Consider the following 72089-nt stretch of genomic DNA (forward strand, 5'->3'; position numbering starts at 1 on the left):
GTATTTACCATATACATGGAAAGAATAATAAATCATGCGCCTGGCAGTTCGATTACGAAGCACAGGCTTTTTATGCCAACGTCAAACTGGTGGCCACAAAAATGCCATGCCTGACCTTGTCGAATTTCCAGGCTTCCATTCCAGGGTGCTTACAGCAACAAGGATGATGACGAAGTGGCACTACCACAGCTGGGTGTCAGTAATGCTGTTGCTGATTACTAAAATTTCGGTTAATGCTCATTGAGCCTGAGTAAGGTGCCAGTCTTATTTCCATGAGAAATAATGCGGGACATTAAAATGTCGTCAATGAGCCACAGTGTATCACGTACTTCAAAACACAGAACATATTTCGTGTTTCAATTCAGACGACGAAAAAAATACAAATTTGACAATGACAGCCTTGCGTCTCATCCTTCCACCAGTTTTGGTTCATACATGAGAAGTTATTTGTGCAAGCTGAACCCAACGAAACTCTGTACATATGCATCACTAGATAACTTTTCATACGTACAGCACATATAGTACATTGCTATTCGGCTGCGAGAACAGACAAAAAGACACGCAGAAAAGGCAAGTGGCACATATATATCTACGAGCACCTCCAATCAAACTTTATTTCACCTCTAGGAATCCTACCACACTGTTAGGGAAGTTTGTGATGCTAACAGCGAGGCTAGGATGACCTAGCATGCGAGTTCACAGAAAGGAAGAAACCGTAGAAAAAGGGTAGGGAGGTTAACCAAGGAAAGAAGAAGTGTACGGGGGGCTGCGCTGCACATGGAAATCGGAATAAGGGATCACGAAAAAAAAGGACTGGTATGAAAACAGAAGATGATTATTGGGGTGAAAATAACAAGCAGGGTGGAGAAATGGCAAGGATGAATGAAACACCACGGACAAAAAAAAAAAAAAAAAAGAAAGGCATAAAATGTGCAGCCACAACAATAAAGTTTGTTAACAGAGTATGCTGCACCTTAGTAGTGCCCTAACAACACTTGTGCGTGTTTTTCTCTCTGATGCTTTTTCAATGTGCTGCTTCAAGAGAAGATTTGATTGAATGCTTCGGTTGCACTTCGTTTGCAACAACTCAAATATGACTGATTTGCTGAGTCCATGATGTAAATAGTGTACATAATTTTTAAATCTTTTTCTAAGGTGGAGTGGCGCTTTTGTGGCAAGCATTTGCGCCTAACCGGCTCGTAGAACTGCACTTGTTTTGTTCATTTTCTGCTCATTTATTTTGCCTCCATTTGTGTTAGTTTATTTTACCTGCTCTCCTACAGCGCCTAAGGTTTTTTTTATCTTCAAAAACGTTTTTTTTTGTCTTTTAGCCCTCTCTTTTAATCGGATTTAAACCTCCCATAGCTTTGCTGGGGAAAGGTAGTCCCCGACATTATTTTTATCTTTCTTTATTCTGGGAGAGGAGGACATAGAATTTTAAACAGAACATCTTTATTCTGGGAGAGGAGGACATAGAATTTTAAACAGAACAGAGCCCTGCAGTGATGCTAATGAACACTGGCACTACTTTCTTTTTTGTTTGGAAGTTCTGTAAGGTATAGCACACCCTCCCAAAATTTTAATAACATAGCAGGAGCGACGAACGAAGGGCATGTCAGCGCCTTATCACGGGGTTCAGCAGCGAAATAGGGGAGAGTTCACGCATGCGCCTAGGGCTATCTGCGGCATGAGTGTCGTCTGCTACGCGGTTTTCTTGAGGTTGGTGCACCCCCTCCCACTGCATCTGAATGACTTTGTGCCCCACGCAGCCTAGCTAATTTTGGCGGTAGCGAAACGGCCTTGTGAACACCGGGATAAGGCGCTGGCATGACCATCGGTTGTCGCTCCCGTATTTATATATATACAAAAATTTGGGAGGCTGTACCTCCAACTCAGAATATCACTGCGAGTTCCGTATAATGACCTTCTAGTTTCTTGTTTGCTATCGGTGAGATCAAATCCCAATCTTACCTAGGAAGAAAAAAACATTTCTTGAGTAAGTTTCTTGATGCACGTAACATAGTAATGCTAGGCTTAGGTATATAATGATTACTGAATCTAAGCAAATTCAGGGTCCTCTACCTAAAAGAATTTCAATTGGAGACAAAAATGGGACACACCTGCTGCAGGGACCTCGTAGGCAGGCATTGTATTTGATTGATTGATTGTAGGGTTTAACGCGCCGACGCAACGCAGGCGATGAGGCGCGCCGTAGTGGAGGGCTCCGGATTAATTTTGACCACCTGGGGATCTTTAACGTGCGCCGAAATCTCGTACACACGGGCGTTTTTGCTTTTCGCCTCCATCAGAAAAGCGGCCGCCGCGGCCGGCAATCGAACCCGCGACCTCGTGCTCAGCAGCGCAACGCCTTAGCCACTGAGCCACCGCGGCGGGTAGGCATTTTATTTCCTGAAAAAGCCTGTGTGTTTAGCATAAAGTGCAGTACCATTTACGATTTACATTTACATGCAGTTCTTGGGAGCATTGTCTAGTTCGAACCTCTATTCACGAGAAAAGAAAGCAGATTAAAACAGCACCTCAACGAAGCGTGAAGACATTTTCAGCTCACGCAACAGGTGCGGGAGGAAGAGTGTGAACGCGTTAGAATTGCGCGGTAGAGACAGGAAACAAAGAGACTACACAGGACTAGCACAACACATAAACTGAATTATTTTACCCCACACAAAAGAAGATATACAGAAACAGCTCTTTCACGAACACGTGCGAAGGTATCAGAAAACATTGAGAAAAAAATAGCCTGGGGGAAGTGATTCGTTTTTGAAGAAGGAAAGAAATGGACTGGGGGTATTATTGATCTCGCATTGGAGCTCACCTGCATTCAACCCATTCCGGACGGGCGGGACAACAGGATGGATATAGAGAAGAGTAGTAATCAACAAAATGAGGGAAGTAGTAGAAAAGAGTAGTTCAGTTATGGTCGAATCAGTCGCACGGAACACACCTTGAGCTCGGCTGGGTGGCGTTATGCTGCAACCGGGAGACAACAAGCCCGGACGGGAACGGTGAAGCGTAGAGGCGAGATTGCTGTGACGAGGAGCGAAGTCTGCGGCGGTTTGAACCTATTCGGGGTTCGCTGAAATGGGGTGCGCCTTCACCCACAGACGGGTACTGAGGAGCGGGAACTGGCACTCGACGGCCCACATTAGCAGTGCGAAAGCCGGGTGACATCCAAATTCAGGGCAGCTATCCGCGCGGAGAACGGCTCACCGAAGTGAAGTCCCTCCGAAGCGGAGGAGCGAAAAAACACCTCCGCTCAGCTCTGAACCGACGACCGAACCGCCTAATGCATCCGCAAAAGCTACCTCTGAGCGTAGGAAGTACGCGCTACTCTGCGCTCTACTATTCTAAGTTGCGCAGAATTCCACACTGCATAATACTGGTTAATAACATGGCACAAAAGCTATCAACCTACTCATGAAAAACTTCATACAGCATTCTTACACGTGATAGTTGTCCCTCTGCATTTGCGCAAACACTGCAGCGGAGGCTGCCAGGATAAAATTTGTAGGTGGCGAAGTGAATACTCATTACTGCTGCCAATTTCAGTATATACAAACACAGAAGGCAACGCTGTAAGGGTGTGATAGTGGTTACACGCTGGTTCAACATGATTCAGTACACAGGCTGGCAGGTCAGCTTTTACTTTTTTAACATTGCATGGCGGAGCAGCCCCGCGCCAACAGCAGCCAGCGCCTTGGCTGTGTCACAGGATGCCTCACATTGCAAGTTTTCTGGTAGGCGCAAGGCAAGGCACTTCATGCGCCTTGCTATATTCCAATGAGGAGATGGTATCCGTGCTGAGCTTTCTCGTGCGTGCAAAGGTTGAAACTGATTTATAATATGTCATACTGAACGGTTACTGTTAGAGCTTCCATGTAGGTATCTCCATATAGAAAGGAAGCTGATTACGTAGTCATTGCAGCTTTGAAATTATTGGTCAGTAGTCGTTTGAATTACATTGCAATTTAAATAAAATTGACTTGAATTGAATTTAGCCTAGTTGAATTGGGATGCGGGTAAAATCGAATAACACAGGCGGAAGTTTTCTCCTCTTTCAAGCTTGTGAAAACGCTTGTTCCAGGCTTCTATGACGAGTGCCTCATATTGCGTCTTCGTGCGAGTTCGCATTCTCAACTGCGCGTGTTATTTCGCTGTTACCTGCGCCACGACAGCACAGGAGAAGAGTCTGACACCATAGCATCGCATGGCTATTTCGTTGCCTATCTTGAGCGCCATGTAAACTGGCCTATGTTTGCATTTCCAGGTTCAAGGGGCGTTGACTGGTGCGACGACCCCCATTGACACAATATTCAACATAAGCGCCTTCGTTGCCTCCGAGTGGACCAAACGGAAGAAGTACATAGTACCCGACCAAAGGTACACAATGCTCGAATGACATTCGCATGAATCTCTGGATAAATTCGCATCCCTAATGAGTGCCGGAGGCTACCTACTCGACATTAGGGGTTATAATTGTTTCTTGTTTGTTTGTTAATTTCTTGTTTGTTTGCACTTGTTTTCGGTTCTTGCTTTTTCTAGGTGAACTGGCTTATATTGTTTTCGATACCTACACAGTCAATTGATATGTGGCCACAAGAAAACAACAATTGAGAATAGTAATGGTTACTGCAATATAGAAGATATTTTCACAGCCAAGCTGTCGATCGGATTGTTTGTGTATAGTGTAGGCAGTAAAAATACAAAGAAAATGCCGGGCCCTCGTGCACGCATCCCTCGAGCGCACGTTCCTCAAGCTAAGCACCCCCACATAGGAAAAATGGCCAATATTGGCCCTGGAATTCGTCGCGTGATTTGAGACCGTGTTCGTCAAGCCACGCATACCCACTAAGGAAGGTTGGGTTGGCGAACATTGGCCACAAAAACCTCCAGCGTTCTCCGTAACGTGGGAACCTTGCTCGGAAAGGGAAAGACACGTCATAACGTTCGCTTCTCGTTCGTTCGTCCTTGTATCGCTGTGCGCATGCGTTCTGTACCGCAGAAGATCCGTGACTTGAATGTCGAAGCTTCTGTAGGGGATCATTGACAACACATGGCCGGGCCGCGGATAGTTCGAACTACCGAGGAAGAGGCCGTACTTCGAGAGGCTCGGCGTGCAAAGCATCTGCTAGAGAAGATAAATTGCTGTAGCAGGCGCACGAAAACCTCAAAGAAAATGGCGAGCTCACTCTTGGCTTTGTCAACTTAAGCTCATTAAAATGCCACGCCGCCGACGTCAACGGCGACCCCACAACGGTGGAAAAACTTTATTTGTGTCTGCCAGTGATCCCCTACAACAGCTTCCCTATTCACGTCATGCGCGTGAGTGCGAGTGTGTCTGAATTTTTTTTCTGTTCATGCTAGAGAGAAACTGAAAAAAAAACAAAACCACAAAGCAACCTCAGAAAAACATGATTAATTCAAAGTGTTCGTTTTCCGCTCTTTATCCTGTCTTTAATAGGCGGGATAAAGCCGGGACACGTACGTTTTAATAGTTAGGGAAACAATGCGTTGAATTTAAGTCAGAGTTCTTTAAAGAAATTGAATAACCCTAGCAAAAAAAGTTTGCTTCTACTGCGTCTCGAGACAAGGCTGTCAAACTCCGAAGCAGTAACTTTGTCTGTAGACGCTGAGCACCGAACTTCACTGAGTACTTCCTCAAAACATTGTTGAAACCGAAAGTGTTGTTCGCGCTATGTATAGGCTAGAAATTTTAGACGTGCCTGTTTCGGAACGGGATGCCGCTTTTGTAAATGACTTGTCAGGTTCGTTGTTGCTAAACGCGCTTATTTCCCCCTTTTATGGCATATAAGGCTGCTGTGGAAACAAAATAAAAATGGAATAAAAAGCGTGAAGAAACAAACAAATTTTAAAAAGTGAGTTCTGTATCTTTATCACTGGCTTCTGTCGTGTGAGGCTGCACTACAGCGAAACTAATTACTGATACATATGTGCTGAGTATAACAGTTACGAGCTACTAGACTCTACAGTGGTTCATGAACTGATATAAAAATTAACAGCAACAAAGTGCTACCTAACTACAGAAACTAAAAAACCATAAGCTATACTGCGTGAATACTTGGGTAAAATGATCTGTTGGGCTAGTTGGTGCGTTATGAATTAGGAAAATTGCGCTAACTTGAAATACAGAGAAAGGAAGATGAACAATGCGCATTGTTCGTCTTCCTTCTTCTGAATGTCCAGTTAGCACAATTTTCAATTTATACTACTAGGCCTGATAACGACCACACGACACAGATGCGACGGATAATTCTGAACGAAGATATGACCTCCTCCACAGGTAAGAAACTCAGTAGGGCGAGTAAATGGAACAGCGTAGCAATGGAGTACGCTTTGCTGCCAATTGGCACGGGGTTTGTGTCCGAATATTTTGATAAAACAAAAGTTACAGCTTTTTCTGATACCATGCTTCTCCCTAGTATATCTTGTATTAACAGAAGGGTTAATTGCGTAGCGTGTACAAGTTTTCTGTAAAGAGACTACTTAGGACAAATTAATAAAGCTGGGGGTAATTAGCGAGTCTGTTTGCAGCCAATTCTAATAATCGTTTTGGGGAAAATCTTGACATAACAAAAGTTACGGTGTTTTCTACTGAGTTCTTTGTTAGCTTTCCCTCAACGCGTTTCTGCTAGCGCACAGCGAAAATTTGCCGAACTCTCGGGAAATGATGGTTTTTAAAAATGCTAGACAACGTACTAACCAATCATCAAAGCATTCTTTCCGCCTGACACTCTCCGAACTGGTGTAAAAACGAAGTGTCAGGTTGAAAAAGTTTGAGGACTGATTTTTTTTTCTGTTTTATGCAGGCATCACTCGAACCTGTTTGATACCGACTGTCACTTCAAAGCGGATCTTGACGCAGTCGGTGAGTACGCGTCGTGCACATAGCATTTGTGCTTATGCCAGATATCTTAAGAATAACTGCCCTAAGGCACGGAGCAAGAATGATTGAGCAGGCGCAACAGGGCTTGCTCCGGCGGCGCGATAAAGTCACGGTGGCGGGCACGCCACAGAAGCACCCTCGGTCGCCAGGCGCCAAAGCGAAAACTCTCGCCAGTTCGAGGTCAGTCAGTGCATAGCTGGCTCCCATCCTGGACAGACGACGGCGACGATTTCCTCGCGTGACTCTACTTTCATTGCAGTACGTTTGTGGCGGAAGAAATCTTCGCGTTTCAAACATCGTTATCGTAAGACGAAGGGGCTCTGATTTTAAGTGCGAATGCACTTTATAAGCGACCCCAAACCATCCACCGCCGGCGGCGGCGGCGGCGTCGGCGGCCGCAGTGCTCCTCTATATTTAAAAAAGAAACAGCATCCGGCGCCAGGTTTCGATCTGAGGACTTTGCGGCCGCAGCGCGACGCTCTACCGACCAAGCCACGGACGCGACGCTGATATCAGTGTTAGTGACGCGCCTTATATCTTTAACGCATTCAAACTACGTCGTCAGCGGCGTGCGTTGGCGACTCAGCGGCGTTATAGCGGCTTGATAACTGCGTGGTGTACACGTGATACTACAAACCCGATGGAAGAGATGGAAGAGAAGGCGGCGAGGCGGTGGGCTGCGGGGGCCGAGCGCAAGCGCCGCAAGCGGGCCGACAACCGTGCATTCGCACTTTCACATTCTCCCCCTCGGGGAAATGCGGGGGAATTTTTTTAAAGCAACGCTTTCCACATCTACCAGCCAACGATTCCTACGTGGCGTGCGGGAGAAGAAACTCCGAACGCAGATTGGGAGGGGGGTTTTCACTCCCGAAGCACAGTGCAGAAGGCGCGGCGATAAGGCTCTATTACACAGCGTTTTCCCGCGCGGAGCTGCTTGCTCGCATCGGCGGCGTGTTGGAGGGAGGGCGTCGTTGTCTGCTTGAGCGACAGTTGTTTTTGGCGTGTTCTGGCGTGCTTCGCGTTCATTGCGCGCTTCGTTCGCACTGCTTGATTGACGTGTTCGACAGCCCCTCCTGGGTAACTCGGACCCGACGGCATCAAGTGGTCGTACGGCGAAGGTGGGTTAAGAATTGGTTTGCAGGGTGGGAAAACAAAATGTAGAGACCGCATACAGGCATCTAGCCGCTAGAGAAACGCTACATTTTGCGCACTGCTCGCCACGAATGGGACACCGTTTTCTAAATTGGTGAACACCAATTAGGGGTTGTTTTAACAAGTATTACAAAAGGAGGCGAAAGGAGCAACTGGATCAGATAAATACTGATTATAAAAGTTCCCTCAGCTTTGTCGCAATCATCAAACTATAAAGTAACTCGTTCAAATCGGTATAAATGGGAATCACTAAACTCGCATGCCAAATCGTTTAGGAGCCTGCGCTTGTGTCGCGCGGTGGAGTAGCCCCTAGCTAGCACATCAGGATGCCTACGTTGCGCTGTCTCCCCGTTCGAAAGACGCTTTTCACCATTTCGTGCCGACGCATGGCAGGGCGATGGCGGCGGCGGAGGCCGCCGCTTTAGCCCGGCCGTGGCCGACACCCCTTCCTTTCACGAAACCGCCCCCGCGAATTCCAGGCAACGGCTGGCAGAATCTCTGGCTTCGCTTCTTGTAGAGCCGCGTGTTTTAATTTAAGTGACGTCGCATGGGCAATTGTAGCTTTCGTTTAAAGTTTGCTTGCCGGCCACCTTCACAGCGTGGATTGTAGCCATTTTTTAGAACGCGAAACCTACAACAAAAGAAACGTGTTTGAGAATCTAGATATAATTACATCCACTGAATGATGCTTCTTATCCTGTTGCCTATTAGTTCATAGTTAGGCTCTCCTAACATCGCCTGCCTGCCTGTGCAACAGGAAAAGCGCGCGCAAATGTGAGAACCCTGCGAGAGGCGAGAGCGGCACGTGTTAGCCACGCGTGGCGGGAAGGCGGCATCACAGAACAGGGAGGATTTTAGAGAAGCAAAGGTCCAGCTTTGCCTGTAGTGCCAGAAAAAGCGTAGTGGCGGCGTCGTGAACTACCGAGTACGCCCGCTTGATGGCGCTGTAAACACGGCTTCGTAAACATGGCGGATGCTTTTTGCACAGGCCGCTTGAGCTCCTTAATAACATGGCTGCCCTCGCACGGCGGCCGCCGGCTCGCTGCTCCACAGCCGGACTCGACTATCCTCCTCCCGCGCGCGAAAGGAGCGTCGAGTCCGGCCGTGGCTGCTCCTGCTCGTTCCTGGCTGGCACGCTGGCCGCGTGTTTACTTGAGCCGCGCTAGTGAAGTGATGTTACGCCAGGTGACCAGATGGCCTCGAATGGCATAGACCACAGTGAGCAGCAAGTGAGAACAAATCGTTTATTGACATCCGCAAGTTTACAGAGGCCAGGACATCATTTCATTTCAATCGCTGCAATGGTACGTCGCTTTCGTGACATTTTTTTTTCCATAACAACTTGTTCACTTGCGCTAAGATTTCGGACGAAGGGCACAAATGAGATATTGACGGCGACAACGGTTTCGTTTGCACCGTCTTTCTAGCGGAGTGCATGACACTCACCTTCTGTTGGAAGAATCAAATATTCTGGCCTCGACAGCTGTCTTCCGATGCCGAATTTCCCACATTTGTCACTCCACAAGCACTCAATTCCCGTGTTTTGCCAGTCCTCTCAACAACCGATGGACGCAAAAGCACATAACAGCAATAACAGTCACGAAAACAGTGCTCCGCGCACATAGAAACGGTGGGCCGTTGCACCCGTTTCAATTTGAATTGGCGGCTTTGTGGTTGCGAATTTAGAAACGAGGTGGTGCACCAGTCGGCTGTTCGTAAAAAGTTGCGTACATTTTTGCTCAGCGGATGTTTGATGCGGAACTTGTTAATAATATTTGTGAACAACACATTGTAAGCGAACTGTGTTGGCTCTTTGAGTCACGGAATGAATGTTTTGTATTCTATACCAAAAGTAACTTTTCGCTTGCGCCGTCTGGTGGACTTGATGGTCGAAAACTGCGCTGTAGGTTGTTCACGTGGGGCGTCGATTTTTACGCCGCCTATAGAGAAACCAGGGAACGTCCAAGCTTGAGAGGCCTGGCGGCATCGGCAGACGTCGTCCGCTCCGGGATTCTTTCTATTTCTTCGTGTCACGTGCGGAACGCCTTGTAACCAGGGCAGTATTTAGTAATATCTACTGCTAAAAAGTTTAGCACTTCAATTCATTTATATTACAAAAATAAATCTGGCAATTTTCACAATATATTCGATGATATAACGGTTTTTAAGCGTCGCTTACGTATAAGAACGTGTAAACTATGGCAACGCGCTTGACGCGCCATCTGTTGTTCTGCTCTGCAAGCTACATTCTTCCTCGCCAGACAGTGACATTAAGGCGCTATTCGCCCGCGCTGACACAGCCCAGCGGATTCCCCTCCTGAAATATTTCTTTCTCCGTGCCCTAAAGGCATCGCGTACTCTGCATACCTCTCTCCTGCTATTACGCCTCAAGTGTGTTGCAGGAGATAGGTACGCCTGCATAGTGTATGTAACAAAGTTGCCGGTACGGCTGAGTGGCAACGGCGTCTTGCTGCTGCGTGGAAAAAGTCTCGATAGGCTCCGGCTTGTACGGCTATTTTAAAAGCGAAACATTGCATAGTCGGACGGATGGCGTCCAGTCAAGAACTAGCGCTATTTCCCAAACACCCGTTTGGCAACCTGAAAACTCTAATAAGGTATCTGCACACACAGTGTGTGTGTGTAACAGGGCTTCCATTTATGTCAGAACGGTTACTTTAAAATCGCGAGCAAGGAACGATTCTAGATAAGACGACACGCATCGATAATGAAGGAGTACAATAGTATACTTTTTCTCGCAAACAGCGTATCGGTATGCATTTGAATTGTTCCTAGCTGCGTTTACTTAGTGCGGCAAAATCATATCATGGGTTCGTCCTTGGTTCGTCCTTGGTTTCGGGCTTCAGTCTTTGAAAAGTCGACGATCGAGTGGATGCACTTTCAGCGAAGGTTGGGCGTAATTCTAGCGAAGGTTCTGACCTAATTTTGGCACAGTTTTGATGCGGGAGAGTTTTCGTGTTTCTGTCAAGTTTCTTTAGGCAAAAGTAGTCAAGTTCTGTTGGAGGCGCGCGCGAGAGAAAAAAAACTTTATTACGGATTCGATGCTTCAACTACGAGTGGTGACCAGCGCTTGGAGGGCTCGAAACGCGTACGCTGGCGCGTTGAGATTCCCGGCCGAGCTAAGAACCTCTGGGTGGGCTATATTATTCTGTGCGCTGGTAAATTTCTGTGGCGTGCCATAAAGTACGGGCGTACAGTTGCAGAATGTTGAACATAAATACTTTTTTTGATGTTCGAAATGGTGGAGCACTTGGGCATGCCCGAATACGAAGCTACAAAAAGTATTTGCCGACAGTTAGGACGTGCTTTACTAAATTTTCTGGCGTACACAGTTACTTTTAAAGAAAAAAACTCTGTTTCAGGGCGATATCCTCAACCTATTATAGGTCTGAGACTCTCGAACAAAATAATAAAAAACACAACTAAAACCGTGAAAGTGCAGCAACCACGTGAGCCCGTGCTTGTGCAAAAAACTCTAATTAGCACAAATAGAAGTAGTTGCTTAAGATAATTAGAACCGTAAAAAAATAAGAAAATTAAATAATTATATATTTGAACAGACTACATCGGAAATATATACCTGATACACCGCCCTTATTAACACATGCAAGGTAACGATTCCCGCACAGACGAACAACAAAGCAATGCAAAGTAATCAAAACGTACCAACTGCGCAGCTCCGCGCATTTGCACAAAAAGGCAAACTCGGCGAAGTTAACCACGTTAATGTCCTTACGAATTTCCCTCCTCCAGCACCAACGTTACTCTAAAAGCAGGCGGCATGTGCGGAACATCCGTGTAGAAGAAGACACGTGCAAAAGCCCATACTAAGTGGAATGAGCCTGGTTAGAACTGCATCACGTGGGTAGTCTACCGCTTAGGGCGCAGTGATTCATTTCTCTGATGTGGGGAAATGGACCGGCTTTGAACATTCTATTTACCCGAATGTGACAGGCATAAAGAGGGTTTCGGCATAGTGGGTATCGTCCGGTAATGCACGGCGGTGGGTAGTGGGCACGACTGGGCAGGTGCACATTTCTTCCGGTAGGGTGTATTAGTGCGGCGGGCGGGCCTTCGCCATGCCCGTGCTATGCTATGATATGAGGTTTTTGGGTGGGGATAGATGGGTGAATAGGGCCCGAAACAGTCTGACATGTGGTGTCCGCACATTATCTCGGTCATTCGCTCCTCTGAGGGGCAAAATCCTCGCCCTCCCCTCGCGCTCCTGAGCAGTCGGGTCGCGGAAGCCGGCGGTAGCCGCTATGCTTAAAATTTCTGCTTTCGCCAGCGTAGCCTGTGGAGAGGGCTAGGGCAGCCAGCGCGGACCATGGCTTCCCGGACTAGAGAAGACCCCCACCGGGCGGGCGTCCAACCATCTGCGCCTGATGCTCGTCTACATAAAGTTTATTCACTCCACTCGCTGAGAACAAGCGTTTCCGAAGCTGAGACACTTTATTCCGACGTTCTTAACCAGTATTTATTTCATGTACAACACCCCCACAACAATGCCTTTAGGTGAATGTAGTTATGTAATAAATAAATAAATAAATAAATAAATAAATAAATAGCCTGAGAGAATTCTTAGGGCGGCCCATTATCGCGGAAACTGGCCAAGCTGGTCAGTGCTCCGTGAAGTATGCCGGTAGCCGGCGTTCAATACGAAACTTCTCGCGGTCACGCCCATGATTGATTAGGCGGAAGCAATGGACTGAACGCTCGCAGGACAGTAGGAGGAGGCCGGAAATGTGTTCTAAATGGCATGCGGTTCACTATTGCCGAATACAAATGTTTCTGGGAAACTGATCTTATTACTTAAAACTGTTGCAGGTAGCTGTGACTTAGTACTTATAACTGGTACTTATTACTTATGACTGTTATAAATGTTCGAAGTTTCGCTTAAGTACCCAGGAATCAGAACGACGGACTTCCTTTGTGTAGCACTGCCAACAAAACCATTATCGTGATAATGGTGCGTTACTTTACAACGCGCTTGTTTTACATGTTTTACAGTCATTCCATTGGGCTTCTTCAACTTCTCTGTTCCGACCACAGTGTTGGAGAGGTACGTGTTTTTAACTTTGTGTTAGGCATCTGTGGCCCCTTTATTTTATGCCCGATAGGGCGCTAAAACAGTATATACTGAAGAATAATCGCATCTGGAATTCATGTGTCCTGTATAGATCGCATGCTGCTTGATGATTTCCGTTGTTTTAGATGCCGAGCATCTCATGCTCGGGGCTCTGTCACTCCCTCCCTTGTCGATGTCCGCCGTCCACACACCCACTGCGCATGCCTGGCCAGACACCGCTGATGATGATTGTGGCAGGATGCCCCTAGGGATAGGCCAACCAAAGAATCCATCATGAGATAGCTTCTCGTTCAACCACCATCGTCATCCTCCCGTAGGGGAACCCTGAGTACCACATCCCCACTGCGCATGCCTGGCCAAGACCGCTGTTGATGATTGTGGCAGGATGCCACTTGGGATTGGATTAGATGCGAAGCATCTCATGCTCGAGGCTGTGTCCCTCCCTTCCTTGTCGTTGTCGTTGTCCGCCGTCCGCACACCCACGGCGCATGCCTGGCCAGGCACCGCTGATGATGATGATGATGAAGATGCCCCTAGTGATTGGCCAACCAAAGAATCCATCACGAGACAGCTTCGCGTTCAACCACCGTCGTCATCTTTCCGTAGGGGAACCTTGTCACACCCCCACTGCGCATGCGTGGACAGGCACCACTGATGGTGATTGTGGCAGGATGCCCCTAGGGATTGGCCAACCAACGAATCCATCACGAGACAGCTTCGCGTTCAACCACCGTCATCTTCCCGTAGGGGAACCCTGAGTAGTATGCGAGGCATTCCACCTCTCCTCTTCTCTCCGGCATTCCTCCTCTCCTCTCCGACGCTCCTCTCCTCTCTGGCTTTCCTTCTATCCTCTCCGAAGCTCTTCTCCTCTCCGGGATTGCGTAACGAATGGCAAAACCTGCGGCTCCGCGCGAGATAATGCCAAGCAGCTTAGGGTTAGAGACGCGACGGTGGCCGCTGCATACTCCGCTGGGGGCGTCACTGTAGCTCCGCGGTATAAATGACCCGCGCGCGCGCTCCGCTCCACTCATTCTCCTCCCGCAACGCCGCGATCGAACTGAAAACTAATGGGAACTTGAGTCGACCCCATGGCTGCTTCGCATACTACTCGGGGTTCCCCCACGGGAAGATGGTGAAATTGTTTGCAAGTCCCAAGGTAATGCAGGAGAAGGGACAATGCAGCGTTGCATATAGGGCGGGACAGAAAGGAATAGGAAAGAGACATGTTATACAACTCTAGAGATACGCGTCAACCATCGTATCGCAATTGAAAGCGCACTATATGTTGGTGGAAGGAAAGAGAGTCAATGGTATGACTCTTTGCAGCAAGTGACACTGCTGAAGCATGGTGCCATCAACGCAGCAAGCGTGTGTGAACGAGCTTTTCTGTCGAGGGACTCAGTGTTTTCCACCAACACAAGCGGGGTACAGTAGTAGTCTGTCACCCACGGTGTCAGCCAAGGGACGAAGGAGAATGCCTCCGTGATTGAGGCAGTGGCGCAATCACACACTCCTGGTAGTGACATTTAGAGGGTAGGGCCGAAGTTTGTTCGACTGTTTGGCAGTTGGGGTGAAATGACGAAGCCGCCGCCTTTGTCTGGCCGCCGCTGATTGAAGTCACAACTCGGCGTAGGTCCACCAATTTATCGTCAGGTGGCGGGTTTTCACATTTTGTGAGCATAGGAGCAACAACATCCATGTTCCTCAGCAGAAACGTGTTTCACTACCCTTCGAAGAGTGGCCACCAAGTCGCACTTTACACTGTGTGCGAGGCTACTAAATTTGGTACCTCATTTAGCAGGCCATTGTTTGAGCATCATAATATGCAGCCTTGGCAAAATTTTGTAGGTTAGGCGAATGGTTTGTGGGCAACAAATAATTCAAAGTGGTAGCTCAAGTTTAACTTTGACCAAGATATTTTATGGCAGAAAGAAAGGTGTACTTTAGCTTTCCGGTATAAAACATTTTGGCCTCGCTCGAGAGGTGAGTTTGTACTTTGAAATTTCTGCGGCCTAAGTAGTTCCGTCATGCCCTAGAAAATGTTTATATACTTCAGGGAACCACTTCAAGCGACGTTTCCTCATTACTCGGTAAAACGTCTTCGGAGTTGACGCCCTAAGCGCTGAGTTAATATGGCTGCAATATGGCTGCACTTATAAAACCGCTGAGAGCACACCAAACATTAGGCTGGGTGCCACGAAGTAATTTTAAACAGAAATTAAATACTCCTAATGACGAACGGGTAGCGAAGACTTTCCGGTACATGTCTTCCAGTTCTTTGAATTTTTTGCTTAATAACAGACATGATCCGGGGAGACTTATATTCGTAAAATAATTATCCCAAAATTGACCGAACATCACTGTTCAAAAATGCTGCGCCTTATATAGGCTCTTCAGCTGTTGACGTTTTGGATTACCTCACGTTCGTTGAATACAAACAGATACTAACAACTATTTTTTTATCATTCGGGCTGGACTGGTGTTCACAGAATTGCTTCCCTTGAGCACCCGCAATCACAGCTGAGTGGCTGAGGGGTATGTTACTGAGGATGAGGTCATTGGATCGACTCATGGGAACTACGCCCATTTATTCCACAAAAGCGGGAAACATAAACTACTGCGCTACGCCTTTAACGCAATCAAAGATAGTCAAGTGGTCCAAGGCATCAGCCAATCCGTAGGTCTTCACTACTGCGTGCCTTGAATCCCGAATGTCGTTTATAGGTGTACTACCCCATGAACATTCTCTGGATATGCGCCGGTTTTTACAGCTATTTTTGAAAGCAGGTTACCGGACACAGCTGAGGCTAATTCATAGTTTAAAGACGTTGCACTTTGTTCCTTAAATTCATCGAAGATTAACCGATTACCCCACTGAAATGTAATCATGATCAAAGCAATATTATTTGCGAAGTTGCTTTTAATATTCACTTTTTAAGAGCATAAAAATGAAGATTGTACTACGGAAAATTTACTTTTGCTGGCTTTTTCAAGAATATTTTATAAACATAGCACTGTTGCGAGGTTTCTGATAAGTTTTATCTTGCCTGTAATTTTATTTTCTTCAAAGGTTGCAACTCACGTGCCTTCGATTTCTTTCCCTTAAACCGCTCGTTTTCCCAGAATGCTCCACATCCCGAGAGTTGGACCACGCCTTGCCTCCTGCCTCATCAGGGCCACCTTCGCAGGTAAGTTTGAGTGCTTTTCAAGAGACAAACATCACCGTCTCTAGCCCAAGGGTGTGGGAAATATACCCCGAAATTTACAACACAACCAACGAATCCAAAAATAGTAACATAAAACGTTTCCGTGTTCCAGAACAAGGAGTACAAAAAGTTAGAAGTTTACTAATGCCCTTTTTATGGTCTAGCAAACTCAAAAGTATTGGTGCCACATCCCCGAACACCTTCTCTCATAGTAGTCACCATTTATTTGTTTATTTTCCCACCAAAATGACCCTCCAGAAAAAGCTGATCACCCAGGTAGAGCCCAAAGAGCCTGACGTAAGCGAGTCCAGGCAATCTGCGGAAGCTACTCCGTCTCACGCTGCCATACAGGAAGCAATGTGAAATATCTTACGCGAATAAAAAGCCGGTCAAATGCCGCGAGAACAGCATGCTGTTACCTGAAGTGGCAAGAGGTGAGCGAGAGACAGCGAATGGGTTGATTGGCGGCCTTTCCGCTGCGCTGTGGGAGACGTCCGCTTCGTGAGGCCCTTCACCTCCTCGGGACCTCTTGTAGCGACTGGGACAGGTTCTTCAAACGTTTACTCGATCCACGAATCTTACTCTCAGCCTCATTTTGAACTGAGGACGATATTCCGAATGCCCTATATACTCTAACCTCCAGTCGATAAGATTGTTGAAAACAATTTTTGCAAATAAAATATTGCCGTATCCTCCAATTTGCCTTGTCGAGGAAACACACCTCGTAGACGATGAACTCACAATGCGGCAATACGACTTCTTAGTGTAACGAAGTCATCAACTGGACTTGTGCTTGAGTGGTTTTTATTTAATGCAGTAGGCTCAAACAGGGACATCCGCAGTATCTTTGGCGGTGGCCGAGGGGATAAAGGCATGTTGCCGAAGATGCAGCTATGTTTAACCACGACGGCTCAACCGTTTTCTCGAACAAATGTGCAGCAAAAATCGGTTCTAGCCATCTGGTTCTGTGGCATTTTTAGGTGTGCCGACATCTGCTCACATACGCCAAGGTATTCGGGAAGTTGTCATTCCAAAATCAAGCATCAATACCCCTTTCGGCCGCATAAAATGTTAAAAATGGAGAAAACTAAAATGCAATTTGCGGAAATGTCCGCAGAAAATGTACATTTTCTTTTCGAAGGAATTTTTGGGTTGGTTGGTGATGGCGAGTGAAACTTCATGATGGAGAGTGAATAAACACTCAGGGATTCTAAAACATCCGCCAGTAAATGTTTCATACACTTATTTTGTAATCTGCAAAGAATGCCCAAGCTTTCACTTACTTCCCCCTCCAAAAAATGAGATGTATATCTGTAGTATCACGAAGAAACCGCCTGATGCATAATTTTGTGGTGCTCTACAACATTTCCATGAACACTTTAGTGATAAATCTGATAATTGCACGTTGCTAGATGAAAAATAAGCGTTTTTAAATGCTTAGGGATACACTAAACTCTGGTTGTTCCTTCACATTGACAACTGTAACCTGTGGGCCACCGTTCAGGATCCTGGTAAATATGTTTGTAGAAGTGTTGCGTTTTTTGGAACCTTGCATCATACTTGAACGCTCCAAATACCTATTTTAATTCAACGCTTTCCTGTGATCGCAGCTACATACCGTATGTCGGAATATAGGTCGACATTTTTTACCAAACATTTGCCGAGAAGTAACCCCTCTACTTATATGCCCGTCATTGCCATAACGTTAGTTGTCATCTGGCAACCAGGCAGACCATAAGGCCCATCCAAACTGCAGAGGCGCCATCGCCGCCGACATCAATTGGACGCGCGGCATGTTTTTTGCTGCTTCTTTCCCTGTTAGTGAGCGTGTGTGTGCTATTTTCTCACTCAAGATAAATACAGGCGCGTGGGAGCAGTTCAAGACAGCAGTTAAAAGAAATGTCATGCAGTATGCCCAAGCCGACTGTAAAATGTCTTACTAGCACCACTTCAGTGCCAGCAAGAAGAGTGGACGCCACTAGCGTAAGCTCAAAGCGCAGCTCTTGGTATCGAACGCTACGAAGACCTGGTTTCGTGGGGGCCGCCCTGTGCACTTGTAACTAAAGGACAAGGTGGCGACTTCTATACGCGATCATGGTGCGAGGTCCCTATGAATCTATGGTCGGCGACAACCCCAAGTCGCCTGCTGGCAGCCTGCACAGAGCGTGTCTGGCGGGGCTCTGCATATGGGTGTCCCATGCTTGGTGCTCGTCTCCTGATGACAAGGTGCTGGGACTGTCTAAGAAGTGTTCTATAAGCAGGTCCTCGGAATGCACCATGACCTGCTGCGTGGAAGATAACGAGGCAGAAGTAGTCGTACAGCAATATTTGAGAAGTTATAATCAGTAACCTCAGACAAAATGTGCTTCTAGCCCCAATAAAATATGTCTCTCATTTTCTCCCATTTCTCGGCCGCATGGTTTGGAGGTCGACCTATTTTCCGGCTTGACCAGGATTCCGACTTTTAGGGCACCCAATAATTAATAGAAAGTCTCCTAATATTAGACAGGCCCTATAATAAGGCAGACTCCTAACCATCGCTTCTGTTTTGTTGCATCAACTAACGAACACTTGATTCCTCTATCTGCAGAGAACTTCTACATACCCTACCGTATTTACTGGACTACAGAAGCATCGGCAGCCCTGAAGGCTAAGGCAGAATGCTACGAGAAGCAGTACCAAACTGTCAAATACGTAAGGGCTATGCACCAATCATATATTACTTTTGCGTCGTGTGCACGCCTCTGTATTGTTTTCCGGTGTAACTACAATAGATTTGTCGCAATAAGGTTTAAACTGCTGTCCCTTCGACAGCTTTATCGAAAAGTCCTTGGGGGCCCTTTACGCTCTAGGCTAAAGCTTCCAAGCCGACTAAAGATGCAGATGTAGCGTTTTCCGTCTGTGGCTACATAATGAGCGCGTGGACAGCCGCGGAATCACCTTGTGATAGGTAAACAGTTCTTCATAATATTGTGCTGTTCGTCTGCGACGGGCTTTTGGATGGAATTTCAACTTAAAGAAAGTTTTCTTGTCGAGGGTAAACAATAATGGTGGACAAGGAGGACCTGCAGTATTTGTTTAGCGATATACGACTTCTACACAACGCATAAAAAATTTGCATGACACCTCATGCGTATGAAGGTGCTTCAAATGTGCTAGCTAATCTCAGGGACCGTCCGTTAGAGGCTGTTCAAAAAGACTTCACAGCAGTGGTAAAGCGTTGCGACAGACTAACGAAGCAACTAAATACGCTTCAAGGTGATGGTTTGAGTGGTAGTACGAAGTTATAATCTGTATAAGAAGTTGAAGCCAAAAGGATATTGATAAGGAAATTTAGTTTCATAGGCCCAAAATCTGAAGTTCCTCGGCTCAAATAAGATACCTATAGTAAACATTAAAGTGAAATCTTGGGACCGGCGGCATTCTCACAGTTGCAGCTGGTGCAACATCCAAATTTTGTTTCATTTACAAAAAGAGCAGTGGCTGGAAAGGCGCCCATGGCCAGAACACGGACTAATATTTATTGACCTTGATGTGCTAACCGGATAATGCAAATAAAAATTGTTACGTGAAGTGGGGAAGAATCAAGCCTTCCTTTTGGTGGCGTTTACTGGTTTCTATGCCAAATCTGTTTCGGGACCCTTATAGCTGCTTATTCAAAGGCATGTCAGATGGTGAGAGACATGTTTTAAGCAAGCTTCAAATCCGCATTGCTACCTGTATTTGTTTCTGTGTCCCTGCAGTACCTTTATTCAGTCATTTCGCTTTCTAATGGAGTAGTTTGTGGCCAACATTTGTTTCGAATGGTAGTGGAAATTATTGTTCCGTTGGATCAATATTTTAGTAAATATTATTTTATATTTATTCACGCATGTTTTTGTGACCCTACTGATGAACCAGGTGTCTTGAGATCAAAAAACCATGCTGCCTTAACTTCGTTTCGTTTCGTTTCGTGCTAGATAAAGTACGTTCCAAACATGAAATTTCGTAGGACACGACGAAAAATACACAGAAAAAAAAAGTCGCGGCAGAGAAGTGACACCAACAAAACGATCGGGTTTTGACCAGCAAAGACAAGACACTGGTCGCAAACATTTTCTCCAATGAATAAAGCAGCTTACCACGGGCCTACTATCCTCATTCCCGACAGCCCTGTCCAGATCCACTCATTAAATAAGGGAAAGTCGATGGGGGAGGCGGCTACAAAATTATTCTGCGGAGTACATTCCGATGGGACCCGCCGCGGTGGCTCAGTGGCTAAGGCGTTGCGCTGCTGAGCACGAGGTCGCGGGTTCGATTCCCGGCCGCAGCGGCCGCTTTTCTGATGGAGGCGAAAAGCAAAAACGCCCGTGTGTACGAGATTTCGGCGCACGTTAAAGATCCCCAGGTGGGCAAAATTAATCCGGAGCCCTCCACTACGGCGCGCCTCATCGCCTGCGTTGCGTCGGCGCGTTAAAACCCAACAATCAATCATGTACATTCCGATGAGAGCTCGCGAGTTTGTTCCTGGAGCTCAACAAATTCTGCAAACCGCTTTGAAAAGTACAGTGCGGTACTTTTCAAAGCGGTTTGCGGAAGGCTTTGTGAGGTGAAGATCCTCTCGAATAGTGATTTCGGTACGCCTGTTCGGCAAGGATCTCAAGAGCACCAGCTGGTAGGATACTCTCGTTTTAAACTTCTGGAAAAGTTCGTTTGCTATTTTAACTGCAGAGCATTTCAGTAACTCACGATGTCACCCGCGTTGACGTCCGTAGTCCGCACCGCACTCCTCCCTACTATAAAAAAAAATACTATCCAGCGCCCGGTTTCGATCCCTCGACCCTGCGGGCGGAACGCAATGTACATGGTGCTCTACCGACTGCGCCACAAAGCCGACACAGAATGGGACGCTACGAACGCGCTTTATATCGTTGACTCATTCAAATTACTGCTGACGAGCGCTCTTTCGTCAGCAGTTGCCACAAGTGCAACAACATTACCGTAACGAAAACTACTTCACGTCGTGCGCCCCCGGAAATGCTCTGGATTTAATCGTGCCCCTCGCGAGGGGGATGTTTCACTGCGTCTTCTCTCGGTCGCGGGAACCGTGGCGCCATCTGGCGGAGGCGCGGCACAACTCCTAGCACTTTCTTTGAGAAAGCGCCTCGAAAGCGCGGCAAATATGAAATAGGGATGACGCGCTTTCGAGGCAATCCGCCGACGCGGCTTCTTTGTGTACAGACTCGGCGGCGAGCGTCCCGGGATTCTGGTGCCGACCGAACCCCATTTTTTCAATAGCTCTGTTCACCCGAAAGATGAAAAAAGAGAAAGAAATGAACAAAAATAACGACTTCACGAAAAAAAAAATCATCAGCCTATCAACTTGATGGTTGGTGGCTAGGAAGCTGCATAAAATACATATGGCGCTCCTGGTTAGGAAGTACCCACGTACTTATCTTCCTAGTCATTGGGGAATAGTATTATTTTAAAATATTTTTGTCTCTTTATTTATTTATTCATTCATTTATTTTTATTTATTTATTTAGTCACTTACTTTTTATTTTATATTTACTTATTTATGTATCTATTTATTTATAGTGTAAGCGTTTATCAGACCCAAACAGGAGTAGGCATCAAAACGAAAATGCAAGAGCAAACTTCAAATATTGTCAGACCGCATATGTGAATAACGTAAACTTTTGTACAGCTGAATACACAAATGAGGAAAGACACGCCTAATATACAGTTTATGGCCAACTAATATGAGCCCAAGAGGTATAGGAGGTACATAAAAATAAACGTGGTGTATATTTATGTATCGTTGGGTCCCATAGATTCTTGACTTTGCCACCAAAATGTCGGCACAAACTCCGTTTACAACCTCACGCGATAGCCAGTTCCACATTTCAATAGCCTACGGAAAGAAAGAATATTTAAAAGTGTCGCGATTGGATATGAATGGCCGCACAAATTTGCGGTGGCATTTTACAACTGACATGGTGATAAGACGGCGCGAGATTACCGTTTCCGTTATTTTTTAGACCGGTGTGAATCTGGCTTTGTGATTAGCTGATGAAACCTTGAAGAATCGTGTGTCCCTGTCCCTCCAGTAAAACCCCATGCGTTCGCAGCAAAAGGGAATTCTGTAACGTGTCCAGTAACTTTACCACGGATGTGGTAACTTTACCACTTCTGTAACTTTACCATGGACTTATGATGTCCAGTAAACGAAAATCGCTGTAATGATAGGCTACGCTTAGCCGGTGATTGTATAAGAGAAGGTTTTGGCAAAACGAGAGACGCCTATTTTCTGGAACAATACTGCTGATATAGATGTCAATGCATATTGGCAGAAGTCGGGTATTCGGTAATGTTTACAACTTCACCATGTACTAACTGCTGATCGCAAGATAAAACTAGGAATAATGATGGAGTCGTCTTGTGGCCTCTGTTAAGAAGGCCGTTTTTTTTTGGAACGTATTGAAAAACAAGAGTTACCACTGCTTTCTACTGAGCTTTCGCAATAATAACATCTTTACCGCAACGAGGTTTCTCAGGAGAACAAAAACATTACAATAACACGTATCCGCCTAAAGCTTAGCTGTAATGGAATAAAGTATTCACGTATTGAAAAGGGAAGAAATACACTACTGCTAAAAAGGAAATACATTGATACCGTGAAACTGTTTAACTTGGGTTTCGTATGCTGTAGAGCTACACCTGAGGCAAAAGAAGCGACTTAGCGGAATGCTCAGCGTTAATGTACAGCACTAGTGCTACCTAATTTTAGAATTAAATTAAGCAGCTCCATTCAAATAGGTGTCCTGACCTGGAATTGTAATTAAGGCCTTTAACAACCCCGTATGCACTAAGGTACCGGGAGAGAAGTACATAGACGGAATTATTAACACAATCACACTTGCCAAATAAAAAATGACAGCATCTCCACTCCGTAGATGATGGAGAGAGTGCAGAGTACAGACTCGAAAAGACATCCAAGTTGCACCCCGAATGCCATTCGATTTGCACCCCGACCATCATTCGATTTGAGCCGTGAGTTGCACCTTGATTATTCCCTAAATGAGCATGAAACTTACGGCTCAAATCGAATTTCGCTTGATTTTCGCTTCATGGTTGCGGACGGACATTGGGAGGTCGTTAGGTACTCCGGACCGTTACAGGCGAGGGAGTAAGCCGTTTGACTCACGGTTACTAACTTACGGCCGTAGCCCAATGAGTAAGACGACTGACACTAACTCTGTCTGGCCTACCTGACACAGACACGAATCGTGTCGCTGCCTGTGTGATTTCTTGCGATTGTAAATGCTATGCGCACGGACGCGGAAGGATGTTGTGAAGTCCTAAGGTACTCCGCACCTAAATACTCTACATTTACTATAATAACCACATCCCTGACATTGGACTCGGAAGCCATGCCACGCCACAGTTAACGAGTGCGCAGAACAGACCTACACGATTCGTTAAGGGCAGCAGAAACATTTCTTGTTGTACACCTAAGCTTCGCTTTTGTGGCAATATTTTTTTTTCAAATGGATATCAAAACATTTTTCAGCATATACTCTAAAGAAGTTGTCTACGGTGCCGATTTAATTCTGTTTTAGTGATGTCTGATCAGCACAAAGACGGTGTCAAGAATTGGAAGAACGCTTTAACGAGAGGAAAGACGTTTTTTGTCAACTTATGTAGGAAAACTAAGCATGCATGGCTCTTGTATTTCATGGCTACACAACCGGATGGCTAGGAGAGCCCATAATCCGTGGTTAAAGGTATTTTGCAGATTTGAAAAAATGAAAAGAAGAATGCACTTTGGCCTATGTAGATGTACAAATGGTGGCTAACAATTTGCATAGAGTTCGGCTACACGTTAAGTCCCACATTTTTATTCCACGTCGTGCATTACGCATACAGCTGCAATACCCGCCCCAGTCCTTAGCGGTCGGGTACTGATGGTATCTCAGTGCTCGTACTCTGGGCTTTAGTAGACTATATTAGCCGCTTTGTACGCCTTATTTTGGTGCACGGCTGGATTGACTGTGCTCGAACTGGGCGTGAAAGTCGACATTTATAATACTTTTGTTTCGTATGCGATTAGGGAAAAAGAAATACCTTCTTGCTTGATAATGAAGTAAAAACGTGTTTTTACTTGCCAGAGTAATATGCTTCCTTTTTTTGTACATTTATCCTTATAGGGAAAAAATAGTATGTACAGTTCAGACCAGGTAGGGAAAAATAGGTTTTGAAACATAGCAGAAAAGGAAGTTTGCAACGCGCCTGGGATATTTCACAGAACCCGACAACGAAACTCACATTCATGGAGCCGGCTTCATAGAAAGTATGTTCAATTCCTAAAGCGTCTGCTGGCCACCGTCGGGGTGCTACCAAGAGACATCTTTCTTTATGCGCATGAGGCTAATCTCCATTCACTGGCATCACCGGTATCAGTCCTGAGGCCACATAAGCGCATGCACTGCTTCTCACATTTTTCGTTCCTCGTCCATAAAAGGAACCTCTATATGAGCAGTGTTGTACCACTTTGATGCACGAGACTTTTCTCTTGTGGATTACGTCTTGCAAAAGTTTGTGTATTGACCCGACTCTATATATCCCTCCGAAGCGTAATCTTATTTCTCGAGTTCAGCGTGGTGCTCCCTGCACAGTGGTATAATTACAATTGATGCTCATAGGGGAGGGGGGCTCAATTTATTGGATGAAAAAATATTTGTTTGCAGCAACCCCAAGGTGCTATGCGTGCTGAGCGCACACGCATTCGATAGACGAAAGCATTCTTAGGCGAAAGTTGAAGAACTGCGTAAGTGGAATTACGCGATCCCCTCCTGTACGATACTCTTAGTAAATGCATTTGTTAAGTTACGAAGCCAGAAATCGAACTTCAGCAGAATAAGTTAGTAGTAGCAACGCGTTTCCATAGTCGCCTCGCCTTCGATAGACATTAAGTTAACTTTGAATTAGCTGATAGTCAAAACAGGCAACATAATGTTGGCAAACACCGAAAATGAGTCATTTTTTGTGGAATATACAGTATACGTTTTATTTAGATGACAGCAGCTGAGTGAGACTAGCGTGATGAATTTGCTTTGGGCTACTTTTGCTGCTTTCTATAATGCACGGGAGTGTTGATATAGCCTGGCGCTTTCTAAAATAATGGCATTTATGTTTTTAGCCACCCGTTTCAATATTTACAAGAATCGGAGACAACGGTGGACTTCGCGTCGCCTATGAGGTAAGCACGCTGCTATCTTTAGGAATGGTGAGGTGCCCACTCGGCTGACCAGTCAATGAAATATTAGGCATATTTCTGCCGTCTAGCAGAGTTTACCGCGAGGTAAGCGCGCATAGTGACTCCAAACAAGTAATAGGAAAATACAAAAGAGTAACTTAGGGAGAGGCGAATTGGTATTGCTTTATCCGAAATTACAGGTGCAGTTGTTAAGCAATATTTAGCCAGAAATGCCCTAAGTACTAATGTATTAATTGGGAAATGTCTCCACCTCTGGTATAATCAGATTAAATTTTTTACGGAAGCTTGTAATTAATCGTTTTGCAGAGCTTGCTTTGTTACCATGTCAGCTGGGGGATGAGGTAGGAAGATCGGGATGATTTCTTTGTCTTGGAAATATTACTCGCAATTTGCTTAAAACACAGCACTCATGAGCCATTGTGACGAGACAGCACCGTGTTATGAGGCTGAGAACAAAAAAAAACACTTCTTTTCTGCCTACAGCCACCTCCAAGCGGCATGCGTGAAGGAGGAACAAGTTTTGCAAACAATCATTGTTTGAACAATTTGTGGCAATCTGCGTGCTGTTTCGCACAGAAAATGAAATAACTCGAGACCAACCTCAGCATATTTGGAGCTGTATATGGACTGCGTTTGTTTCCTTTTGTCCTTAATTCAGGACTTTCAACAACTACTTTTCACAAAGAAGTACCTGGGAAAAAACTACCAGCTTTCCGGAACAGATCTGTCAACAGATCAGATATTCTTCACTTATTACGCTTTGGTGAGTAAAACTGGCATGTTCTCACGTATGTCCAACATCAGGTTAAAGTTCCCGATTTCTATGCTCACTATTTTCTGCAATACGATTGAGCCCTCAAGAGTGAGGAAGCACGAGTGCTAGAAAGAGGTATTTTGGGCCCGGCCTAACAATTGCCGGGATATAACACAATCATTCCATAGTTTACCGCCTGGTGAACCAAAAGTAAAAGCTACAGCACTGTAGATTGCAGCAATCACATCTTTAAACGTCTTGGAAGAGGTTACAACACATTTGGCCTACTACAACATCATGTCCGAATAAGCTAAACAGTGAATTTTTTTTTATCCAAAGGAGCATAATGTTACGTATGTTCGCATAGTATGGACCCAATTAAAGGTTGGTCACAGAAGCATTCGTGTGGTGAAAGAACAGAAATATTGGCGCGATTATTTGTGAACTGGCACATTTCTTTCACAACATTAAAAAATCGTACAGGAGCTATTCCGCAAGCGCCATGACGGAAACGATATGTTTCGGACGTCGGAAATCTCTGTATAACCAAGAGAAAGACAATTGCACAAAAGGTGAAGCCGAAATGATAGTCATGAAGTCTGAAGGGCCACTGTGGCTTAAATTTTAAGGCGCTGTGCTTAGACGAAAGACGCGGTTTTTATCCAGGCGGCGGCGGCCATTTTTTCTGATGGAGACGAGAAATAAAAACGTTCTGTGCCGAGATTTCGGCCACGTTAACTAGCCTCTAGGCGGTGGCGCGTAGCCGAGATATAGTTTTCATGCGTTAAATTCCGAATACATGGATCGGGAGATCTTGCACAAAAACTATTCATGTTCTAACAGTATGCTCGGCTGTTCGGCGCTGTTGAAGGTAAATTACTACTACGAAATTGCTATGAGTTCTAAAACTTTGCATTTGCTTATCAATAAGGCTACCACTAAAATGAACTAAATTACCCGCTCGTACAATGAACCAATACATTCCGATCAATCTGCGGACGTTTGAAACAGCTGCCCCTATGAACACTGATGTGATTTCCTTCAACATACACACACACATTAAATAGTTCTTTTTAGGATTTATTTTAGGATACGAGGACAGACGCACTCGGCGATAATGAGGGCTCAACATGGTACTGCATGGCATAGTACCTGCCAATGGACACAGTCTTTAAAGTACGTAAAAGCTATGACAGGATTGTTACATTTATGAAACCATTACAAATAACCTATCGTGGCTGCAGTAATATCAGGAATAAACTGTGAAAGCACGGTTGTTCTTTGTAGTAAGGTAGCCTACCGATGGGCCGATGGGGCCATCGAGGGCCCAACGGGGTCTATTTACCTGGCAGGGAGCTCCGGGACTTCTCCAGCTATCAGTGTAAAGCTGGATAAGAAAGAACTACCCGCCCCTGCTTTTTTTATGCCATATGTTAAATAAAAAACCTCATCCAAACATGATCCGGTCTGCACCGATGTATTCTTTCCACCACTTCCAACGATGGCCTTCCCAAAACCTGACAACTACCCTCTTTTCTTGATAATCCAATCTCTTGAACAAGAAAAGTGGATTGCCTCACATTCCGTGTGATTGATTCGGAAGTTTCCGGAAAGCATTATAGTTCAATCCTATCGTCATGTGTCAAGGGCGCCCCCGTAGAGGGGATGCATCAAAACCCCCCGAGAGACAAAAAATAACGAACAAAAAAACGGAAATTTGAAGTGCGCGCCAAAAACGCACCAATGAAAGAACGCTGCACCGAAACACCGAGGCATCGTGGTCAAGTATGGTAGCACACTGGTCAGCCATTCAGAGAGACAGAGAGAACAAACTTTATTTTCCGCAGGACCTAAGTCCAGGTCCTAATTTTAAAGTTCAATTCACCGGATCCACGTAGTACTCCAGAATGTCCGTGCGGATCCGGTGCACGTGTTTGTAGAGAGCTTCCTGGGCAGCCTGGATGTTTACTGTCGGCGGGGTAGACAACCAGAGCTCCCAGGAGGTGATGGAGGCGAGGGATGGGTCAAGTGATGGCGGGGTGCAGTCCCAATAAGAAGGAGGTATGGATGGGTAGGAAGAACAGGTGGGACAGGAAAGATGGCCAGGGCGCCGATTGATGCGGTGAAGAATGTGATGGGAGGGTAGTGAAGAGAACTCCGCGCAAAAGACCAGTGGAGTTACGACCATATATGAACATGAAAATGCATGAAGCCAAAAAGAGTGCGCCGCGACCACACCCACAGGGGTTAAAAACCGGGCCCACAACGAGAAGGGGAAGGCAAGAAACAAGGAGGCGGCAGGAGTACGTGAGCTTCAAGAAACGAGCAAGGGAAGCGTGGCCAGGCCAACGACTATGCCTACCAAGCCTGGGCGGGAGTGGAGCCGACTTAGCTTCGGCTGTGGCATCCTAGGCACATCACGAACTGGTGTATTCGTGGCCCCAGGGGCGGCGGCCGAGCAGCTGTGGCCAACGTCCACGTCCCGTCGACCTTCGTTTCGACGGCGCCGAAAGGCTACGTTCGTGTCGAAACTACCTGGGACCTCCAGCAGCAGCAGCTATGAGAGGGTAGCCACCAAGAAAACTCCCACCTCCCCTCGCGGGAACCCCTGTGTAGATGAGACGCATAGGCGGAGCGGTGAAGGGACCGCGTTTTATAGCGCGCATAACGTTGAGGGGACTGCGTAAGCCGGTCCCAGTCGATGACGACGGTGGCGTACTTGTAAAGCGGCGTGGACTCTAGGTGTTTGAGCCAAGCGTGGGTGTTGCTTCGCCGGAGAACGGCACACCGGTTATATGCGAAGCGCGCCCGAAGGAGAGGAAACCGCGGAAGAGAGAGTACTTCAAATGCGCCGGCCCCAGCGCGTCTGCCGCGGCTATGACGCAACGTGCCGCGGCTATGACGCAACACAATCCAACACAATCCACTTTAATCCAATCCAATCCAAATCCAATCCAATCCAATCCAATCCAATCCAATCCAAGCCAAGCCAATTCAAGCCAATCCAATCGAATCCAATCCAATGCCTCTCGCGAGAGAGTGTTCGCTATCGGAGAGGAGAGGGGGTGAGCGGTGGAGAGCGCAGCTGGCGCGGCGAGGAGAATGGGGGAGGGGCGGACAACGCCGCCGCCGCCGCCGCCGTCGACGACGACGACGACGCCGGAGGGACAAGGCGAGTGAATCAGATGCTCTGCATCTAAAAACACGTCGGGACGCGCGGAGCCCACGCCGTCCAAGGAACGACCGAGCTCATTGACCGCCGGAAGCGAAGCGGTTAAGAAATTAACTAGGATTTGATTTCTTGAGTGTATTTAAACTAATGGTGTAAAGAGTTTTGGGTTTAGATTTGAATTGTATTTTGGTATATTTTATTTAGGGACTTGGGTGCTTATGGTTTGTATGAGTTTTTAGAGTGCTTTGCTTTAGGGTTTTTTTCAAGTTTGCATTAAATGAGTCGTTTGTCAAGCACGTCAACGGCTTTCCTGCATCCATCTCTCTTAGCTGGTCAAGAAAACCTCATCATCCATTCATGTGAAAATGTGAACAGCAAGACCAGGTTGTTTTCTTAGGACTTGCTACTGAGAAGATAAAAAGGGTTCCAAAATTAATCTCCTTAAGAATCGTGTGTTTTATTCTCCCAGAGGCGGGGACCTGCCCCAGTTCTGAAGTTAAATTGAATGGTGACTCGATACCTGTAAATCAGGTGCACAAGTTCTTGGGTGTAGTCTTTCATAAAAGAAACGTACATTCATTCCACATATCAAACAAGTTAAACACAAATGCTTTAAAATTATGAATAGTATGAAGGTCTTCTCACACCAGTCCTATGGTGGAGACAAAGAACTTCTCCTGCGTGTCTATTCCTCCCTAGAGGAGTCTTGGCTGGACTACGGGCGTGTGGTTAACGGGTCGGATAGTAAAACAGAACGAAAAATGCTTGATCCAGTGCTTCCCTCAGTGCTTCGCTTGCCTTGGGGGCTTTCCACACTACCAAAGTGTAGAACATACACGTTGAATGCTACAAATGGTGCTTAGAACATGAAGGAATGTACGTAGATTTACTATATGCTTTCCCGATCTCCTCAGTACCCACCCGTTCAGACCTTCAATTAACGATACATCCGTGTTCCAGCTCTTTGTGAATAGCACATATGTTTATCTAGCCCTTTAGCTTAGGGCAGGGGTCTCAGACTCACATGAGTTAGCGGGCCGCAGTCACGAATTTTAGTCCCGAAGGGGCCGGGATAGTCATGAAGGTTGAAACGAAGGGGGCGTTGTGCTAACAAAATGTGAGATAACGCTGCCATTTGAAAGAAACAAGTAGGTCTTTCCTTCTTTCCCACATGTTGTGCATATGCTTGGTCATTCCTGAATAGAATTGGCGTCAGAATTTGAGACACATATTGATACCGATCTACAGGATGATTAAAATGGGGACGCCGATTCTGAAATATAAAATATTTGTTCCACAAATATGCTTTAACACATGGTGACCGCATTGGGTGCCTCTCAAAAAAAGGCTTGAAGGCAGTTGCGTCTGTGTATCTTACTAGAATAAAGCGTTATTGATAGTAACGGACGAGAAAATATTGGGAGTATCATTTAGGAAAGTCACAAAACTCTATTCCTTGAGAAGAACAATATAGCTGTTATTGTTCTAAACATGCTGGCTTGATGCCTGGCAACGCTTGGCTGCGACTAGAGAAGAAATGTCCGCAAGAACTTCTTGCGCGGAAACGATCATCATGGGCGATCGCAGGTGCTCATCAGTCATCCTCGACCGGAGAGCTGACTTGTTCACCTTCAACAAGGAAAACAGGTGTTCGCACAAGTAGGTGCTTCCGAACATGGCAATGATCCTGGCAGCCTGTTTACGTAGCGTCGGGAAACTTGCGTCGTCAAGAAACCTGTAGAAGTCTGGTACAGCCACGTCCTGAAATGTCTGCTTCAACGGGGTGTTAGCCTGCAGCTAAAAAAGTTCCATCTGTAGTTCGGGCGCGGCGTCATCCACCGGCACCGAAAAGGCAACGAAAAAATTCGGAATTCATCGGCGAGGCTGGCGATGTCTTGGAAGCGTCCCTCGAATTCTCTTTGGAAATCATGGCGGAGGTCAGCGAAGTTATCACAGGATTGTTTATCCACGTAATCCAGTGACCTCACTGTTAGAAAATAATCAAACTTCTGAATTCTCATCCTTCTCTCTCAAAGCTGCAATTTGAATTGAAAGGCCTGAATGTCTTCATGCATTTTTGTGATCAGTTTGTTTTTTTCCCTGAAGTTTAATGTTGAGGCAGTTGAAATGATCAGTGATGTCAGTGAGGAACGCAAGAGAGACAAGCTACGTTTCGTCTGACAGCTCAACAATGGCCCTGTTCTTGCTTTTCATGAAGGCGTCAATTTCGTCTCGGAGATCAAAAAATCGTTTCAGCACTCTTCCACGACTCGGCCGTCGCACCTCTGTATGGTACAAAATTTCGCCACATTCGTTGCCAACCCATTCTAAAAGAGATACAAATTGGCGGTGGTTAAGAGCTCTTGAACGGATGAAGTTCACTGCGCTGAGCATGATTTCCATGACGCTCTTCATTTGCAGACACTTGGCCCACAGCGCTTCTTGGTGGAAAATGCAGTGAACCGCGGCAAATTGATTGGTGATTCCGAGTGCAGCGAGTTTCGTCCGCAATCGACTAACAAGCCCGCTCTTGCATCCCACCATTGAAGGCGCACCGTCTGTAGCCAAACAAATAAACTTTTCCCACTGTAGTCCAGCGTGTTCGACCACTCTTTCGAGAACAGAAAGAATATCCGCCCCTGTGGTCGTGCCTTTCATTGGGATTAAGTCCAGGAGTTCCTCAGTGACGTTGAGATTTTTGTCGACACCCCCTACAAAAATAGCACATTGTGCTCTGTCTGTAATGTCAGGGCTTTCATCAACTGCAATAGAGAATGCTTCAAATTCATGGAATCGCTTGATTAATCCTTTTTCAATGTCTCCACTGATCTCGTTAATTCTCTGGGCGACTGTATTTGGAGACAGGCTTATTTTCTCGAATGTCTCTTTCATGCTGGGACAGGTAGCATCAGCGACTCCGAGCAGGCACTGCTTCACGAACAGACCTTCAATGAACGGCTTGGATGATTTGGCGATAAGCTCAGAAATGACGAAGCTTGCCCTTACCGTTTCGTCCCTTGCATTGACCGCCTTTTTGAGCAGGTTTTGCTGCTTTCCCAAAGCCACCTTGAGTTGAGTCACGGTGTACTCGCGAAGGTTGCCAGTAAGAGCACCATACTTCTCGTGATGGCAAGACATGAAGTGGCGTAGAACATTGTACTCCTTCGGTACAGCCACAGTCTGGTGGCAGACTAAGCACAACCCCTTGTATCGTGATTCCGGAAAGAAATAAGAAAGTTCTCATCGCTCCTGAAAGCACCTCTTCTCGTCTTCCACTTTGCCTTTTGCAGACTGCTTGGACAACGACGTTGTGTCCCGTGAGACTTCCACCGCAGAAAACTTCGTCGTTTGCAGATCTTCCAAAAAATAACAGGTCAAAAAGACACCTGTCACATTTACGGATGCGACAGGCGCGTAGGAGCACAATTATGATGTGCGCTCTATCATGATTGACTTGGGGCGCCGCTACCTTTCACAGTGCTGTCAACAGGTTGCGAGTCGAAGAAGAGGCGCTTAGTTTTGTGTCTCGATCTGGAGTGTTTGATGTCTGGAAGTACACAGTTTCGATGTGCAAAGTGCAGTCTTTTCCGCAGCAGCGCGATGTCGCTCTCTCCCAGGCCATAAATAACGCTGCGACCCGCGCCTAAATGCACGTGGGCGCATTTTGGAGCCCGAACGCAGAATCCGACGTGTGGCTGCGCCATTTTCGCCACATCTCCAGCAAATTAAATGTGTTTGACACGAAGAAGAACAGGAAAGCAAATATCCGCAAACACCACTGAACGCCCGGAAACCTTTGCACTTTCTCGGAAGCCTGGAAAACTCCGGTCAAGGCGCGTCTTCTCATTAGCGGCGTGAAGCCCTGTTCGCGGGGTCATAAAACGCCGCGGGAGTTTCTCCGCGGCCTGTGCTCGATTCACAAGTCGCAGTTGCTTACGACCATTGTGCACCCGACTTAACGGCACCAGAATTGAGGGGCCTCCGGAAAAGAGGGGTGTCCACTCTGGTAACGCAAAGCTGTGAAAGACGATATCCACGCGTTTTCGAGCAGTCTCTGGCCATCTGCGTCTTTATCTACACAATCAGGGCGCGCAGTCACGCTTTGCTTAAAAAACAAAAATAAATGAAACAAGACACTGATGAGAGGGCCGTGGGCCGCAATAAAAGGGTTCGCGGGACGCATGCGGCCCGCGGGCCGCGTGTTTGAGACCACTGGCTTAGAGTGACAGAGAAGGCGTTGGTTCTCGTCATCTCCGTTTTAGACTTGTTCACATCATTCACTGATACTTTTACGAGACAGTTGGACAATGCCGCATGGCGCCATAGCCCGGCGTCAAACACTGCGAGGAAACGCGGGCCTGCAGACTGAGCGGACTCCGCCATGGCTGCTTGTAAACAGTGTAAGTAGGTCTTTCATAACTTTTCTTCGTTTGTGTCCTGGGAGCGTGCGGTGTCGTCGTTGCCGTACTGTCCCCAGCTTACGCCGTCACGGATGCGACGCAATACTCGAGGGTACAGTGGCCGCTCCTGCAACCGGCAGCCTCGCCACGACCAGATCTAGACCAAGTTCCCCCGCCTCGTCCCCAGGCCCGTCACTGACGATAACATGTTATGCGGCGGCAGGACATGAGCAATGAAAGATTATGAAAGATCTGTTTTCCCAAATTACAAGTAGCCATGGCAGATCTCGCTCAGTCTGCACGCCCGCCTTTTGCTCGCCGTCATTGACGCTTGCCAATGGCATTTCAATAAATCTTCGTGTTGGGCTAGTTTGTATCTAGATTGATTGATTTGATTGATTGTAGGGTTTAACGCGCCGACGCAACGCAGGCGATGAGGCGCACCGTAGCGGAGGGCTCAGTATTAATTTTGACCACCTGGGGATCTTTACCGTGCGCCGAAATCTCGTACACACGGGCGTTTTTGCTTTTCGCCTCCATCAGAAAAGCGGCCGCCGCGGCCGGGAATCGAACCCGCGACCTCGTGCTCAGCAGCACAACGCCTTAGCCTAGTTTGTATCTAGACATAATGGGACAAATAGCGCTGTTCTTAACACGACGACGACAGCCTAAATGAAAAAAAGGACACACCAAACGGAAGATGTGGTGTGTACGTATACCGTATGTTCATGGTTTAACCCATCATTTGAAAAAAATAGTGGCTAAACATGATGTACAGATGGTTTGTTCTACGCCAGATAAGCTTGGAAGCATGTGCAATCGGGTTGAAAAAGCTCTGGAGACCAAGAAAATGGGCACTAGTAGAGATAATTGTTGTGGTGTTGCGCACATGCGCAACTTTATGAAGTGCTTTGTTGGCATTGTATACAAGGTCCCGCTTGCTTGCAAAAAGACATACATAGGGCAATCAGGATGATGTTTGAATATAAGGCTCAAGGTGTGTCAGCAGACGGCTATTTCTGGCACAGCACTGCGCCAAGTGCAAATGCACTCCTGACTCCCCAAGCACGACGGTACTCTTTAAATGAAGGGACAGAATTGCAAGAGAAATCTGCGAAGCATTTTCTATGGCTTCTGGCTCCGAAGGTGAGTGCATCAGTGCTCCGTCAGTTTCGTTGCTGGAAAGAGAAACTCAGTATCTAAAAAAATGTTGAATGAAGTGATTTGACTCGCACGCGCATTGGGAACTGATACGAGGTGGCAGGGGTATTTGTATGTTGTCTTGTTTATTATACTTTTCACAGTTGCTAGTAGCGCAACTGCAGTTTCGTGTGTCCTTTTTTCCGTTTATGCTGTCGTCGTCGTGTTAAGTTCAGCGCTATTTGTTTCATTATGGGCACTAGCGCTATGGGGCATTGTCTGACTATCCCGTATGTTACCACCTTGGCAACTTCAGCCGGCGTGATGTGATTTATTTTTTACAATAAAATGTAAAAACAGGGTTCAAGAGCTGCGATTTTGCAGCACAACACCCTACACCGATTTCACACCCCACATCAGACAACACTACTACTACTATGTGCGTTTTATTGGCGCAAGGGCGTCTGAGGCCAAAGAGCGCCAAGACAAGGTTTGTTCACGTTTATTGCTAAAATACCATGGCGATGATGGTGATGTACTTGATAAAAAATAGTGTATAGATGGGTGTAAAGGGCCCTTACTCTAAAAGGGGAGGATGATTAAGATAAGAGGCAACAATGATGATGTTTAAGTGTGCCAGTGCTGGGGGCATCATAACATGACCCTAGCTCCAGCGATGGCAGTGACGTCCCTGAAACCTGTTATGAAAACGCTCCGAACCACCCTCACTGTCATCGGGTGGCCCTGATGTCACACATGGTATGAGATGAGTGCTAAAAATCCAATGTCAGCGAGGTAGGCTAAAAGGCGTTCACTTCTGATCGGGGGTTGATCGGATAAAAACAAAGATGGGTGTAAGGATATCGTGTAGGTGTATAGTTCGGGGAAGTGTCGTTTCCTTGCTTCATGGTATGCCAAACATTCAGTCAATACGTGGAGAACTGTAAGTCATCGTCCGCACTTCTCACAAGCAGGTGGTGCTGTTCCGTTTAAAAGGTATGAGTGAGTAGCATGTGTGTGACCTATCCTTAATCTACATATTGATATTTCTGTGAACCTGTTCCGTTTGTCTGTGTTGTATTTCCCTATTTGTGGTTTTATAATGTGTAGTTTGTTTTCGATTTGTGTGTCCCACTGTAACTGCCAGCGCCTCCGAATCCAACTCCGAACTGATTGCTTCATGTCTAGGTAGGGAACATGTGGAATATCTACAACACTGCGGAGAGCCGCCACAGCGGCATTCTGATCAGCAATTTCATTGCCCGAAATGCCGCTGTGCCCAGGTACCCAGCAAACTATTACAGTGAGTTTTAGAGCGTAGGCAGCCATTATGGACTTTATAAGTCGATTTAAAATGAAGTTCTTCGTTGGTTTTCCTGAATGAAGACCTAGTACTACGCTTAGGGAGTCTGTAAAAATAATGGAACTGTGTATTCTGCTTTCTGTAATGTGTTCCACAGTTGTTAAAATGCCGTGTGCCTCTGCTGTGAAAATACTGGTACTTTTGTTCATTGTCTTTGTGATAGCAAAGTTTGGGCCATGTGCAGCGCATGACACAGAATTAGCAGACTTGGAGGCATCTGTGTAAAACGTTGTGTAGGGATATTTATGCCGTAGGTGTAGGAAATGCTGTAAGACGAGTTCTCTTGGGGCAGTTTTTTTGTTAATGGCTCGAAAAGATAAATCACAAGAAACCGGGGACATTTCCCAAGGAGCGACAAGGTCTGTGATCGAAGTTCTGTAAGTCTCGGTAAAAGAAATCCCAAGCTCCTCAGCTTGCACTTTCACTCTCAACGAGAAGGGCAGAGATTTAGACGGCCGACTGAGAAACAAGTGCATGGCAGAGCTGTCGTAGATAATAAGTGAGGAAGGATGATTTTTTATAGATGTTGTCTTCACAGCATACAATAGGTCTGTGTATAAGCGCTGGTCTTCCAGGCACCACTGATCACATTCCACGTATAGGCTTTGCGCAGGAATTGTTCGGAAGGCTCCAGACGAAAGGCGAAGCCCCATGTGCAGAACAGGGTCAAGCATTTTTAAAGCGGTTTTCGAAGCTGACCCGTATACTACGCTCCCATAGTCCAACCGCGACTTCACTAAACTGTTGTAGAGACGTAGCAGGCACAGCTTATCTGCGCCGTAGGAGTGGTGGGATAGGACTTTTAGGATATTCATCGCCTCTATACATTTTATTTTGAGTAGCTTTATATGAGAAATAAATGACAGCTTTTCATCTAGCAGAATGCCTAAAAACTTGTGCTCCTTTTTCACAGGCACAGCTACTCCATTGAGCAGGACGGTGGGCTGAGGGTGAATACCACGCCTCTTCGAAAACAGGATGCATGTGCTCTTTTGAGGATTTAGCTTAAAGCCATTTTCTTCTGTCCACTTTACAAGCCTGTTTGTGGCAAGTTGTACCTGCCGCTCACAAATAGATAGATTACAGGACCGGAAACTGATGTGAACATCATCCACATAAATGGAGTAAGAAATTGTACGGGGCAGAGCTTTTCCGAGGGTGTTCATTTTAACTATGAAAAGTGTGCAACTCAGTACTCCACCCTGAGGAACGCCATTTTCTTGCATATACAGCGCAGATACTGCAGCCCCGACCCTCACTCTGAATGTTCGTTCAGACAAATAGCTTTGAATGGCATTAAGCATATTTCCACAAATACCAAAAAAGTTTAGGTCCCGCAGGATGCCGTAGCGCCAAGCAGTGTCACATGCTTTTTCCAGATCAAAAAATATAGACATACAATACTGTTTGTTCACAAAGGCATTTTTCACATAGGATTCAAAAGCGACAAGTTGGTCCATTGTTGACCTGCCCGACCGAAACCCTGCCTGGCAGCTGTCGAGAATACCATTGTATTCCAGGAAGTATAGTAACCTTCTGTTAATCATTTTTTCGAACAGCTTACACAAGCAGCTGGTCAAGGCAATGGGGCGATAACTTGAGACGCAGGAGGGATCCTTTCCCTGTTTAAGCAATGGCACAATCACAGCCTCTTTCCATGTCTTAGGAAAGTGCCCGACCCGCCATATCTTGTTAAACAAAAAGAGGAGAGTATGAATTGTGTCTGTATGAAGGTGTTTGATCATGGTGTACGTAATGTTATCAGCACCTGGCGCAGAAGGCTTGCAACCGGCCAACGCAGTCATGAGCTCGTGAAGAGAGAATGGACAGTTATAGGAGTCATTCGATTGTTTGTGGTCACGTATGGACTTCTGCTCAGCCGACTTTTTGTAGTGCATAAATGTGCTTGTGTAATGTGAGGAGCTTGAGATGTGTTCAAAGTGTTGCGCCAGCGCATTTGCCTGGTCCTCTAAGGTGTCACCAGTGGTGTTAACAAGGGGTAAGTTATATGTCCTTTGTCCATTTAGTTTTCTTATCCTACTCCAAACCTTTCGCGTATCTGTGACGCCGAATGCGCCTTCCCATGGCTTTGGCGCGCTTGAATGCTACAAGGTTGTCTGCAGTTGGATATCTGCGAAGAATGCCCCACGCCTTGTTCTGTGCCTGGCGCGCTTGTCGACATTCTTCATTCCACCAGGGTCGCTTTAGGTTACTTTTGCTACCAGAAGTCTGGGGAATGAATTTCTCTGCAGCATCAAGAATATGGGCTGTGACAAGGCTACACGCTTCATCAATACCCAAGTGTTCTATGGAGGTGTGTGAGAGTTGAGATTTCTGCTTAAATTTCTCCCAGTCTGCAGCGCTTTCTTTAAACCTTTTATTTGAGGTTGCAGGGTAGGGATCTTTGTCTAGGCACTTCAAGATTACTGGGAAGTGGTCACTCCCTAACGGGTTTTTGTCCACCTGCCACTCAATGAGTGGGAGAAGAACCGCAGAACCTATTGCCAAGTCTATGTGCGAGTAAGTGTTATGTGTGGTGTTATAGTATGTTGGTTGTTTGTTGTTAAACAGACACGCACCAGACGATACCAAGAACTGTTCAATTAAACGGCCACGGGCATCGGTTCTCCCAGAGCCCCAGAGTTTGTTGTGTGCATTTACATCTCCGACTAGGATGAAGGGTTCCGGAAGCTCGTCCACCAGGGACTCGAATTCCGAGGTAGACAGACGATAATCCGGGGGAATGTATAAAGAGCATATGGTAATCAGCCGACCGAAAATGATAACGCGGACAGCAACCGCCTCAAGGCTGGAGAGCAGTCTAACGGACTGGGAGGGGATCGATTTTCGGGTCACAATGGCAACCCCGCCAGATGAATGAGCAAAGACATCTCTATCTTTCCTAAAGACAGTGTATTGCCTCAGAAAGTTACTTTGCTTGGAGGCAAACAATACTAGATTGATGTTTATAAAGGAGTTCATATACATCATCTAAGTTTTTTATGAGACCCCTACAGTTCCATTGAACTATGTTCTCAACAGCAATTATGCGTCAAAAATAATAAATCAAAGTTTTTTTTTTTCAGATCAGTGAGTCTTGTTTAGGGCCTGTGATGCGAGGAGCTGGTTTTTTCCCACGGCCAAGAGTGCTGCGGCGCTCATTTCGTTCCTGAGGTGCAGGTTCAAATGCCAAAGTGTCCATATCCTCATCTGACACTTCAGGTGTCATCGAATTGGTACCCTTCCGTCGAAAACCGCGAGGAATGGTCCCTGAGGTGGCCTCAGCGTTCTCAGAGCCTGCGGTGCAGGAGGGGACGGGGTCTGTGTGGAGCCCCGACAGTTCGTGCTCTCAACGCCCTCGAGTGTTGTGGGGGCGAACGGAGCTGGACTGGAAGCAGAACCAGTCACAACAGCGTCCGTCCCCACGTCCTCCACGGGCTCCGCAGGGGTAGCGTTGGGGCGCTGGGCTGTGAGTGGCAGCCCGGCAGGATCAGGAACCACCAGGGACTCTGCTGTGGAGGCAGGAGGAGCTGGTGGCCGCTCAGAAGGGGTTAACGACAGCGACACATCAGCTAGGCTGCACTGTGTCGCTGTACTAACCAGACGTCGCCCCAACCCCCGGCGGGCGGCGTCTGCATAGGATGTGGCCGAAAACAACTTGTGCTTCTGGCGTGCCTCGGGGAAAGTTATGTTTTCAGTCACTTTGATATGAATGATCTCCTTTTCGTTCTTGAAAGATGGGCAAGATCGTGAGTATGCAGCATGTGCGCCACTGCAGTTCGCACATTTCAGAATTGTGTTTCGGCATTCTTCAGAGGTGTGATCATTTTCGCCGCATTTAGGACAGGTGAGCTTGCCACGGCAGGCTAGTGTTCCATGGCCGTAATGCTGACACTTGAAGCATCGCCTCGGGTTAGGTATGTAAGCGCGAACACGACAGCTAATAAAAGCTGCCTTCACTGTCTCAGGCAGGGTAGAGCTGGCGAAAGTAAGAATGATGTGTCGCGTCTTGATGTCTGCCCCGTCTCTTCTCATTACGATTCTACGAACCCCAACAACACCTTGGTCTCGCATTCCCTCAAGGAGATCAGCGTCTGTCTCATGCAGTAGTTCTTTGTCAGAAATGACACCTTGGACAGTGTTTAGAGTGCGATGCGGCGTGACGGTGGCAGCCAAGTTGGCAATTTTTTCTTGCTTCAGAAGGTTGTCGCTTTGGGGTTTTCGCATTACCTCAACAAGTAGGTCTCCGGAGGGCATCTTTTTGGCATTGTAATCTTTCCCAACAATGTTCTCAATGCACTTGGCAATGAAGAACACTGACAGGTCAGTGATTGGTGATTTGTCGTCGGTTGAGTGTACTACAAGGTACTTACTGAATGTTGCCTGGGGTGGTTCGATTCTCAGTGCTTCGGTGCGACCCCGTTTAGGAGGCCGATAGGGTTTTCTGAGCGGAGTAGGAAATGTAGCCATAAAACTTCGAGTGAATTCGGTGGCAAGGCCGGTCGCCCACCACCGAGCCCAACAAGGGAACGTGACTGTGCAGCACACGTTAACCGTACCTTGCCACTATAACCTTATGCTTGGACTCAAGGCTGACATCTTTGCACAAGGTTAACCCTCGCCACCTGGAAAAATGTAGAACAAGGAAGGAAGGAGATGACAGGACATAGTTAAGAAAGAGGATAGGAAAGAGAAAGAATAAAGAGGAGGACAGGAAAAGGCAACTGGCTGATTCCCCCCAGGGCGGGTCAGACCGGGGGCACCGTCTGTGAGAAGCAGGGGCCAAAGTGGTGTGTTGCCGCTGTCAGGAGGCCATGAAGGTCCAAAACAACCCTGGCGTTGGCTCAACCACCAGGATCAGACAACACCTCGTAGAACATTGCAAGCTCAATAGAGCAAAGAGACACACAAGTTACAAAAATAAACCACACTTTACTGACTCTCACAACAGATTAATCGATGTTGCCATAGCTAGATTACGGATAGCCCACAAGCACGCGACACTCTCCCACCTGCTGACTAGATCTCCAAGACCCCTGTGTAGCAGGTGTGGGGAGGGCCTATCCATAGTTCACATCCTAACTACAAGTAAAGCACTTGACACAGCGAGATGCACACATTTCCCTCAACTACACAGACAACCAAGTCCACCCTTTTGTTCTTAGCCCTGTCAAACTTTTACAACTCATTACTTATCATGCATTGATACAATCTGGACAATTACACCAGTCATCTTCATCGCCCCCATGTGATTTCAAGTTTATTTTTTGGTAAATGCTTCATATGTACTGTTACTTAACCCTCATAAAGCAGCTTTTCTAAGGCGCTATTCGCCCTTACTCAGCTTTGCGTCGTAGAAACCTATTATTCATCATGAACATTGCTTTTTGTTATTTAGCATGACATTTTCTCGGGAAATCATGGTTTTGAAAATGCCTAGTAGCCGATTCATGTTCACATTATAGCATGAAGGAAATGGCACTGAACGTACGCTGGTCGTACATGTTTACGAACCTCTCATGATTCTATGATAGGCGGCAGTCTTAATTCGTATTGTACTTTTCGTTTACAGCTGACAAAAGTTCACGAAATTTCTCTTTGGTAGAAATACGAGATTCGACAGTAGGCGCGGAGGGCCAACAAACGTTACTTGCTGCATACTGCGCACAGTGGCTGAAGGGACAGCGCAACAGGTTGAAATTACTACATCTGCAAAAACGCTATTCTGAAGCCGCAGCTAGTAACTTAGCTTTAGGTGCACCGCGCACTGTGGGGAAACATAACTGTAGCCAGCAGACGCTGTGGAGTCAGTAATTTTATGGTCTACAGGGCAAAACAAACCAAATAACATCCCGTATGTCTTCTACGCACAATAATTACTCACCTACTCAAAGTTTAACTAATAAATACTGGAACGTTTGCGAAATATAAAGATTTCTTGCCCAGAAATTTGCGGCGCACAAAGCTCTCATTAAGTCACCAGAAGGCGAAAGCTAGCGATTATCAAAAACATCGCTACTGTAGCACGTGTTTGCGACTCTTTCTTCGCTTTCGCTTCTTCGTCTTCTGACGCATACCACCCGGCTAGCAGACTGGCCGCAAAACATGCTGTCGCTTCCAAAGACTGAGAAGTTTTATCCGCATGGCGCTATCTGGCACGTCCCGACGAGTTTACCTGTCACGGGGCACGCATCGTGCTAATTCTGGTTTAGTGGTTTGGTTAGGTCACTTCACTGCGGCACCTGCTACAAGCGTTCAACTTCGAATTAGGGTATGTTTTTATTTATTTACTCGCTGTTTACCGCACTTACCCGATTCTAACGCGCACCTTTTTCCCGCGAAAATGGGCCGAAAAATTGCATGCGCCTTAGAATCAGATGCGAAACCGAAACTGCCGAAACAGCTGAAATTTCGTTCCACCCATCGCCTTCGCCATCTCAAGATGGCGCCAAAGCTTTTAGCAACAATTTTTTGGATATAGGCGCCTTGGCTTTTCTCGCGGCGTTCACACAAATCGTCAAATTATTCCACTTGCGTGCTTGATAACAGCAATGGCAGCAGCGGCAACGAAGGTGTGCCGCTTCCGCGGCTTACGAGCGGCTCCCACGCGTTCACAACGAGCGGTTGGCTGAAGCGCTTGCCTCTGGCGAAGCTCGCTGGATGGGCGTGCGAGGCGTGGGTCACGATCCCATCGAACATGGTTGAACGTTCGTTCAGAAGTGTGGCATCGCGAATGCGCTTGACGGGTGCGATGACGAGATGTTGCGGTCACCGGAAGGCGACAAGGAGCTCTCGGAGAGCGACGAGGAGTGAGATGAGTGAGATTACTTCGGGAAATAAATCGCCCGTTTCTCTCGCATTCGTTTTTCTTGCTTACAAAGTTCCTTGCGCGTAACAATCGGAGGTGCAAGTTTTTTGGTTTTTTGGTTTTTCGGTTTTTCGGTTTTTCGGTTTTTCGGTTTTTTGCCTGGAAAATCGGGTGCGCGTTAGAATCGAGGGCGCGTTAGAATAGGGTAATTACGGTACAGCGGTGGTCATTTGGTGCCATGTGTGTTGACGCCGACGAGGATACGTGCCGTCACACTTCGCCTTTGATAATACATCTAGGAGGTTTTCCATGGTAAATGAATACGTTTTTACAATTTTTTCAGAGCTACTGTGCAAGTGCTTCCCAAGCAAACCCTGATGTGAAGGCATTCCATGAAGACAGGTATCGTGGTCTTGATTGGGTTCTTGTTTATGTTTGTGTTGTACTAATGCACTTGTTTGTCTTTTAGAAGGGCACTTGCGATACGCCAAACAGAAAAGACGAAATGAAGTTGAGGTTGAAAAGGTTGTTGTGGTCGCGCATCTAAGTGTATATGTCTGAGGCAAGTTAGAACTAAAGAACGCTGACAAAAGGAAACTCCAATCACGCATCGTGGTTATAGTGAACTAGAATACTTGGGTAGTGGAAAAAGCGGCCGCCTCCGAGTGAGGCACTTAGTGTCAACCCCACAAGGTGGCGGTGGCGTGCCCCGCCCGAGCGCTTTTTCGCCTCGGGAAGCGGTGGGAAGGCGTGCGTCAGGCAGTCTTCGAGGAGCTACAGTTCTTTTTTCGTGTCCAAATAGTAGAGAAGGCTATTACTGTACCAAGGTTTTTATGGGAAAGGTACCTACGTTGTGTATTTACTGTTTGCTCCTTTTTTCATCACATTTGGCCAACCCAGCAGACCGCGCACGCCGTGCTCAATCTAGGCTAGCGTGTGGATACTTTTTTCTTTGTTGTTTGATGGTTTTTCTATCGTGTTGTGTCAACTGATGATGATGATGATGGTTAGAGTTTTTTGGCGCAAGGCCAGCTGGGGCAAAGAGCGCCAAACAAAAGTATCTATAATAAAATAGTGGCTACTAAAGCCAAAAGAACAATAAAATCAATTAACGGCAATGGTGATGGCTGGTGTATAGGGCCAGATATGATTATGCGTGATAGGAGATGAGGTTTAAAAACTTCACGTCTGACAAGTACTCAAACACACGTTTCACGGAAAACATGGCATCGTCACCTAGAAACAGCGATGGATGTAGTGGGATATGTTGTCTGTAGAGTTCTCTGAAGTGTTTGTGACGTGTTGTGTGAAGTGCCTTGCATGTGATTAGTATGTGCACCACGGATAGGGCATCTCCGCACCTGCTGCACTGGGGTCTAGACGATCCCGTCAGCAGATACGAGTGCGTCGCATGGGTGTGCCCTATCCGCAGCCTACCCAAGGCGATGTCCGTGTGTCTGTTGCGCGAGTCAGCTGTGTACCGTCCCAAGTGTGGCTTTATTACATGTAGTTTGTTGTCTGTCTGTTCATTCCAGTGTGTTTGCCATGTTCTGCGCAGGTGTTGTCTGATGTGTGGCTTGAGGTCTGTGTAGGGTACCGTTGTAATGTCCACAGTGTTCCTGAGTGCAGCAGCACCGGCCCTCTCGTCTGCCAACTCGTTCCCAGCGATCCCTGCATGTCCTGGGACCCAGCAGAGGACCAGCTTATGCTTCTTTGCATACACGGACATGATAGTGTTAAATACAAGATTAACTATGTGGTTTTTCGGGGGTGTATGCGATGACAGAGCGCGAACAACACTCAAGGAATCTGTGTAGATGATAGACTTTGGAATTTGATTTTCAAGTATGTGCCGTACAATCAGCAAAATCCCATACGCCTCTGCTGAAAAAATTGTCGTGTGGACGCTCATGGTTCTGGCTGCACAGAAATTCGGACCATGAGCAGCGCAGGAGACCATAGTGGAGGTTTTAGACGCGTCACTGTAAAATTCTGCAAGTGGGTATTTAAACTGCAGAGACAGAAAGTGCTGCAGTATTGCAGCCTGCGGTACCCGATTTTTGTCAAGTTTCATAAAAGAAAGGTCGCACGACACAGGACGAACTTGCCAAGGCGGTAAACTGTTTGAAAGGGATGACCTGTACACATCCAAAAACAAAGCACTGAGATCCGAGGCTCGCTCTTTCACTCTAAGTGAAAAGGGCAGAGGAACGGATGGGCGATTTACAAAGAGCAGAGATGTGGATGTGTCGTTAAAGACAGGATAAAAAGGATGATTATTCAGCGATGAAATTTTAAAAGCATAAAGCAAGTCCATGTATGTTCGTTGGTTCTCAAGGCTCCACTTATTACACTCAACATAAAGACTCTCAGCAGGGCTAGTGCGAAAAGCACCCGACGAAAGACGAAGGCCCAGGTGTAGAACTGGGTCAAGAATTCGCAAGGCTGTCTTAGTCGCCGACCCATACACCACACTGCCATAGTCCAAACGAGACCCAACCAAAGCAGTATACAAGCGAAGCAAGAGTTCTTTGTCGGAACCATAGGATTGGTGGGAGAGAACCTTAAGTATATTCATTGTTTTGAGACATTTATTTTTAAGTTCCTTAATGTGGGGAATGAATGTGAGTTTGTGATCAAACACCACACCTAAGAACTTGTGCTCCTTGTTCACAGGAAGCGACATGCCATTAAGAGTAATGTCTGGGTCCGGATGGACCCCGCGCTTCCTGGAGAACACAACGCAGGAGCTTTTTGCAGGATTCAATTTAAACCCATTCTTGTCTGCCCAGCCGGCAAGCTTCTTGACGCCGAGCTGGACTTGACGTTCGCAGATGGACATATTACATGATTTAAAAGATATCTGTACGTCATCTACATACATGGAGTAAGAAATTGTAGGCGGCAGTGCCTTCCCAAGGGAGTTCATTTTTACTATGAAGAGAGTGCAGCTTAGAACTCCGCCTTGCGGCACGCCATTTTCTTGCACGTGTACCTTTGACAGTGCAGAGCCAACTCTGACGCGAAAGGTTCTCTCAGACAAATAGCTAGCAAGGGTGTTAAACATATTACCAGAAACACCGAATGACTTCAGGTCAGTAAGGATCCCATAACGCCACGCGGTGTCATAGGCCTTTTCTAGGTCGAAAAACACAGTTAAACAGAACTGTTTATGCACGAAGGCATCCTTAATATACGACTCTAGTGCCACAAGTTGATCATTCGTGGATCGCCCCGCCCTGAAGCCTGCCTGGCAGCTCTCGAGAAGGCCGTTATACTCCAAAAAGTACACGAGCCTCCGGTTTATCATCTTCTCGAGAAGCTTGCACAGGCAGCTGGTCAGGGCAATGGGTCGATAGCTAGCGGGAGAAGAAGGGTCCTTCCCTTCTTTCAAGAATGCTACAACTATGGCATCCCTCCAAGACTTTGGAATGTGCCCCGAAAGCCATATCTTGTTGAAAAGGTGAAGAAGTGTTACAAGAGTGTCTGTGTGTAAGTTCTGTATCATTGTATATGTAATGTTGTCTGGGCCTGGAGCTGAGGGTTTACACGTGCTCAGAGCACCCCTCAGCTCATGAAGCGTGAACTCGGAGTTATAAGAGGTGGCTGACCTGTCATTGTCATGTAAAGGTTTCTTTTCGGCCACGAGTTTGTGTTTCATGAATGTGTTTGTGTAGTGTGCTGCACTAGAAACGTGTTGGAAGTGTTGTGCGAGTGTGTGAGCCTGGTGTTCGAGTGTGTCCCCTGTTGTACTGACCAGAGGCAGGCTGTGTGTTTGATGTCCCTTGAGTTTGCGTATTCGTGTCCATACTTTCCGTGTGTCTGTGTAGGAGTTAATTGATGTTATGAATGTACGCCAACTCTCTCGTTTTGCCTCACGGCGCACACGTTTTCCTAACGCCTTGGCCCGTTTGAACAAGAGGAGGTTACTCGACGTGGGGTACCGGCGAAGGATACCCCACGCCTTGTTCTGGGCCTCTCGCGCCCGCCTACAGTCCTCATTCCACCACGGCCTCCGCTGGTTGCGCGGGGCAACAGAGGCGTGGGGAATGGACTTTTCGGCGGCGTCGAGGATGTGCGCCGTGAGGAGTTGGGTAGCTTCTTCAACGTGTAGGTGTCCTATGGATGTGTGGTGTAGTTTGGATGTCTCTGTAAATGTGTTCCAGTTAGCTCGTGCTTCATTGAACCTATTATGGGAAGATGGACTGCTCGGGCCTTTACCTATATACGTTAATGAAGTGGGGAAATGGTCACTGCCATATGGGTCCGTGCCCACACCCCACTCGAGAAGAGGAAAGAGAACTGCGGAGCCAATAGCCAAGTCAAGACATGAGTATGTGTTGTGACCTATGTTATGGTATGTAGGCTGTTTATTGTTGAAAAGGCATGCTCCAGAGGATGTAAGAAACCTCTCTATCAGGCGACCTCGGGCATCCGTACGAGAAGAGCCCCAAAGAGAATTGTGAGCATTAAGGTCGCCTGTTAGAATGTATGGTTCGGGCAGCTGGTCAACCAGCGCCTCGAAGTCAGAACTCAAAAGTGTAACATCAGGAGGAATGTATATGGAGCATACCGTTATCAACCTATTAAATATTATTAAGCGTATTGCTACAGCCTCAAGGATAGTGTTCAAGGTGACAGGGTGGCATGCTAAGGATTTCCGGACGATTATGGCCACACCGCCAGAAGAGTGTGTGCAGCCATCCCTGTCTTTCCTGTATACCAGGTAACTATTCAAGAAATTTGATTGTTTAGAATTCAAATGTGTTTCCTGAACACACATTACACTTGGCTGATTGGTATGCAGAATCTCATACACGTCGTCAAGATTATTCAGAAGGCCTCTGCAGTTCCATTGTACAATATTTTCTCTTCCCATTATTTAGTGTGAGAGCTACTGGAGTGTGTATGTTTATGTGTCGTCTTTCGGGGCTGTGACTCTTGGATTGGGCTTTTTGGGCGGCCTATCTGTAGGTTTGGACGTCGGAGGCCGCTCCTTGCGCTGCGTTGCAGGCAAGAACGGCACGACGTCCATCTCGTCGTCCGATGTCCTGGGTGTGCCCGTGGAACCGGGCCCCCCGGACTTGGCCCCCCTTCGGGGGCCCTTCGTTTGACCCGCCACCGCCGGTGGTGTCGGCGGCACCAGAAGTGGCACGGGCGGTGCGGTGGCGGTGGGAGCCGGTGCGGGGCTCGTGGTGTCCATGGCACACTCCAACGCACTGGAGGATGGGGAGGCACGGACGGGAGCGGCACCGGCCCCGAGAGAAGAGGTTGCCACCACAACCGCTGCTGCCTGAGCAAGCGGCGTGGTGGCGGGTTGGGCTACCAGAGGCAACCCAGGGGGGGGCGGGGGCGGGACCAAGTCCGACTCTCGGTACTGGGTCCCCGCCGAAACAAGACGCCGCTCCGCCCCCCGGCGAGCTGCGTCGGCGTACCTCCCCAGAGGGAAAGAGGCGAACCTCTTCCGCGCCTCTGGGAAGGTGATGTTTTCGTTGACTTTCAAGGCAATTATCTGTTTTTCCTGTTTGAACTTTTCACAGCTCCTAGAATAGGCAGCGTGTGGTCCCTGACAGTTCGCACAGGTGAAGTTCTCGGATTTACAATTGTCTGTTAGATGATCATGTGCTGAACATTTTGCGCACGTCAATTTACCACGACAAGAGGTTGTGCCGTGCCCAAACCGCTGACACTTGAAACAGCGGCGTGGGTTCGGCACGTAGGGTCGGATTGGACATCTCAAGAAACCTGCGTTGACCGACTCAGGAAGGTTAGAGCGGTCAAGTGTCAAGATTATGTGCTTTGTTGGAATTATTTCATCATTTCGACGTATGGTGATTCGCCTCACCGCTGTCACGCCCTGATCTCGGAGGCCCTCGAGCAGATCTGCTTCAGTCTCATTCATTAGATCCCGATCAGAGATCACGCCCTGGCAGCTATTGAGGCTGCGATGGGGCGTGATCTTGATGTCAACATCTACCATGCGTGTTTGCTTGAGGAGGTTGGAGGATTGTTGTTTGTTCTCTACTTCTATCAAAACTTCTCCCGTTGTGAGTTTCTTAGCCTTGTACGACTTTCCGATAAGGCTTTCAAGAAACTTGGATATTAGAAACACTGACTGGGAAGTGATGGGCTTTGCCTTGTCAACAGATTCCATGATCAAAAACCGCGAGAAATTATCAGGCTTTGGTGAAGAGATCGCTTGCAAAGGAGGAAAAGAAACTTCGGTGCGGCCCCTTTTCGGGGGCCGATCACGTTTTGGGGGGGGTTTGGAAAATGCCATGTGATACATTGGAAAGCAGGGAGACGGGGGTACTTTCTCCTTTGACCTTACCCTGGTAGTCAAAGAGGTCCCGGAGCTCCCTGCCTGGTAGACAGGCAGGGAGCCCATCGGCCGGAGCTTGACCAAGGCTCCGACGGCCACCGTTAAAGGTTTCTACCCTTCACCTTAAAAACACATCACCACGGTAGGGCACAGCTTATGTTGGGGGGCTCGGGGTCCGCGGTATCGCCAGTACCGTCACCAAGATTACTCAAGGTGCCCCGTGCGGGGGTGTTGTGTCAACTGAGGAATGAGCGGGGTGCCTAAAGCTTTCTGCTTAGGGTCAATGTTTCGGCTTTTTTTCTTCATTTTTTGCTGATTTTCTATCAAGTTCTGCATACCGAGCAAACAGCGTCGTGCATGCGCAAACATTTACGTTGTTTTTTTTACAAATTGTACCCACTAAGCCCACATGACAGATGTCTTAAAACTTCAGTCGTGTCAACGGAAAGCGTGCAAATACAGGATTCGTGACCGCAATTCTCAGAAAAGCACCAAGCCACACAGTATCATTTTACTGCGCGGTCATTTTAAAACTGCATACTCTTTCGCACACTGTACACCGATAAACATAAAATAATTATACCTTATTTACATTTAATTATTTACATCCACGTTACAAACAATTAAAACAAAGAACCAGGAACATTGAAACAATTGTGGTTCCTGCGAGGCTCCTTTTACAATTTCCCAAACCCATATCATGTGCAGCTGCTAGCGGTGTTGTTTTTCTGTAAAGATCATGTGCACCGACTCAATAGTGGGAAGATAATGTCATTGTGTCATCTGTTTATTGTTCGCTTTCCATACTGTGAATAATTACCACATGTGTGCGCTCAACCACGCATGTCCAACGAAAGTGTGGAGCGCTTAACTATAGCAGACTATAGGAACACGAAGGGAAAAGCAAAACCGAAACCACATGTGAGTCGAAATGCAAGTGCGAAATAGAAGCTCGGTGCGCTTGAAGCAAGAACAGGTACGAATCAGTACCACACGAAAGCGTCAACTCACGGGAGCGCGCGAGCAACGCGAAACGAGTCCGGGTAATGCTCGCAAACGCAGCGCGTGTGAGAAAACATCCAAAACAACGGAGAACGGAAGCAAATAAATAACGCAACCCGCAGCCTTCATTTTCGACTGTATTCGAGGGGCGTCAGTTCTATTGCAGTGTATATTCATCCCTGGTGCGGCGAATGCGCGTTGCAATAGCTTTGCGAATGGTATTAGTAAGGTAGCAAGGTTCTTATGGGAAAAGTACAGCTATGCCGTGCGCATGTACTATTTGTTCGTTTTTTCAGCCCATTTGGCGAACCAAGCAGACCGCGTGTGTCGTGCTTTAGTGATCGAGGCTAGCGTCTGGATACTGTTTCTTCATTGTTTGCTAATGTTTCTGTCGCATTTTATCAGCCACGGAAACAGCATGGTGCGTTAGACAGGTCGACTTACGCACATTTCCGTTTTTTTTTTGATCACGCAAGAGCACTGCGCAAGCCACAATTCCTAGGCCCGGCCCGAACCCGACCAATTTTTAAATATAAGCTCGAGCACCGCCCGTACAAGGCAAAATTTAATAAAATAAATTTGAGCACGTCGGACTGTTTTGAAATATCAGCCCGCGTTCGAAAGACTACAAACATGAGTCCGAAAAAATTTGGCCTGTTCAACCTGATAACGTAACCATAGATCGAGTATATTGGACATCTAATTTTTAAACTTGTACCGAGCTTTTGTAAATATATATCCGGGCACAGAAAAAGGAATTTTGGAGAATATTGACGAAATATATTTTTAACAGAGCTCCAGTGAATTGGCGCTTCGATTTTTTTTTCATTTCACCTAATTCAATGAGCTAACGTTTTGGTATCAACAATCCCGAATTTGCGGCGCATGACTGCCGGGCTTCAGACACTGCATGCATGCGCCCGGGCCAGCACGACACGAAAAAAAATTGTTGAAGGCCGTGCCCCGCTCGGTTCCGAGAAAATGCGTCCCACCTTGCCCGGGTCATTTCAGTGCACTAATCCACACAATACACGCGATATGCTTTTAATAACTTCGCTCAGGGCAGCGAGAACGATCAACATTTAAAACTGTAATTCTCAGAAAAGCACCACATGGTGCAATTTATAAAGGGATCATTTTATAACTGTAGTTCAGTGGTACGCTGGCAATTCATTAACATAAAACAATTACCATATTACGAATGCACAAGTTCATTAAAATGGTGCCCACGTCTTGCAGACGCAAGATATTATGAAAAAGTTAGGAATTCAACAAATAAAAGCAGGGTAAAACAAATCGCAAATATGAAATCTTTGTAGCAATCACATAAATGTATTAGGGGTATAATCCCACAACACGCTATTGCACTATTCTTTCAAACCGCATGGGCCATGGCCCTTCGGAAATATGAGACCGCCGCAAGCATATATGTCCTCTCTAAATTACAAACAAAAAAAGAAACAAGAACATTTAAAGATCACCGTAGTGCAAGCTAGGCTGCTCTTGCAAATTAGACAAACAAAAATATCATGTACAGCGGCTTAAGAAACATCAAAACCGAGCGTGGACCACTTAGCAGCAGCATAGCGGCAAGGCGCGCCGCCTCGAGATCTCCTCGGGCGGGCACACCAGCGCCACGCACGGCGGTTAACGTGTTCGCCTTCAAGGGCGCTATGGGAAGAAGGCGGCACTTTTTCCACTACCCAAGTATTCTAGTTCACTATATCGTGGCTTGCGATATGGATCGCCGATCCTGCAGTTGAGTACACCAGAGTAATAGACCACGACTCCGGTTTTTTGCTGTGATCGGGGGGGGTAGGGGGGGGGGCGGCGGAGTACATGCTGCTGTGTTCCTTTGCTAATCTAGAAGATGCACAACTCTAGATGAAAGCAAGCATTAAAATGCATAAAGGGCGCCCTATCTATAACCGCTTCGTGAGTTCTAGTTCAAAACGCAAACGTGAGCTTTACAGGCAGTGCGGTAGCTTAGTAGCTAAGGCGTTTTTCTGGGCCCAAGAACGCGGGTTTGGTTCCCGGCCGCGGCGGCCGTTTTTATGATTCAGGCAAAAAGCAACGACGCTCATGGGTCGGGATTTTGGTGCATGGTACAAAGGGTAATAAAAACACCGGCCAAAAATATATGCCATGAAATAAAAGACGTTTCGACTCTCACACGGGAGCCTTGTTCACAATGAATAATTGTGAGCACGGGTGTCCTGTGGGAACCGAATAGCCTTTTGTTTTACGAAATATATGTCGGTCGTTGTTTTTATACCCTGTTGTATCATGACCCACCTCGACCAGACGGGCTTCCGTCCAAACATAGATTTAATTTTTATGCCGAACGGCGCACAAGGCTGCCCGGGAGTGTCTACTAAATCCTCCCACGGTTCTCGACACCACTTCAGCACAATCTGACCCACCGAACAGATCTGAAGAACACTGGCGACAAAAACTTCGTCAAGCTAGAGCCCTCAGCCGCCACCGGCTAGCCGAGGCCTCACCACCTGGTTTCCTCGCACCACTAAAGACCCTTCCTAGAACAGGAGACGTCTTCGCCAGCAAAGTTTATGCCAACTCGGCCAATACCCCTGATGCGATTTCGAAGTGGACGAACGCAAGGCGTCCCTCCTTACTCAGGTGCCCCCACTGCGGCAGCAACGAAACACCCAACTTGTTCCACCTTATTTGGTCATGTGCAGCCTTTTCAGACGGTCGTGCGCAGTTGGTCACAAGCGCCACGGTTCCGAAGTCGGCGTTAGAGCATGTCGAATATGTTCGGGACAACCCCGAAATCTTAGAAAAAATCACAGACTTTGCCCTAAAAAATGGTCTCTATAAGACGGTTTAATGGCTGACCGACCACATGTTGAAGTTCACCAGTCACAAATGAACACTGGTGCGCATCCATCTTGCCCCACCAACGGTAATGTGTCATCAAGAACTATGCCGGACACCCCCTCCCCTCAGGGGAAGGCCAGTGTGTGTGCTTTGCTTCAACCGGACCTTGAGACACAGCTACAGTGATAGCTGCAGTGAGGCGTGAACATTACGTAGATGTACTACAACAAGTTAGTGTTGCCTTTCCCAATCCGCTTTCCCATTCCCTACCCATAGGGCTTTATAGCCTTCTCTCTGCAATAAATTCATTCAGTCATTCATTCTGCATATTAAACACCCCTAGGTGATCGAAACTAATGATCCGGAGCCCTGCACTACGGCGCGCATGATAGCTCACCTGTAGCTTCGGCGCGTTAAGGGCCAAAAACGTCAGTTTGGAAATTCAGCTACAACATTAGATAATTTCTTGTTTTTAATTTTAATTTCTGCAAATAATGTCACTCATGTTGTCCAAAGAACGCACATACAGAGTTGAATGAGGAAAAGTCTTCATAGTTCCCTCTAATATTTAAGAAAAGCATGAGGGTTTGGTATTTGCGATGTAGGCTTGCGCTGTGCTTTGGCTGTGTAATGATTACCATTTACAAGACTATACATGTGTTAGTACGAAAATTCTTTGGAAAATTAGTTGTGATAAAATAGTTTCTGTAACGCGAGGCCAATGTACCTGTCATAAAGAGTAATTTGACGTAGAGAATATTTTGATGTGCTTGCACCTTGCTCACCGTAATACCAGAAACGTAATTATCGTTCAACTGGTGTGTTTTACCGTTGCAAAATTTTGTATTCCGGCGGGCGACTTTATCTACTTCCTTGTAGAACTTATCCAAGATAAAAATAAATGAAGCCTTCGTAATATGGAGTTGGAGAGGAAGCACGCAAACCGAGGAAACTAAGGACGGAAGGATAATACCCTCCTTGTTGGGGCGGAGTAGCGCTTCTGAACAAAAGCGGTGCTGACTCTCGGTACTTCAAAATCCTCAAGATGTTTACATGCCAGTTGGTGCCAGGGTAACTTAACACACTGACATAAAATTTTGAAGCGCACCTACCGTCATTGCACTAAAGCGAAGGGCGCCGTACACCACCAAGGATAGTATGTAGGAGACCTGTCTTGGTCGCTTGTCGAGTGGCTTGTTTACTCAATATGGTTCGTTGCATAAGAAGGGAAAAGAAGACAGCTGCACTCAATACGAGTGACGGGACTGTCACCATGTTTCTTCTTGCCTCAGTATCTTACTTTGTTGTCGAGTTTACATTCTTTTTCTTCCTTAATAATTTGTCGCGGGCAGAGAGAAATGGATTCACCTCACACCTACCAACGATGTATCTGAGGTTTTGTGTGACGCCTTGAATAACAGTAACATGAACCTTTCTATTTTGACACCTCTTGTCACTTCCAGAAGGCTGCCGGTGGTCAAAACAATCAGTTTCATTTCTTTCACCAAATACTCGGCGACATATGTGGGCACGTAGGGAAATCAACAATATTCAGGCGTTATGTTTTCTTTTAAGAACTGTATTAAGCTTTCACGATTTAGGCACGGTCTTGTATAACATAACTCTAATTAGAGCAGATTTGAAAGGCCACTTTCATGGTAATACGCGTTAGGTAGTGAATTTTACTTGTCTTACGGTTTCCTGTGCCGGAAAAATGGGTTCTTGCACTGCCTACGGAAGGGCTGCGTTCTTTCTTGTTGCTAATTTACAAGAAACTCCGCATGGAACAACGAATTCAGAGTGTCGGCTGCGTGGCCGGGAATTGAGGCCGCGTCCTTTTCCTCAGTAGCGCAATGCCTTAACCACCCAGTCACCCGGTTGTGTTTCCCACCCTACTGGTACCGGCAAAAACATTGGGTCACTCAACTAAAATAGGGACAAAGAATCAACGCCAGTCTCTCGGATATCAAGGAAGGCCTTGATTACAAGAATAAACGAAGTAAACCTAAATCCAGTCATCATCATCATTATCAGCCTGGTTGTGGTGACTGTAGGGCGAAGGCCTCTGCTAAACATATGCAGACACATATATCGAGTGCAAGATAAGTCCGCCATTTCTTTCCAAATTTCCTCCGTTTTCCCATTTAAATTTCCCCGTTCTGCCACGGCAATAAACAGTAAACACAACATGGGTCAGCCAATGACTTGATGGAGGGATAAGCTACGAATCCCAGTATTTATAATATCTAATCATGGGAAAATTTCAAAGTACTTTTCAATTTCCCGTGGTTGTGTTTTCTGCGCAAGCTTCGTTTTGAAAACGAGGGAGGCTTCCACGCGGCAACGTTAAAAATCAGCCTAAACGAGGTAAGGTTGTCCTCCCAGAGAAGAGTCTAGTATGAATGCTCGGCGTGGCTCTAGAGTAAGGCAGCAGAGCTGAATTCACAATCGCCAAAAAGATTGAGAAAACCTTTAACTGGCCACATCATAAATCTGCTATCGTAGAAAACAGCAGGATAGAAAAAAAGAAAAACTAAGACCCATACAGGCACTGATCATAAACCGGATATTATAGAGCTATACCGTAGCACAAATTTACCCGCACGGGAGAAAATCAAACTAACAGCATCATGAGGACCGCATATAAGGTAGTCCTAAACTCGTAATTGTGACCGTGAGACGAACTGACAATAGGTGGACGACGAGAGGAACAAAATGAACCGCTATTGGACGGTACCTAGAAGAAAGGAAGCCCTTGTACTCAATGAAGCTATGAAATAACTTTATTCGGGGAGAAACCATGACTCAGGCAGCGCCGGACTAGAGCGGTCAAGGTCAATGGGAGAGGCCTTCCTTCTGTAGTCAACTGAAAAATGATGTCGATGATGATGACGATGAATAGGCTCTCAAATGTTGTCTTCATAACGCTTTTGAAGAAATCACAGAAACCACTTTCCTAGCACCAAGTCAGGAAATGGGAAAAGAACATCGGGACGGGCTACACTTCTGAAAAGACGCGACGGCGCGCCATGACAGATATGTCCCCGATCCAGCTAATAATAATGTCCCAGCATCAAAATGTCCCCGAATCAGCGTAATAGCTCTCTTCTATCAAACACAGGAGTTCAAACCTACACAAGAGCACCCGATATGGCAGGAGCAAGTTCATTTGAGGAAAGGTCCAAAATAATGAGACCACAATATACACCGACTCCAGCATATACAAAATTACTACTAGGCAGTAGTACTCGTAGTTGCCTACTTAGGCCTTCTACGTACACGGCCGTTCTACGTAAATGGAACAAAGATACGGAAGTTGGAGACATCTTCTTGGCAATTCGACAAGCGGAAGTATCGAATGGAAGCTTAAACCACATTACAGACTCCCAAAGTTCATTGAAGTGTTTTGTGCCAGCAGAATACGCCTAAATGTTTCGGTAAGATACTCACTTACACAATTCAAAAAGTTGTCTCCTGGACACGCGGACACAAGACCCTGGCATAGAAAGACACACCGACCAAGGGGAACGCAAACCCACATACCGTGCTCCTGGCGACCACGACTATTGCACTCCCCTCCAAGAAAAGCGGCATGAACGTTTCCTCATCCTACAACTAAGAACCAAAATTTCCCCCTTGCTTCCACTGGGTCTCAACGCCGAAGAATCGCAAACTCTGTAGAGGATAAACCAACACAAGCATCTACAAATGTGTTGGCGATGATGTTCGGTAGGAACATCACGCCTTATCTTAAAACTCTTCTAAAATAGGGGGAACATCTACTTTCTTCCTCCAAACCTTGCCATGTGCAAATGTATCGTCAAAGGAGTACGTATAACGTATGTATGGTCAAACATTACGTATTCCACGTCTATCGAGGCATGGAGGCAGCTTTTATCAGCTCGTTACCTCAAAATACGCCCAATTTGACAAGAGGGCAAGGGAGCAAGCTGCTGCATACGGCGCCCTGAAGTTTCCACCCTCGAGCTTCATACTATGGGTTTCTCTCTTTTCCTAAACTCCAGCAATTTCTTCTGTAGCAGACATCTCTTTCTGTACCGCTCTGTCTTCGCAAAAGTGAAAAGGTGCAGTCCTGCATGCACATCAGACCGTAAACACTATGAGGCACTGACATTGTCACTTTCTCAATCAAACTGACCAACACTCCGCAGCCGCAATCTTTGACGCTAACATCTCAAGCCACGGAAGCGCAGAGGGCCTTTGTCTATCATGGGACACAGGGATTAGAAACCCTCTCTGCTAGTCTTTCTCTCTTCGCTTACCTTCAGTGCTCATGAAGATTAGATCGCAAATACAGAAACTGCGGTTGAAAATGCTCCCTGGCAGTCGAACGCTATCGCCTCTTACATCTTAAGACCCAAAGGTAGATGTCACCTGCAACTTTTTTTATGACCGTTCGGCTTGGTCATTCACAATGTTATAGGCACATACGGGCTATTAAACCAGACGTTTTTGGCTTGGGGTGCAGTTAGCACACCCAAATTATTCCTGTATGCCTCCTCAGATGCAATTGTGTCGCATCAAAAACGTCGCCATTGGGTGTTTTCTGTTGCACCACTCTCCCCGTATCTATCCTTTTCTTCAAATTCCCCCCTGAAACCTTGCATATATGCTGTAAGCGTAAACGATCTTTTTGATGTGTGTAGATAACATGCTGGACTACACTTGTAGGCAGCACTACGCGTTTGTGCCTTGCGCTTATAAGTAAAAGCCGACACCTGTTAAGTGCATCAGTTTAGATTCCTGTGTTCGAATCCCCGACCCAAATGCCGCCGATTTGCTTTCATTTGTTTTATTCTTTTTGGCCTGTCGGCAATTTTGGAACCACCGCTGCGCCACTCTGACATTTCATTTTCGCGATTGGGGCAAAGAATACTTCGGTAAGTCGCCTAGTTCATTTTGTGATTCACAGCGTGCAAATGCACGCTGGACTGTTTATGGCACAAATTTTCCCCCATGAACATGAAAGAAAGGACAGTAACAGAGGCTAGATATGCAGATAACGGCTAGTTAAATTATTTCTAAATATACTGATACGTGCAAGAATAGAGGTCTCTATACAGTCATTTTCAGAAGAAAAGGAACATAAAAATCAGGAGGAATTAGTTACTTGCTCAGGTGTATTGAGAAGGAACATGCCCTGGGCCAAATTGACCAACGCGAAGTGGTTCGTCACCTGTTCTGAGGTCAGCCAAACTCGCCAGGATGCAAGAGGAAGATTTGAAAAATAAAAGGACTCAGGCGCGCAGGTTAGCTATGATATGGCAACGTGTACAGGGCATTTGGTTTGTTTTTAGGTATTCAGGGTGAATAAGCTGCTGTGGCGTTTTTAGGGAACTTTGAGTGCCAACAAAAAGCTATTATGGCGGGCGGACTTTCTCCCAGTAGGGATTGTGACATGTTGTAGCCCAGCAACCTTGCATTCCTCCAGGAAATGTTACTCGGCTCTTTTTATGCTCATGTTTGCAGGGTGAACGTGCCCTTGATGAATATGCCAGAGTTCGCAGATGCTTACAATTGTGCGGACGGCAAGAAAATGAAGCCTGCCCAGAGATGCTTCTTCTGGAAGTGAATGCTCCGGGAACTGTCCAGTTGCAGTGGCAATTTTTTAAGCGTGTTAGCAACATAATAAAACGGTTTATTTAGGGATTTAAACTGTAATAAGAGTGTAGAGTGTTTCCGAAATAAACGCTTCTGTGTTTATTCCTCAGGAAGAATGAGTTAGAGAGAAACAAATGGTAACGGACTGTCGAACGGATTGGTTGCAGTTGGATCTCTGCATGCTGCTTGTGGCGTTAAGTTTTCCACATGCACTTGTGCTGTTTTGATCGCTTCTCTGTGTCTAAATAGGTACAAGCTTGGAAATTCCGTTTTCGAAAGCAGAACATCTTATAACATTGTTTACATGTCGTGCTGTTTCCACATACTGCCCTACGAGATGCCCAGCCAGCCTTAATTGCAAAAACAATGCTTCAAAGTTGAGGGGGGAAGGCTCTATACTAAAAAGAAATCAATAATCTCTGAAAACAATTGTAGCATTGGAGGGCCTGGCTTCAAAGTCATTCGCAGTAGAGCACGCGTTCATATTTTTGGGCTATGGGGATGTCAAAATTAGTCCTCAGTTACTCAGCAGAATAAAAGGAGTGTTACAAGCAAACCAGTAATAGCGCCGGGTGCGCGCAGTAAGCGCTGGGATTGTATCTATCTTGCAGCAGAATTATCCTTCCCAACTGGCGCCAATGTCGGTGTGTAGACAATACCCCCGCAAGCGCATTGGCAAATGAAAAAAAAGTAAAGAGGGATTGGAAAGTACTTGCCACATGAGACTGGAACCCTTAGGTATACGAATCAAATTTCCCGGTAAAAAGCAAGATATCTCCCTCCGTAGGTTTACATGTCACTAAACAAATGTAGAGATTTTCCGAATCACGATTTCCTCGGGACAAAATAAGCCATGGTTGGTAGCAATGAAATTGCTCGGGTAATGTGGCTTTTTTGGGGTACCACCGTCACAAATGACGGGGGAGCACTGCTCGCCCGGTCAGCGATGTTCAAGAGATCGCTCACGACTACATGTTAAAAACGGATAAAAAAAAAGCGTTACTCTGGCCTGCAGAGTAACGCTAATTCAGGCAGGAATTTTATTTACAGTATTAGAATTGGGCGAGAAGAGGGGTATTGGCCTGCTAAATAGCATGTTCGCTTGGCGAATCGATTTCGGGCGTCTGCTGAGTTATAATAACCGAAAGACATTAAACACACTGTATAAAAGATGGGGATAAAATTTGAATGACATGTTCGCACTTCAGTGAGAATAAAAAGAGCAATAATACGACACATGGAAGAAAAGCCGCCTTTCTTCTTTGTTCCCTCGAATTAGTGAGCTGTTCCAGACTTTTTGAAGAAGCATTGTAAACAAGTCTTCAAAGCCATCGTCTCGACGTGCGGACGTTCCGCAATGCGACACTCGTGCTTTCGCAAGAACTCTTTCGTAAGGTGTGCTTAGGGGTTCACGTGTTTTTCTGCAAGTGGTTGTTGACTACGACAATTAGACTGACGGCCGTTTACACCCCAATACAAAGGATTTTTAGCCTCCTCATGTCCTTTGAAATTGTATTTTGTTGCCGTAAAAACAAGTCACTCTCACACGGCGCTCTATGGCCTTGATGCCCTTGTGCCTTAAACACACACATACATACGTACAATGCTCCATCCTATTTGGTCAAGCAAGCAAGGCGGCAGTCGGCGCGTGCTAGCAGGAATGCTGGTGGCAGGAGGAGCTTTTGAATGAGCAATTATCAGCTGTAGAATCCAATTGGCCGGACGAGGCACAGCAGTGATTCGCGAATGAGCGAGATTATTGTGGAGTCCAGAAAATATGGAGTCCATGCCATGCTTCTACCATTCGTGGTGTCTGTACGTTAAGATTTTTTCGTAGAAAGCGGAATTAAAAATTGCTTTTCCCCTTTCTGCATTCTCCCTGCCGGCGTCCTATGGCGTTTCCTATGGCGCGGTTTTTTTTTGTCTGACTTGTCTGCGTCGACTTCTTGGCACACCCATCACAGCACATGCGAGAACTGTGGGCCGGCTGCTGGCAGGTCGTCGTACTTCAACGGTGTAGTCAAACAGCACCGGTAACAGATGTGCCCGGAAGAATCTAGCTTGGTTTTGTTGATTTGTGGACTGCATTGGGCGCAGTAAAGCCATGAAGTTCACACTACTGTGTACACAAAAGGGTCACTTTCGTATGAAGATTTTCTGGGGTCACTTAGCTAGAGTTTTGAGATGTACACGTTTGTGTGATTCGCCTGCATGCAGAACATCTAATGTCGAGTGAAGGCAAGGGAAGATTCAGCGAAGGTAATATAGGTGATAAACAGTGAAATCAACCTAACCTTTTATGATAGGCTGCCACCAAGCTACTTACACGAAACACGTGCTGCGCAGAGGGGACTAGCAACCGGTTAGCAAACCGGTTAGAAGGGACAAAGCTTTACGGTCGCTTTTCCTCATGAACGCAGTTGCCGCCGATAAGCTACTTGTGGTGGTCCTACGGGGAAGTGTACTGCACAGCCGTTTTACTGTGGATACTCCGCTAAGCATTTCTGAATCCTTTAATCCAACACGTAAGCAGCAAAGTATGCCACAAGTGCAAGGACGGGTTCAGGCTGTTGTTGCAACTGTCGTAAGCTTAAAAAATGACGTCATTTTACATTTCAGCCAACCGAACTGCGTGACATGCCGTTTTGTTACGTGTTACGTCCATAGATCACGATATGGTTTTTGCGTCGTCATTCTGAACATACCTTTAGCCTTCAGCTTACACAGCTGTTATTTCAGCAGCTGCCGCTCTGCTCTCATGGCTAAGTGTAACAGCGTAATGGGAAGACTGGCTCGCATTATGCAGTTGGAAGCCTCAGTGTGAACAATGTTTTAGGGGTTGTTATTGACAGCGAAGCTGTTGTTTCGTGCGGTAATGTGCGCAGCCTGCGGCGTCATCAAAGAAAAAGGGCGATCTCTGTTAAATCTCCCGCTGGGTATGCGCCATTCATCATAATCATCATGAAAGCGCCCTGTCATTAAAGTTATCGTCCCCGCGAAGGGCAGCCATGTTCACGGTCTGCCTTGCGTCGTTCTTCCGTTGTGCCGAAACCCGGGAGGATGACCGCACGCGACGAAGGAGACCACCGACGTCCCCTCCGGCTTGAGGTTCTCAGAAACCCTCTCCTTTGACTGCTGTTGACGCTGCTCAGCCCCGCCCTCAGCCGGAGGTCAGCATGGCTGGCCCTGACCACCTAGTGACGACCGACCGAATTCGTGCGATTGATAAGCTGCGCCGGCAGCAGCGTATCCTTCGCGGCGCTGGTACCCGACTGCTCAAGGCAGCGACGGATCTTCTGGAAGCCGCCTCACCGCATCCGCATGAACTTCAAGCGGCCATTGATCTGCTCGAGAGAAATGACGCGGCACTGTACGAGACCGGAAAGAAAGTAAACGAGCTTCTGGACCATGATGAAGTTGAGCGAGAATATTTCGACACACCGGCGTATCGAGGAAGCATATGTACTGTCCTAAACCACCTGCGCTCGGCCTTGAACTCTCGGAAGGCGCCTGGCAGGAAGGTCACTACTAACGGCACTGCAGGCAAGCTAAATTACCCTCGACCCTTGACCGTCGTGTGCAACGGTGTTCGCCCAGCCACCCATGCAGACCATCCTCCTCACTGCGGCTCGCACCCGTCAACGTCGGACATTGCCCTGCCGAAGTTGCAGTCTTCAACGTTCAAGGGTGAGCCACGTGGGTGCAAGGGGATTCTGTGCCGTGTCGAGACGACGGACCACAGCCACCCGAACGTTCCAGGTATTGTCAACGTGGGAGCCTGCTACGAGGGCGCATCGAACATCCCAACGGAAGAAGGAGGTGCAGACCCCGAGGCTATGCCTGCCGCACACAAAGACGACTCTATGGCTGCCGTCCGAACAGACAACGAAAACCCTGGAGATTTCAAGGATGAGAGAGAGAAGGCAGAACCACCACCGTGCGAGATCGAGTGTGTGTTCCTTTCAGACAAAACGCCTAATGGAAGTAATGAAAAGCCGACGAACTCTAACCAACGACGGATTCCTACAGGTTGTACCGAGGCACGAGTCTGAGGTGTTCCATCTCGGCGAAGTTGGGAGAGCTGCAAAACCCTGGCGCGTCATGTCTGCCCCATGCGATGAGGCAGCAAGGCCCGGTGGAGAACCATCCGAACCGTACAATGAGCTGACAAGAAGCAGGAAAACGATCTCGTCAGGACAGGAAAAACAAACGGAAGGCAAGCACAAAGCCGGCATGAGAACACCACTAGACTCCTTGCGCAACAGCTACGGTTTCACCAAAATATTAGAACTTGCAAGACATCGACTTCGCCACAATAACTGCAAGGCTAAAGGACTGCAACCTTCTGAGGCAGCTGGACCCACAGTCTGGTTGTTGTCCGCATTACATTGGCGGCCCTTGGCTGTCGTGAGATCTGCGCGACGGCGCAAGCACCGGTGGAGACGAAAGAGGGGATAGCATTCCCCGACCACGTGGCAAGGACTTACCTTATGGACAGAAAAACCAAAATGTTAGGACTGCGGATTTATTGTTCACCCATCGATCATCTCGGGCGCGGGAGGATGTTAAATCTCCCGCTGGGTATGCGCCATTCATCATAATCATCATGAAAGCGCCCTGTCATTAAAGTTATCGTCCCCGCGAAGGGCAGCCATGGCCCAGGTCTCGCTTCTCTCGTTCTTCCGCAACGATCTCCTCTAACGTTAAGCCTGGGAGGGGCGAAGCATACAGTTTATAAGTGTATTTGAAGATTGGAAATCTTTCTTTTTCCACATGGCGCGCGCTGATTTGGGCGCCGGAGAAGCGCCAGTGGGAGGAGCAATCGCGGGCTTGCTGAGGCGGTGGTGCCCTCTTGCGTTGGACCGGATTTAAGCAATTTGCATGCCCGATGTGACGCAGTTTGGGGTAGTGCCAGGGGTTAACGCGAGCGCAGTGCAATGCACGCGCCTCACCTTGGGGGCTTGTCCTCGGTAATCAACGAGGCCCTTGCACCATGTAAGTATGCCTTTTATTGCTTCCACCGATCGCCTGACACCTAGCGTCGAGAGCCATTGGGTGTTTGATTGTAACACATAATATAACCCGTATCCAAACAGCTTCTCTTTGTTTTTTAACAATGCCTGAAGAGTGCAGGGTCCGTTGCAGAACTCTTTAAATCATGTTACTTTACTTTGAAACGGGTTTATCTATTACACACTTTTCTTTTATTATGCGCTACGTTCAAGCGCAAGGTGTTGGAAAACGAGTGTCTTGGTTTTGTTATACCGTGACTTCACGAGACGGCGATGACAGGTGACGCAAAAAGCCCGAGCACTCAAAGGTGCTTCGCTTCTCAACCTGGGTCGTAGTATATCGCGCCGTTCACTGCGCATGTGACGGCTCGGCTCACTAGGAGCGCACGGCGGCGTCCAGGCTTGAGCGTGGTGCTCACAAAAACTACCAAGAAAAAATTACACCATCTTCCAGTAGGGGTATCCTGAGTAGTATGCGAAGCAGCCATGGGGTCGATTCATGTGCCCATTAGTTTTCAGTTAGTCGTTTCCGTTAGGTTGAGGTACGTAGCTACCGTTATATTTACGGTTTGATTTCCATGGTAACTACCACACTTTTCACTTACCGGAGTTACGGAATGTGAAATTGCGTTGACCTTACGGCTCCTTCGCATACTACTCAGGGTTCTCCTACGGGAATAGAGTGCAATTTTATTGGAGGGGGGGTGTTAGAGTGGAGAGGCATTAAAGAAATAGAGAGAGAGAGAGAGAGAGAGAGAGAGAGAGAGAGAGAGAGATCGTACGTGGTATGAGTTTGTCTTTATTTAGGCATTATCATCATCATGTTCAACGTACGTGACGTCGAGCTGTGGTTGGCGTTCCGCTTTGATTATGACTGCCTTATGGTGTGTGAAATGTAAAGTGAAGGGGTGTTGCAGTGGATGGACCCTAAAGGTGCCGAAGATGAGGCCGATGCACGTTTCCCGGATGGTTGTGGACTGCTTGTAATCACGCCCCGCCGAGACTCGCCGACGGATGCCGCTGCCGACGACGATAAAATGACGAAGGCGCGTGAAGCATGCTCGTCTCGTGTCGTCCCAGGAAGACACCGGCAACACTGTCGCTACAGGGGCCCTTAAAGGGAAAGCGTGCTTGTCTCGTGCCGGCCTAGGAAGACACCGGCAACACTGTCGCTCCAGGAGCCCTTAAATGGTAAGACACCACCAGGAGTTCAGCAAGCCGAGCATGCGCAGTGGGGGTGTGGACGGCGCACCTACAACAAGGGGGGGGACACGGCCCCGACCATGAGATACTTCGCATCTAAAACAGTTCACGTGCGTCTGCGCCTCAAGGGGGAAGCACAAGACAGCTCGCGCTACGGATGCCCAGTGCGCTAAGCCAGTGGCAGGAGATCCTAGCGCGTGCTGACGCGTTCCACTTTAGGAGATATGTGAAAGCCTCCGAACAACACGATCCGGGCCAGCAGTCGTGCATGAGGTACAATACGGTATAGATAGGTATGGCGATGACTTCAACTAGCACAGTGCAAATCTACGATGAAGCATAAAAAGTTGCAGAGACATGTACGTTTGGATCCCGAGATATAAGGCGGATTAGCGATACTTCGACTCTCGCGAAGTGTTTTCGTACCCAGTTGCTGCATTTCCGGTCCATGCTTCACCAGCACTAAAGGTCATTGAAAGGACAGACTACCAAGAGGGTTTTAATAGTCGTGTCCCAACAGACACAAAAGATCTCTGCGCTTGGATGGCTTAAGGGGGATGGATAGTGCGCGTAGGTGTCCTGCTACATCTGCTGGCAACTTCGCTTCTTTTCTAGTAATCAACTCCAAATTTTGGAGGGTATGTATAGTAACAACTTACTAACCATGCACAAATATTTACACATTTATTTGTTAGTTTTTTTTAAATAAAAGTCTATAGCTTTTAATGGTTTTTACCGGGTTACGGAACATTTTAAGGAATATTTTTACAGACACGGCTCTGAAAGACTTCCCGTGTGTGTTTAATAACAAAGGCTTCCTTCTGAACCAAAATAGTAATGGTGCCAAGAACCTTTGATTTTTAAAAATGTTGACAGCAAAAACTCAAATTTTAGCCATTTTTGACTGAGAAAGTGTGAACACAAATACATTTTGGCGAGAAAATACTCATTCTGGTTGAGAATGTGCATATGGCATCGATAACGAAGTCAAAAAAGTAAGGTTTCAGAAACATAAATAGTTCAAGAGAAACGTGGTTCGGTGCTAAGGACCGAATGACAGACTATAGCGAAATAACCAAAGCCTACCGCCTGGCTCGGAGGACCTTCCCACCTCCGGACCCGGGGTTGAGCCGGGCGGAGGCAGTGCTACTAAGACAGCTTCAAACCGGGTCCCTACCCACCCCGGCTCTGATGCACCGAATGTATCCGGAAGCATACCCTACTGCCATGTGCCAGCTCTGCTGCAGGGAGACTGCAGACCAGAAACACATCTTATGGAACTGTGTCACGAGCCCAATGGAAGCGAGGTCAAGAACCATCCCGCCACGGCTTGCAGAAGCCGCAAGGAGCTACACCTACGAAAATCAACACTGGGCCGTCCAGCAGGTCCTGCGGGCGCTCGCCAGGCATGAGACTCGCGAGTCGGCAACGGCGAGCTCACGTCTCGGATGAGTAGCCACCAGGACGACGCCGAGGCCCGCGTCGCGGCGCGTAAAAACGTCGTTCTGCCGGCCTAAATAAAGTTTAATCAATCCAATCAATCAATCAAGAGAAAATGTTCTTTTCCTCCGTGGAAATGGTGCTTTGAGAAATCGTGCTTCCACGTTTTTGTTTCATTTTTAAATTGTCACTTTAGCCTTGATTCTGGGAAAAGCGAGGCAATGCTACTAGCGCAGGGGACTTCAGTCATAGAAGTTACCTCTAACCTGTCGAAAAAGAAACCAATCATTTAAGGAGAAATGGAATGATTTTTTAAGTTATTAGAAAAATAAACGACATTATGCATTTTTCAAGCGAGATATCAAGTTATATACCGCTGCGCATTACACGAACCTTGCAGGGACTAGGCGAGGCCACATGGCGGAGCATTTGGCGACACATTTAAATGAATTCTGGTGCGCATCTGTAAATGCCACTTTGCGGGGACGTTTTGGGACAATGTTGGAATATTTTGGCACTATAAAAAAGTTCCGATTCTCAGTTAGTTTCTCCCTCCATCTCCCCTTAAAATGTGAGCGTGAAAGATTGCGGATGCGAGGTGCTGGTAAGCTTTAGCGAGGAGGCATCAGTGTCAGTGTATCAGAATGTTTATTCTGTGATGTGTAAGCCGAAAGGAACAATTTTGCTTTTTTCAGGGAGAGCGAAAGGGAGAAAAAAAAAGAGAGAGGATCTTTTTAAGTAAGAAATACTTGTGGCAGGAAAAAAGGGTTAAGAGATGGCAAGGAACTCAAAGGTGGAACCTGAGTCGACGGCACCAGATGCAACAGCTCCTTTCCTTGCCGTCTCAATCATTTCGCGCTGAACTTGAGGTAGCGGGCTGGGCAATGCTGCCTTCCATGTCTCGAGGAAGGGGAATATGGTATTCCTTTAAGTTCAGCCCTAACCATACCATATGAAATGGCTAGGTTGCGTGCTAATGGGTGGATGTTTCACTTATTTCAGCACATTTTTAAGTTAATAACTATTTTGCCGCTGAACACCTTAACGCACATAAATTTTAAGATACTTGTATATGTTTTTCGTCCACAGAGTTTGTGATTCTTCGTCATTGAGACTTCGTTGTGGCAAGGGGAAAGATCGTGTTTATAGGCATAGCAGGAGGATTCGTTCTTAACGTTTTTTGAGGAGGGTACTGTGGCAGTTTTGGTCACAAGAAGCATGGTAGGTGAGTTCGTGTGCCTCTTGGTCAGTGCGTCGTTTTTTTCCCGACTATTGGGCCGGGGTAACAAAGGCTCGTTTAGGGGCTACTTCGTATATTCCAGAATTTGATTCGAAAGACAAAGCCATCGTATGGTTTTTGTATTTTTCACTGTCCCTGTCCCGCGTCCAAATATGCAGAGCACGTGATTATGGAATGGCTCCGTGTGTTCAGGTGACTTTGTCAACTTTTTTATTGCAAACGGGAATATGTTAGCAAAACGCTTAGGCACTTTGCCTGCATAAAACCGTAAAAATTCCTTTCAGATTTTGTATTGATGTCAGTGTTCTATTTGATACTTCCGCTATTCGGATTGCCAAGAGGTATGAAAAACAAGCCAGTTGGCATTTCAAACCAACTTAAGTTTTAATCAAGCATTTTCAATACCAGTTCTATTTCTAAAATGATTCAAGAAGAAAAGAAAGCTTGGAGAGGGTGAGGGGCGCGTAAATTATAATTACAGCTCTGCCTAACTGCGCCAGGAGGTAAATTCTCCTACATTTCAAGTAATCTGCGCCAATCTTGCACCGAGGGTTCGTTTCGCCGGGCTTCCTCGATGTGGCGCCGTCTGGTGGGAGGAGTCTTATTTAAACTGCGGGCATTGAAGAGGAAGGAATCTCTTAGAATTTCTTTTGCAACATAGCTTGGCGGGAGTTCAAGTGACTAGCTCCGAGGGGTCGAGGTGTAGAGCGAATAGAAAGGGTAGCTAGTGGGAAAGGAGAAAGGTACGAAAGTTAATGACGGCTTGCTTTGGGACCGGCTGTATGTCGGTTCATTGAGCAGTTTGCAGCTTTGACGAAAGTGATCTTGTCTGACTCCACATGTCATTCAGGAGGGGAGCTACAACAGCGCTTGAGGAAATAATTCTCTGATAAAACATTCTTTGCAAAGCTTCTCTTCGTGAAGAATGTGGTGGAAGTTTTCCTTGCACTTTTGCCCTTGTTTCGAAGCCGTGAGCCGTTCATCCACGTTCTCTATGATGAGCTGGTGGCCGTCGTTCACAAGCAGTGTGGACACTTTATGAAGACAGAGTCGTACCGCTCAATGAACGCAGAATAGTTGCCGTCGTGTTACACCTAGTCTCTTGCAAATTGGAAAGCGAGAGTAGAAGTGGGAGAGGTCATGAAGCGTACAAGTTTATCTGGGGAACTCTGAGAGAAACAGACTTTTAGGTTGGGTGCTAGAAACTTTTACATAAAATGCACTGAGTACTTCCTGACGTGGCTGCTATTGGACAATGTCATTTTGCAGAGGCTCCGCTTCTTAAGCCCACGGATGAGGGAAGTAGGCTTAAGAAGCGGGAAGTGCCAAAAAATTACACCATCTTCCCGTGGGAAACCCTGATGAGGATGCAAAGCATCGTGGCGGTTCCGTGTGGTTCCATTGTGTTGCCGTTATGTTGAGTGATCTGGTTTTCACTAGCGCCAGATGGAATTCCGCGTCCGGGTGCACACGGCTGCAAAGCCACCACATATCCTGGAGGTGTCGCCGTCCGCAAAAAAACATCGAATATGAGCTCAGACGTCCCAAAGACTTCACCGATACCCCACTCGCAGATATCCTCAAATCATATTTACGAGCAAAGGCCATTGGGAAGTGTGTGCGCGGTGAGGCAAAGAGGGACAGTTGGCGCACCTTCCTCACATCCGTAACCTCATACATAGACACTCACAAAGTCGACACATTAATACGTAAAGTTAAAGGACACCAACCACATAGCACATCCCTCATCAGCATAACGGGGAGACACACCCGAAGACTTGGCTAACACATTAGCACAACACTTTAAACACATGTCGAGTTCTGCCTACTACACGAACAGTTTTATACAGCACACCAGATCACGCGAAAAGAAGGCCCTAAGCGACAACAACCGATCGAACACTTCTCACAACTGCCCATTTTGCATTGATCAATTGAGGATGCGTCTCAGCCCTTGTGTGCCTTCAGGTCCCGGTGCCGGCAACATTACATAACTATGATACAACACTCACACGCAGACCCACCCCAAACACTCCTACTACATACACTATGGTACAACACTTGCACGCCGACTCACTTCAAACACTCCTACACCGATACAATACGATATGGCTTTCGGGGCCCTTTACGAGGTCCTGAAGGAAGGACATGGTAGTGGCTTTTCTAAAGGAGGGAAGGACCCGTCATCCCCAGCAAGTTATCGTTCCATCGCACTCAAAAGCTGCCCCTGCAAGCTCCTCGAGATGATTAACAGAAGACCCGTTGAATGTTCTTCTCGAAAGCTGCCATTCAGGCTTCAGGGATTGCGCTTTCATAAACGATCAACTAGTTGCATTAAAGTCTTACATCAAAGATGCATTCTTTCAGAAACAAATATTGTATGTTGGAATTTTTGATATTCAGAAGGCAAGCGACACTGTTCTTCTCTTGTTCACCCCGCACCAGGCACCAGATGCCGGCGAGAGCAGATTTCCACGCTCCAGCGTCGAGGCCTTCCCTGCGCCAGCAGAGAGGACCTCCTATTCCCGAAAGGGCTTCCGGCAACCAAGCGGGAGGCCTTCGCCCATCGGCTACATTACCTAGAGATGAGCAGCCTGACAGAGCGGCTGTAGCGCGAACTGGCGTGATAATCACTGATGTCTCCGGGCTGACAAGGCCTAAATTTTTATTCTTTCTCCTCGCTTTCTCTATCTCTTTAACACACTTCTATATCCTTTCCCTCCCCTCTTCTTTCCCTTCCCCGTACTTGGTTGTAAAGAGGTGGCTCAAAGATATCCGCAGTGCGTTTCCTTTCTTTTTTCCTCAAACCAGAAAGACGCAATGCCGAGTGTCTTCAAACCACTGGCCCCCTCAGCAAACTGGTGCATGCCCGGTGGCGTGTCTGCTGCGGTGGCCGTAAACCCGCTGTGGTAAAACTCCGATAGGTTCGCTTTGACACCAGCAAATCAAATTTGCTCGCCAGGCAGAAGGAGACATTCAAGCTACGAAATATTTGCTTGGGTAAAATGTAACTGGAGCAAACACCGCTCGACATGATATCCCTAAGTCCGGCACTTCTTCCGGTAAATTCTAGTGGATATGCCTATGGTGATATTGCTGATGATGATTACCCCATAGGCTTCATTGTCAAGTAACCCATTGGAATGACACTCATTCAATTTTCGGTTCTAAAATAAGCAAAACACAAATTCACGTATAAAAACTCTTTAAAAGCACTACGAGAAAGAATTGAACAAAATTTCACCATCTTCCCGTAGCGGAACCCTGAGTAGTATACGAAGCAGCCATGGGGTCGACTGAAGTTCCAATTAGTTTTCAGTTCAATCGCGGCGTTGCGGGAGGAGAATGAGGGAAGCGGAGCACGCGCGCGCGTCATTTATACCGCGGAGCTACAGTGGCGCCGCCAGCGGAGTATGCAGCGGCTACCGTCGTCTCTCTAACTCTAAGCTGCTTCGCCTTATCGCGTGCGGAGCCGTAGGTGTTCCATTCGTTGCGCAATCGTGGAGAGGAGAGGATGAATGCTGGAGAGGAGAGGAGCTTCGGAGAGGAGAAGAGGAATGCCGCACATACTACTCAGGGTGTCCCTACGGGAAGATGACGACGGTGGTTGAACACGAAGCTATCTCATGATGGATTGTTTGGTTTGCCAATCTCTAGGGGCATCTCGCCACAATCATCATCAGCGGTGCCTGGCCAGGCATGTGCAGTGGGGGTGTGGTACTCACGGTTCCCCTACGGAAAGATGACGACGGTGGTTGAACACGAAGCTATCTCGGGATGGATTTTTTGGTTGGCCAATCTCTAGGGACATCCTGCCACAATCATCATCAGCGGTGCCTGGCCAGGCATGCGCAGTGGGAGTGTGGACGCCACACAACGGCTTCCATACAACGCTGGAGAGAACAAGCTCGACCAGAAGCGTTTTCGTATCTAAAACATTTAACAGGAAATAAAGTAATCTGTACCTTTGTCAGATGACCATTCCTATACTTTATAAAAATCAGGAATTGATGATTGGTGCCCAGGATAAGAGAAAGCGCAGAAACGGGGGTCATTTAATTTGTGGGTTAGCAGTAGGAGTAGCCCGAATACGGAAATCGTAACCATTTTGCAGTACGAGTTGT

General features: G+C 46.9%; 1 protein-coding gene across 1 annotated transcript; it reads left to right on the top strand.

The window, feature by feature from the left end:
• The first annotated feature begins 7904 nt into the window (after nt 1-7904).
• Nucleotides 7905-59110, top strand: LOC144167192 (neprilysin-1-like). The gene is made up of 8 exons (XM_077696540.1): nt 7905-8040; nt 13103-13154; nt 16305-16369; nt 18978-19081; nt 25569-25628; nt 26305-26409; nt 43627-43685; nt 58939-59110. The coding sequence occupies exons 3-8, from the start codon at nt 16306-16308 to the stop codon at nt 59039-59041; spliced, it is 495 nt and encodes a 164-aa protein (XP_077552666.1). The 5' UTR covers nt 7905-8040; nt 13103-13154; nt 16305; the 3' UTR covers nt 59042-59110.
• Nucleotides 59111-72089: the final 12979 nt, after the last annotated feature.

This window comes from Haemaphysalis longicornis, unplaced genomic scaffold (genome assembly GCF_048455015.1).
Source record: "Haemaphysalis longicornis isolate Haplotype H1 unplaced genomic scaffold, Haemaphysalis longicornis Haplotype H1 scaffold_2, whole genome shotgun sequence".
Taxonomy (NCBI): Eukaryota; Metazoa; Arthropoda; class Arachnida; order Ixodida; family Ixodidae; genus Haemaphysalis; species Haemaphysalis longicornis.

Coding starts and splice junctions, on each gene's coding strand:
- LOC144167192 (XM_077696540.1), top strand. CDS start 16,306: ATGCTCCACATCCCGAGAGTTGGACCACGCCTTGCCTCCTGCCTCATC. Junction 19,082..25,568: donor AGTACCAAACTGTCAAATAC/GTAAGGGCTATG, acceptor TTATGTTTTTAG/CCACCCGTTTCAATATTTAC. Junction 43,686..58,938: donor AAGGCATTCCATGAAGACAG/GTATCGTGGTCT, acceptor TCATGTTTGCAG/GGTGAACGTGCCCTTGATGA.